The sequence below is a fragment of the Ammospiza nelsoni genome, chromosome 22, assembly GCF_027579445.1.
Source record: "Ammospiza nelsoni isolate bAmmNel1 chromosome 22, bAmmNel1.pri, whole genome shotgun sequence".
Classification (NCBI taxonomy): domain Eukaryota; kingdom Metazoa; phylum Chordata; class Aves; order Passeriformes; family Passerellidae; genus Ammospiza; species Ammospiza nelsoni.
This window is the reverse complement of record NC_080654.1, coordinates 8,704,406-8,775,049: the sequence shown is the minus strand read 5'-3', so window position 1 is coordinate 8,775,049 and position 70,644 is coordinate 8,704,406. Positions and strand designations below refer to the sequence as shown.

The 70,644-nt window shown below is 48.2% G+C and overlaps 2 protein-coding genes and 1 long non-coding RNA gene across 3 annotated transcripts in view; 2 read left to right on the top strand and 1 right to left on the bottom strand.

Annotated features, from left to right (window-relative positions):
* The window catches only part of LOC132082862 (low affinity immunoglobulin gamma Fc region receptor II-like), a 3,908-nt gene extending 3,469 nt beyond the window's left edge, over nucleotides 1-439 (top strand). Inside the window, exons 6-8 of the mRNA XM_059487275.1 lie at nucleotides 1-75; nucleotides 165-244; nucleotides 330-439. The exon at nucleotides 1-75 is cut by the window's left edge and continues 10 nt beyond it. Coding sequence (XP_059343258.1) covers nucleotides 1-75; nucleotides 165-244; nucleotides 330-439 — 265 coding nt within the window. The remainder of the gene's footprint in view (nucleotides 76-164; nucleotides 245-329) is intronic.
* Nucleotides 440-11,115: 10,676 nt separating this feature from the next.
* LOC132082880 (uncharacterized) lies at nucleotides 11,116-11,921 on the bottom strand. Its single transcript, XR_009419888.1, has 3 exons — nucleotides 11,835-11,921; nucleotides 11,501-11,557; nucleotides 11,116-11,226 (listed from the first exon to the last, which is right to left on the bottom strand). It is a non-coding gene; the product is annotated as an uncharacterized LOC132082880 (long non-coding RNA).
* A 7,452-nt stretch (nucleotides 11,922-19,373) lies between these two features.
* Nucleotides 19,374-47,810, top strand: LOC132082860 (uncharacterized). The gene is made up of 6 exons (XM_059487274.1): nucleotides 19,374-20,531; nucleotides 23,757-25,628; nucleotides 26,292-26,483; nucleotides 43,597-43,607; nucleotides 43,724-43,765; nucleotides 47,640-47,810. Exons 2-6 carry the CDS (start codon nucleotides 24,146-24,148, stop codon nucleotides 47,808-47,810), a joined length of 1,899 nt encoding a protein of 632 aa, XP_059343257.1. The 5' UTR covers nucleotides 19,374-20,531; nucleotides 23,757-24,145.
* The last annotated feature ends 22,834 nt before the right edge of the window (nucleotides 47,811-70,644 follow it).

The window sequence follows — 70,644 nt, the reverse complement described above, 5'->3', positions numbered from 1 at the left end:
AGGGGTCATAGCCCTCGGATCCCACAGTCACCCCTCCCCTCTTTCCTCTGCAACTGCAAGAAAGCAGCAGGAAAGGTGAGTGGGGGCTCAAACCACACTCTCTCCTTTTACCCCGACCACCACGACCTCCCATTTCTTCCCCCACATCCCCTTTGCTCCTTCAGGGTCCCCCCGGATCCCCCGGCCCCCCCAGAGGAGGGGGAGGTGCTGTACACCCACGCCATGGTCACCAAGAGGGCAGGGGGTGAGTACGGTGGGGACACACACAGAGGGACACCTCACCCACGAGTGTCACCCCACCCAGATCCCACAGCCCGTGTGTCTCGCAGCGTCCCCCCGTGCCACCACACTCCAGGATCCCCAGGTGACCTACGCGGAGCTGCGGGGACCCCAGGGGCGACCACGGGAACCCAGTGACATCTACGGGAATGTGCTGTGACACTGGGGGGCACTGGGGGTACCCACCCATGGGCACCCACTCTTGTGTGTGCTGCCACTAAAAAATTGCTCCTCAACCTCCTTGTGAAGGGAGAAAGATCCCAAAGGACTGAGAGAAGAACAATTTCCTGAAACAGCAACAAGAGAGAATGAAACCACCAGCAACAGCAACAAGTTTCAGAGTCCAAAGAGTCACAAAAAGAACAATTTCCTAGGAGAGACCCCAACAAGTAACAAACCCTGAACACTCCTCCCAGCATGTTTCCCACGCCAGAGTAACCTGGCATGGCCTTGGATCTTCCTCGCTCTGATGGCCAAAGCGGCCTTCAGAAGGCTCGGGATTCTCTTCTCCCCTCCTCTTCTCCCCTCCCAAACCCCTCCTCTCCCGTGATCATCCCACAACAATGCCACGAAGGCCCTGTGAGGGTTCTGGAGCCTGCCCCTTTGCCAGAGCAGTTGGGATCAGACCATGGCACATGGTGGGGCTTCAGAGACAGGAAAAGTGTGATGTCTGGAGATATTTTGGAACAGCTATGTGTGGCAGGGGTGGGTCAGGCCTTGCTTTTGGTGAGACAGGGCCCCATCTGTCCATCAGTCTGTCAGCCATGGAACACTGGGGACAGTGTGACACTCTGCCAAAGCCAGCTCCTGAGTGGTCGGGGGACCAGAAGTGCCATCTGGGGAGAGGGCCCTTGGTGGCCCAACTGGCTTAAAGGGCAGAGCATGAGGTGGCCAAGTCCCTGATCCTGTCTTCCCTTTAGGTGTCTGTCCCATCCACACTGCAGCTCAGGAGCTGAAATCTCGTTTATGAGCAATATGTGCCAAGAAAGTGGGAATGTTCCTGGAATAGAATGAAGACCCATGTCAAAAATGTTTTCTAATTTCAGAAATGGTGGGGCTTCCAGGCCAAAGTGTAGGAAAAGGAATAACAGGTCTTTACTGGGAAATTTATAAACCAGAACAGAACAAACAAGAGAAACCCAGAACTTTCCCTCCCGCTCAGCACAGTTGGTTTTTGCGGCAGTTCTAACTGCGGCCAGCAGGGGGCGCTGCAGAGAGCACTCCCGGCCAGCAGGGGGCGCCCCGGTCCAGCTCCATCCCCTCAGGGGCCATGGCAGCCTCGGACGGGAGGGAGGAGGGGAAATCGCTCCTTTTGCAAACTCACGGGCACCAATCGCTCCCGGCACCACCACCGGCAGCGGGCAGAAGCCGCCAAGGCAGCAGGTTGGATCCCAGTGCCCACCGGCAGCGTAGCAGTGTCCTGGACTCAGGCACACGCCCTTTGCAACACCTGCGACTGCTGTCCCTGATCCTGAATGGAAGGAAGGCAGCACCTGACCCCAGGCAGGTCTTGGGTCCACAGCAGCCCGTCTAGTGGCTTTACACCGCAATTCCTGCAAACCCTCAGCCTTTCACTCCGTTTTCTTCCTTCAGCCCTGGCACAGCCACTCTGGAAATGTTGAATTGCCCTGGCATGTTGAGGAAAGCTGGTACTCGGTGCTGACTCTGCCAGGGCTCCTCAGGGGGCTCCAGAGCACTTTTGGAGTTCCTGCTCTTCTTGGGCCACTGCTGGTCCCTACACAGAAGCCACAGGGGGAGGAGGAGAAGGAGAGCAGAGCCGCAGCTCTGAGGGCTCTACAGCTGCAGCTGGAGCACAGGGACAGCCCAGGCTGGAAGCAGTGCCTTGGGAGGGCAAAATGGGGCAAAATTGGAGCTGATTGGGCCAATGCCCCAGTTCTGCTCTGGGTGCTGCAGACCGTTAAGGAGGCATTGTAATTAGGGCCGGGGTTCCTAAATTTCAGCCATAGTCCTAAAGCATCCCGGTGCACAAACATCCAGTGCCTCTACTGGCGATTTTGGGCTACACAAGGCAGCACTGGACACAATTTGGGGGTCCGATGCTGCCAGCTCTGCCCACAAGGAGCTTTTTTGGCTGTCTGTGTTATGTTTGCCCAATATTCCCATCATAAAAAAAAACCCAAACAATATTTGAGATAGCAGCAATTTTATTTGAATAGTTGAGAAAATACATAAATAAGGGATAATTTGGTTCAAATAATAGCGCATAAGCAAAAAAAAATGTGGGGTACAGAGTGAAGGGCTCTTGGACCCGTGCCACCTCACATATGAGCTTGCCAAGTGAAAATTACCCCTTTACATGCCATGTGTTAATATCATCTCCTCCCATTTTCAGTTTGTCATATTTCTATCTCCACCCTCATTACCACCTTTACCGCCACTGAGTTTGGTGGTCGCACAAGTCTTTTGGAGGTCGTCTGATGAAGATTTCGTAGTCTTCCTGTGTGTCTTTTAATTCACCTTTGGGTTACACATGCACCACCAAGCCAGTACAATGTAAGCCAAGACTAACATATCACTACATCTACATATCAAGGCAATAAATCCCTTATAATTAACATTTTTCTGGGACCCAACCAGTGTTTCCCTTCTGTGTTAATTTTTAGCAACTGTTATCTCTTGCTTTCCTCCTGTTCCTGAACATCTGCAGGGAGGGGGGTGGAGCCCCTCTTCTCCCTTTCTTCTTTGGCATTACAATTTTTAACTGTTTTATTATCCACAAATATTAATTATTGTATTAATATTGATTCCTGTTTCAATTTTTATCAGCATGAATCATACCTATTTACCACAAATCCCCCATTTCTCTTCTTGATCATTATGTTCCGTGCTTTATTAAAAATCTATGCCCTGATATCCTTTATATTCTTCAGAATTTTGATTTTCTTGTTGTCTCTTCAGCTTCAAATTTCTCCAGCATTTCTGTTGCTGCCTCTAATTTTCCAGACTTTTTTCAAATTTGGTTAGCATTTCCTGGGCTATTTCAATCTGTTTAGGTCCTTATTATTTAACACCGGTTGATTCAGCTGTTAGTACCATCACAGATTTTGGTTTTCCTCTTTCTACTGATTCTGAATCTAGAGATATTATTGTAATCTGCATCTCCTGAATCACTGAGCAAATTAGCCTAATAAAACATGGAATCATACAAGGCAGAAACAAAGGTCTCAAAATTGAACAAAACAACATGAACTCTAACTTTTTCTACCAAACACCTCCAAAGAGGTTATCTCACCAATCTGCTTTCTAGATTGAATTCCACTTTTGTACTGGCTCATGAGCCACCCTTTAAATTTCCTCGACAGGTTCAGTGATAGCTTCTCCATTTTCTTCAATTTCTATGCAGCAGTAAAATTTGTTAAATCTCCCATAAACTCTTCCTTCTTCTGCTAACAGATAGTCTAGGGCAATCCTGTTTTGGTACACAAATGCCCGCATTTGTGTATATTGCCTGGCCAACATTTTTAAGGCACCAGTGGTGTGATTTGACACCACTTCCACTACTACTTGGGGCCCTATCACTCGATTCAACAGGCAAATTAGGGTCCTATATCCCCATGACCAATCCTGAGCCATTGATAGATTGGTAGGGGTTAGCTCCAGGACTTCTGTACCAGCATAAATCAATCTGTTCATCCCATTCACAGTTTTTTTTTATTGGTCTCTAATAACCAACAGGGGTTTCAGGTCACCAAACTTTTGAACGATTATCCATATTGACCACCAATGTGGATTTACAAGGAGTATGCCCCACTACTTTATTAAATTTTCTTCCTTCTTGAGTTATACAAATGATTTCAATTACTTGATAGCTTAGAATCTATCTTTCAAGTCTCTTCAATGTTCTAGAAATTTGGGTATGGTTCCATTTTAAAAATTGTTCTGGAGCTAAGCTCTCACTTTTCCACGTCCATCTTTTCAGCTATTTTTAGACCTCCACAAATCCAACATTTGGATAATCCCAATTCTGTAGCAATATCTTGCATCAACCTCACAAACAGATTCTTATTCGAGGCTGGCAGGTTCCAATCTTTGTAGTGCTGTTTAAGCTATTTATACAATTCAGCCAATTCTTTTGACTCTTTTCTCTTGTTCTTTCCTCTATTCTCCTTTGTTTCTTTCTCTTCTTTTATTTTCTCTTTCAATTTTTCTCTTAGTGCCTGGTTTCCCATGCTTATACTTGGATCATTTCAATTATCGTCTCTTTCAAAACAAAAGAACTTTTCATACTGGGGGCAAACCTGATTACCATAGGGATGAGGAGCTCGTCCATTATAGTTTAAATTTTTCCCTACCCAATGCATCTTTCTTTCTTTAACACAAACATCTATAAAGTGGTTGCGATTGTAGCAGGCAGAACTAACATATGGGTGTGTCACAAACACAGATCCCATCTTGTCCTTAATCTTCATAGGGTGATTGCAATAGTCACAAATATTGAAATTGCTGGGACTTTGTTTTTGCCCTGTTTGCTTTTTTATTGATGAAACTCTGTCCAGTGTGGCTCTCTGGCTTTGGCCAACCATCCAGGGTACCAGAATGATCACAGTGAAAATAATATTATAGATTTCTTTAGGAAATCTACCTTTCTACCTTTCTCAAGGCCCCTTGGGTTGCAACCAAGGGCCGAGATGCTAGTCTTCTCAGTAGCAAAGGTAATATCTAGGGATCTAGTCACTGGTGTTTTTAGTTTATTTGGTACCCATAGCCCCACAGAGTTTGCTTGTCCCCTCTTAAATACCATTTCTCAGTTCTGGCTGGTTAAGAAGAAATAATTAAAACGACAAGAACAGGGGAAAGGTTAGGCTGGAATACCATAAATCTGTATTTTCCAAAATTTCAGGGATGTGTCAACCACAATAAGATTTCACTAAATATTTTCTACTTCAAGTGCAAGAAGTGCATTAAATCACAGCCTCCAATAGGCACACTCGCCAGGCCAATATGCCCCTGGAATGCGCTTACGATGTGATATATAGACTTCTTCTCCACAACAACTATTGATTATGAGACACTGGTCTATAATATTATAAATTGCTTGTTCTCTTATTTGTGCTATAGCCAATATGGCAAGAACCAATTGATTTAAGTTCTCTATTAATCCAATTGCTTCTGGAAGGGTCCCGTCTCCCAGTCTCATTGGTATCTAAAAAAAATCACTAGCAATGCGTTCTATAGTTAGCTGTCTAAATACATAACTATAGCAAAGCAAGCAAATCAATTGTTTCTCCTTCTCTTCCCTCTTAGGTACTCTCCACCATGAGTTAAAGCAAAGTGTGCAAACAATACATATCCAGGGATGACACCCTAAACCATGTTTACTGCACTGCCAATGTTTTAGTTGTCTCTGGACTCTTTCAACACCAGGTGTTATCAATCTCAGTTTCTGGAATTGCAGTTTTGTAATAAATTCTAATAATGTTGCTGGTGGGTAATTTTGGAGGAGATCTTTGATCCTTTTAGGCTGTTCCCACTGATTCAGAAAGTCTTTTATTCTTTTCCACCAGCGTTCTTCTGCCTCTGAGCTCAAGGGAATTGCGGTCGGCAGCCACTCCAGGATGCTTAGTTCATTCTTACTAAATCAGGGTTAATATAAATCCACTTAAATCCCACCACATTATCACATTCTTGGAATTACATATTCCAACAATATTTTGGCCTCTGTTTGAACTGTAGCCCGAGCTGCTGGAAATGCTTCAACTCACTGAGTTAATTGATCTATTATAACTAAGAAATATTTCCACCGACTCACTTTAGGCAATTCTGTAAAATCAACCTGGATCGTTTCAAATAGCCTGTAGGCTGTTTTGCATCCTCCAGAGGGAGGGCTTCTTAATGCCTTCTTAGTTACTTTTTGACAGGTGAGACACCCCTGGGTGATTTGCTTTCCAATTTCAAATATCCTTATACACCCATAAAATTTTAAAAAGTGATCACAAAGGGCTCTTATTCCCCAGTGTGTCCATCTATGCAAGTTATCTAAGACCTAATGTGCCACTGGTTTTGGCATCATAATCTTGCTATAAAGAAAAACCCACTTTCCCTCCTTAAATGTTTTTCCTAATTTCCTTATAGCTGCCAGTTCTGCTAGCGAAAGAGAAAGTGTCCCCTGCTGAATTCTGTTTCTTGTAAGGTAATGATTTCAGTATTTTTGCTTTGGGTTTTTTTTTCCTTAAGGTCGCTCTTTTTGCTTCTTCGTCGGCCAAATTATTCTCTCTGACTCTAATATCCCTCTCTCTCTGGTGTCCCTTTGCATGAACTACTGCTATTTTCTTTGAGCTTTTTAAAGCTTCAAGTATCTGAATTATCAATTCCCCGTGTACTAACCCTTTCCCTTGAGTGTTTATAAGTCCCCTTTCCTTCCAAATTTTTCTAAAAGTATGTACTACACTAAAAGCATATTTGGAGTCTTTATAAATAGTCCCTTCTTGCTCTTTTAGTATGAATAATGCACGGAGTAATGCATAAAGTTCACAGGCTTGTGCTGACCAGGAGGGACTAAGGGGACCAGATTCCTTTACCCCAAGCTCTTCCCCACTTCACTCAAATGACAACCCATATCATTAATTTCCAGATTATCTTCTTCAGTTAAAGAATAATTTTTTAGTTTTCCTTCCCAGGGTTTTATCTGTAAATTTAAGGCTAATATTAGATCTCTGCTTAATAAATTATTCTCCGCTTCTGGTATCAACAATAAATCATTGACTCCAAATTTGTCGCCTGTTTAAATTTGCACCCCTTTAATTACAGGAACTGGAAAAGCCTCTCTTGTAATTCTAACTACTGGAACTCGCTCACAACTTATCTCACATCCCTGGGGTAATTTTGTCATTGTCGACTGAGAAACTCCTGTATTGACTAAGAATATAACTTATCAACACACTTCTGGTGGTGTTTTTCAGTCCCCTTCATTAAACAGAGCCCCTGACCTCCATAAAAGTTTCCTCATCTTGCTCTTTCTTCCTGCAACTTTTTTTGTCTGTGCCCCTTTTTATGATAGTAAAAACAGGTAGGACCTGCACCCTTTAAGGTAGGGCAAGAATTTTTTTAGGTGCTCTTTCTTGTGGTCGGAAAAACACACAGGTCTTGTGTTCCTAAAGATAGATCTTGACATCTGCTCTTTGTTTTTCTCTGTGGATTTTTCTGTATTCAAAGCTGCCTGCATTTCTTTAACTGCTGCTACCAAAATTCAGGCATCTGCTTTCTGCTTTTTCTTATCTCTGTTCACATACACCCTTTGTGCTCCTCTCAATAACTCCTGAAGTGCCCTGTCCTGCCTCTGAACAACAGACCTACTTCTCCCCTCAGGACTCCAAAAGGCAGCATTTTCACTCTCCTCCTGATTAACAGGGTCTTTTGAATTCACATATATATTTAGAGCCTGGCAAATATAATCCTCAAATGATCCGAACTTAGACCAATAAAAATTATCTTTCCGGATCATTTCCTTTTTCCATTTAAACATGTAATACTTAATTATTTTCCATTTACTTTTTCTCCTTTGGGATTCCCATTCATCCCCAAACCGTATTATCATCCCCAGTGGGCTGTCCTGAGGAATGCTCTCCCCCTGAGAACCCACCTCACAGTTCCTAGATACCTCAAACTGCTGTGAATTACTCACACAATCCGCAGCCCCTGGGTCAAGGAACTTACTTTTTCCCTGACCCATTTCTGGTGACAACGAACTAAGAAATCCCTGGTGTCACAGACATCTTTTGTGAAAAATCCTTTCTTTGGGATTTTTTCCCTTTCTCAGAAGCTGTGGCCTCAGTAACAAAATGTAAACAATGGTTATCTGCTGCTGTGAAATGCAACAGGTGCACCTGTGATTGGCCCATGTTGGATGTTTACAATTAATGGCCACTCAAGGACCGAGCTCGCTGTTGGGACCAGTGACAGGACTCGAGGAAAGGGCAGGGAGCTGGGATGGGGCAGGTTTCATTTCCGTATTAGGAAAACGATTTTCACCCAGAGCAGAGTCAGCAACTGGGACGGGTTCCCCATGGACGCAGCCCAGCGGAGCCTGGGATGCTCGTGGGAAAAAGTTAAAATGGAAAGAGAAAACCCTAGCAAAGTAGCAAAAAGATTGGAGTTCGTAGTCACGAGTCAAGAGCCAGGCTGAGGTGATCCTGATTTCATGTCGACAGAGCTAACCAAAGCAGCAAAAGAGTTGGCGATCAAGGCAGCCAGAGCACGTGTGCAGGGACAAATTGCTAGTGGAGCCTTACAAGGCACAGTAGACAAGCTGTGTCCTATCGTAAGCCCTTTGTGGGACGCGAACGATGCCGGCTGCTGTGCAATGTTCACCAGATACCAGGAATGACCGAGACTGGCAGTTCTTGCCCTAGCAGGTTACCGGTTAAAATACAGCTAAAGAATAATAAAGAAGTTGAATTTTTAACTAAATGTGGAGACACATTTTCACACGTGAATCAAGCACTGATACCCAAAAGTGAAAACTATCTGCCAGCAATAGGAGCCAGAAAAGGCATTCTTCCTGCAACCACTTCAATGTAAAATCAAGAAGAAAATGGGAATACATCAGTTTCTTTATTTACCAAACTCACTCAAATCTGTCCTAGGCATGGATTTTTTGCTTGAAAATTTAGAAGCAAGAGTTCCGTTTAGAGAAAGAAAACTAACATGGAAGGTACCTGAAAACAAATGAGAAGTTTTAGCAGTAGGACTGACAATTGACACAAGACCAACAAACAAGAAGAACTATTTAGAGCAAGTATTGAATCAGGTATACCCCAGAGTATGGGATACTGATAGCCCAGGAAAATCAAAACGAGCAGACCCTGTGAAAATTGAGCTACACACAAGAGTTGAGCCAGTAGTCAGAAAGCAATACCCTTGAAGATTAGAAGCTAGGAAAGAAATAGAACCAACAATCAATAAATTCCTGACATCAGGATTATTAAAAGAATAAAAGTCAGAATTGAATACTGCTAGATTAGCAATAAAGAAACCTAATGGCACTTAGAGACTAGTGCCAGATTTCCAGGCAATTAATGGTTTATACCTTACTAGCTTACTAGCTAAGCTTGGAGATGATTTTATTTGGTGCGGGGAAGGTCCATGGGCAGGTGCTGTGGAGAGCCGCTCCCTCTTGGTCTGAGAGACCAGCTCTCCCAGCCCACCTTGCTCCCAGGCCCGGAGGGTGTAATGTGCGCTCGACCGGCAGCAGAAGGAGGGCTCTTGACACCGTGTCTGATGCAACAGGGTTTACTGAAGGTAGGTCAGAGGGTGCAGGTTGGCTGAGGGTGAGAAGAGGGACAGGAAGAGGCAGGAGCACAAGCACTGTAACATGACACATAAGGCACCTGCAAGCTGCTGGGGAAGCCTCAAGTCTGCTCAGTGAGCCACGTGTGCCCTCAGCATTGGGACAGCCACCTTTCCCTCAGTGAGCCTCACATGCCAGGGTCAGCAAATCAAGAGGCACCAGGCATGCTGTAGGTGACTCAGAGCGAGTGCAGTGGGTCATGGTGGCCAGGGGCCAGAAGCCGGCAGAAAGCCACCGGGGCTTGGAAAAGGCTCCGCTCTGCTTACAGCGTGGGCTGAGAGCTGGGAGAGCTCCGTTTCCCCCTTGACATGTTGGAGACGGGGCCTTTCACCCTCCTGATAGGGCTGCCCCTGGCTGCAGGCAGCCAGAGAAGTACGACGACACAAGGCCGAGAGCAGCAAAGCAAAGAGCCAGCCGAGCACAGCACAGGGAGGTGGCCCAGTGCAAAGCCAGCGTGGCACCCTGAAGGTGCCCGCTGCACTCTCATGTGTCCCTGCCTTGGGAAGGACAGGAATGCCCGTGGTCCAAGAGGGCCTTTCTGTGGCCCCTGTGGGCTCAAAGCTGCTGCTCTTCTGGCTCAATGGGGCCTAAAGCCACAGAGCTCGGCCTCCCCCACAGCAATAGGAACAAGACTTGGATATCAGACAGTGGAGCTCAATGCCTAAGGCTGAGGGGCACGGGGCCTCCAGTCTGGAGCCCAGGGAGGGCACATGCCCAGCCCCACAACAGCTGGCCTCACAGCCCTGAAAGGCCAGGACCAGGGTTCCACGCCTGATCCCAGTGCGTCCCTCCAACCGGCCACAAACCTGGGAGCGCCAGAGCAGCCGGCTGTCAGGATCGAGGCGGCTGCCAGGGGGCTGCCTATGGCCTCTGCCAGCCAATTGTTCAGGGCTTAGCAGCGCCCCAGCCCCTCAGGGTCTCCCCCAGCCTGGCCAAGCTTGCCGGCAACAGCGCCGCAGCCCCACAGCAGCTCCAGAGGAGCCCCATCCAGAGGCACCTGAGAGCCCTCAGCAAGGCAGCCAGCAGCGCATGGGCAGGAGGACACGGATGGCCCTTCCTCCCCGGCACAGGGCTTGTGGCCATTGCCAGGCACCGCTCTGGCAGGGATCCCCGCAGCTCCGGCCCCTGCCCAGCCGCTCTGTCGGCAGCACAAAGGCTTCAGCAGAACCACCAAAGGCCAAGGGGCTTCTGGCCATTTTCCCTGCCACACTGCACGCCCGGACAGCTGGCTGAGCACAAGCACCTATTTCCCCCTCTCCCCATATGCCCTACAGACCCTGTGCAGGAAAAGAAAGATCCTGGCACTCTGTGTATTGGAAGATATTCTATTCTATGATATTCTATACTCAACAAAAAACGAAAATACAAACAGAAAAATCTTGAAGAAAAAACACAAATCCCTGCTGGCTTAAATGGCCCCAGCAGACAGAGTCTTTCAGATCATCTCTCTGCGGAGCTCCAGCAGAACAGCACGGCAGTGCTGCACAGACGAGGCCGTTTCCTCCATGCACTGCGGAATCGATCTCGCAGCTTATGCCATGGGGAGTAGGGAGCTCTCTGTAGGGCCCGGAGAACTAAAGAAAATTCAACTGCAGCATCTCTGATTGCAGGACTGCTGTCACATGCCATTTCTTCAAGGGCTGCAAGAGAGCGGAAAAGAGGCAAGGTCGGATCCCGCATGTGCAGGGAGCCGAGGAGAGCCCCTGCCGGCGCTATCCCGGCCGGCTCTTGCCAAGGCCCGCAGGGAGAAGGGAGCAAGGGGATCAGCCCGAAGGTGCTGGCCACGAATGCCACACGTAGCCCTGAAATCTCTGTGTGCTCTGTCCACGGGAGCAGAGCCCTCCGCAGCCGGGGCAGGGCTTGCAGCTGCCCCCTCCAGCCCCCGCGGTCAGCCGGCTGCCCTCACACACTCACCAGTGCAGATCAGCTGCAGCTCTTGCTGCTGCCCCCTCAGGTGCCGCCCGGCCATGCCTGTGAACACAGAGCCTGTCACGGCCCCAGCGGCACAGCTCCCTGCCAGCGGCGCTGCCGGCGCTGTGGCCACACGGGCTGCTGGCCCGGCAGGGCTCAGCCCGGGCCCTTGCCGCACGCTGCCGCCCCAGGGCACGGCTGCCAGAGGGCGGCAGCAGCAATGCCCAGGCCAGGCAGGGCTCCACGGCGCCGGGCCCGGCTGGAGCTGCCGGGGGCAGCAGGCGGGGCCGGGGCCGAGCTGCGGCGGGCCGGGGAGGGAGCCCGGCACGGGACTCACCCATGAACCTGACGGCCGCCTCTCGCAGGGGCTCCTGTGGGCTCTGCAGGTAGCGCAGGGCCTGGCGCAGCTGCTCGGCCGCTCGCCTCCTGTCCTCTGCCAGCTGCAGAGAGCAGCAGGAGGGAAGGGTTGGCGCGGGCTCAGCCCCTGGGCGGGGCGCTGTCTGCGCCCAGCGCCGGCTCCCCTGCCCGCACAGCCCTGAGGCGCGGCCAGCAGCCGCCGGCCAAGGGCTCCCGAGGGCAGGGGGCAGAGGGCCGGCTGCTGCCCGGGGAGCCGCAGTGCCGCCCCGCAGCCCCGCCGGGCCCGGACTCCCAGGGCACCCGACTCGGGCCTGCGGGAGCCTGGAGAAGAGCCCGCGCGACCTCTGGGTGCAGCAGCGGGCACAGCTGCCCGTCCCCCACGCTGAGCACCGCCCTCAGCGTCCTTCGCCATGCTGAGGCTGGGGCTTCTCGGCTGCTCTTACCAGGCACTCGCCAAAGCTCTGATCCACGTGTAGCATTTGTTCAATATCCCTCCTCTTCAGGAATCTGGCTGAGGAATGCAGCGTTTCCCGGGAGGCCTGGAGAGCAACAGAGAGGCACAGATGGCCCCACAGTCCAGGGCACAGGACCATCCCAGTAGCACAGGCTGGAGGAGGCTGCAGCCTGCAAGGTGCCAGGGCAGGAGGCAGCCCAAGCCCCTGCCAGGGGGACGGCAGCTGGCCACAAGTGCTCACCTCAGCAACAATCTGATTCTCATCATGGCAGTGGAAGTAGAGAGGGAGCAGGCTCTGGCACACGTGGGACTTGAGGGCCTTTCTTCCCTCTTCTGTTAATAAGTCCAGCATCTCTTGAAAGACAGCCATGGAGCTCAGCTGCACCTGGATATCATCCTGGATGAAAGGAAAGGGCAAAAGACCTGAGCATCAGCTGCTTCAGGCCCTCCAGGGCACAGGCGTGCATCTGCACAGGGCACCAAGTGTCCGGGCAGCAGCCAGTGGCCGTGGCTGTGGGCACAGGGCCTTACGCTGTCAAAGAGTGGCAGGAGCGCCTCAGCCAGCTGCAGGGCAATGGGGGTGGCTATTGGGGCACCATTATCCAGGAGCAAATATCTCAGGAGAAGAATGCTCATCCTGATCATGTCGCTGTCATTTTCCTCCAGGAGCTCCACAAGACTTTCAGTCAGGCTCTGCATTTTTTCGGCCTGTGTGGAACACCACTTTGTGAAAGGCCGCCCTGTGAAAGGCCGCAGGGCCCAGAGGCCAAAGGCCTGTCCCGAAGCTCTGGGGCAGCTGGAGCGGGAGGCAGGAGAGCTGGGAGCAGCTGCCCTAGTGGCCGAAGCCCATGCAAGGCCAAGCGACAGTGTTGCCCAGCCCCACGCTGCCTGCACGGCTTCAGCCACTGTCCCTTCTCACCATCAAGGGATTCTTGCCCAGCACTACGAGGCCTCGGAGTGCCAAGTAACGCCTAGCCATGTGCTCGCTCTGCAGGTTCTGTGCCAGGATCTCCAGAACGCTGTCACTGCATTCGCTCAAGTCCAGGCACTCGAGGACCTGAAAGGCACAGGGCAGTGACAGGGGAGCCGGCCGGCAGGAGCCCAGAAGCGCACAGGGCCGGGCCCAGGCAGCAGCACAGGGCACGGGCACTGTCCTGGCAGCTGTGGCTGCGAGAGGCCAGAGGGCTGGGAGGCGGCTCAGCCGGGCAGCGCTGGCCTTGAGGCTCACCTCCACAAGGAATGCCAGGGCAGGGAAATCCCAGTATGGCATCTCTTTGCCGAGCAGGGCGAGCAGGTAGAATGCAATCGCAGAACAAAAGTGGATGGCTAAGCGGCGAATTTCTCTGAAGAGGGGAAAAAGGAAACAAGACCCCGAGCCAGTGAGGCAAACCTCTCCCAGGCGTGACTCATCCAGTTCTCATCTTTCCCCAGCACCCTTCCAGCAAGGGGACGTGGGCCATTTGGCAGTTGGTTGCTCATGGGCACCGTCCTCTGCCAGCCTTTTCCAGTCTGCTTGGCCGTTCCTTTAGTGACAAGGCCCTCTGGCCCATGGCCACCACGGACACTTTGTGAGGCACCTGGGCACAGAGCAGCAATGTCAGAGGCAGTGGGGAGAAGGGGGTCTCACCTGGCAAGCAGAGCCACGGCAAAGTGGTGAGTGTCAAGAGAGAGCAGCGTGTCCCAGGCACACCTGCGCTCCATTGCCACCACCACATCCTCGCGGCGGAGAAGGCAGAGCAGGGACTTGAGGGTGCGCACTGCAAACCTGTGTGCAGAGCAAAGCCCAGGTCACAGCGGCAGCACTGGCTCCTTGGCAGGCCACGTGGCAGGGACTGGAGGAGTGGCATGGGGCACCTGTTGGGGCTGGTGGCAAGGCCGTGCTCTTCCTGGCATCCCTTCCAGAAGGTGTCCACCGCCTCTGGCATATCCAGAGTGCTGAAGAACACTTGGAATAGCAGATGCACAAATAGGCGGGGGAAATACACCTTCAAGATCCGTGGGAGACAGGGCACCTGGAGGATCTTCCACATCACCACAGTTGCCTGCAAAGGACAAAGCCCCCCGAGACAGCGCTCAGTGCCGAGGTGTGCGTGTGGCTGGGCCCGAGCGTGGCAGGGAGAGGCCAGGAGAGACCTTGGCAGGGGGAGCACGGGGCCTGGTGGGCCTGAAGCTGCCCCTGGGCCAGGTTTCAGGCCAGTGCCTGAGGCAGGGAGATGCAGCGAGGGAAGGAGGATGGAGAGCTGCTGGAGAGGCAGCCTTGGGGCCTGCAAAGGCCAGTTGCAGGAACTCACAGCCAGGGCAAAGACACCCGTTTCATCCCCATCGGAGGTGCAGGTGCTGTACTCTGGCCAGCTCCCCAGCACATCCAGGAGGATCAGCTGCGCCAGCTCCACAGTCCTGGCTGAGCCCATGATGGTCTTCCACATGGCCATGGCAGCTCTGCGGGGTTAGAGCTGTGTCTCAGGGGGGGTCTCAGACACAGCAGCGGGGGCAGCTGACCTGGCTGCCATTTCTGCCTGTGCCCACTGCCCCCCTGGCAGCAGCAGCCAGACAGCCCAGCCCTGTGGGGACAGAGCCCTGAGAGGCGGCAAGGGAGCATGGCAGCTGGCTGAGGGGCTGACATGGCAGGGCTGGGAAAGGGAGCAGCCAGAGGGCTCTGGAATTCTCTGTTGCTCAGACACCTGGGGCAGGCCGTACAGGGTGATGGGCTGGGGAGGCCTGAGCCCTGTGGGCAGGTGGGCCCCATACCTGTCACAGGACGGGGCCACACGCAGGAGCGTGATGACTGCGTCATTTGGCTGTGCTTCGGTGAGATCCAGCAGGGTCTTGTCCAGCCTGTGCTCAGCAGAATCATTGGCCATGAGCCACTGGTGGATGTAGCTCACCATGGCAGGCACCTGGAGAAGGCACGGGGAGACTTGGAAAGCTGCCAGAGGGAGCAATGTTCCCAGCTTCCCCAGAGGAGTGCTTCCCTTCCCAGCCCACTGCCATGTGGCCTGAAAGGCTCACAGCAAGCAGCATGCATGGCTGGGGAGGCCAAGCAATTGCTGGGAGGACCAAAGCCTGGCCACAGGCTACTTACTTGCTTTGGAGTGTAAAAGTCTTCCTCGACAAGCAGAGACAGCAGGGCAGCACTGGTCTTGCTTAGGAAGATGGGCGAGTATGGTCTGAGGCCTACGCCCGTGGCGATGGTCTCTTCCTCCTCTTTAACTCTCTTGAGGAAGTTGCAAACGAACTGTAGGAGAAGGGCAAGAAGCCGGGGATGTTGCATGGAGCGCTGCACACACGGTGCTGGGCTGAGCAGGGACAGCAGGCCCAGCCCAGGTGGGGGTGGCTGCAGGTACCTGCGCTGTTCTGCGGAAGCGGCCACGGCTGGACTCCTGCTCTTGTTTGCGCTCCAGGGCTGCATCTGGCAAAGAGCGAGCGCAGCCAGAGATGAGGGGCTGCGGGAGAGGCCGGAGAACACGGGCCAGCCCTGCGCTCCCCAGGCAGGGAGAGGCCCGGGATGCCCCAGGGGATGGAGCACGGCCACTGCGGGGTGTCTGCCCGGCCCCTCTTCCGTCCTGTCCATAGGCATGTCCCCAGGGCATAGCATGGCACAGCACAGCATGGCACGGTGTGGGGCCAAGCTGGCAGCAGGCACCAGTCCTGTGGCCCAGCTCCGCCACTCACCCTCCTGCGGTGGCTGGAAGGGCACCACCTCTTCAGTCTGCTGTGCCGGGGCAGCTCCAGGGCCTTCTTCCTCCTCCTCGACCCAGGCCAGCTCGGGCACTCTCGGGGGTCTCTGCTCCATGTCTCTGACTGGATTGGTGGCTATTTGCAGGAGAGATGCCCTGCAAAAGCTCCAAGTCACCAAGTCGTGCAATGGTGCCTGGAAGGCACCTTCAAGTAAGAAGCCTCAGGAAGCCTACAGGACAGCAAGTCCTGCACTCGGTCTCAAGGGCTCCTGCCACAAAGACAGGAGACTCCTGCCAAGGACTTGTGGTCTGACCTCAAGGGCACTTGCAGAAGAGAAGCCTCAGGGAGACCACGGGTCAGCAAGGCCTTGTGGTCTGGCCTCGAGCTCAGCTGCAGACACAAGGCTTCAGAAAAGCTCCAGGTGGGACGCGAACGAGCGTGCTGTGCGGGGGCTCCTCACGGCACCGCTCTGTCCCGTCCTGTCGCGTCGCGTGCTCTGAGCACTGTGGCGTGCTCTTGTCAGCGCCAGCTCCTATGTCACCAGGTGTCACAGAGGGCCCTTGGACACCCAGTTCCATGTCACAATGACTGTGCGGCGCCGTGTCACCAAGGGCCCTTGCACACACTGCCGCCTGCCATGGGGCCAGGCCCAGCCCACCCAAAGTGGCCCAGGTTGGAAGGAATGGCTGGCCCCAGGAGTCTAAGGCAGGCCGACCGGATCTTTAGGAAGGGCTCAGAGCATCAGCGAACGATGCCCTGCTCTGTGGGCTCAGGGCAGCAGAAGGAGCCCCCAGGGCTGCCGTCGCAGCCGTTCTGGGAAGGGCATGGGGCCTTACAGGGAAGCTGGCACGGCCTCCTCGGGACACGTCCCGGCTGGTGGCCGTCCTAAACCCGCTGGTGTGACACGCACAAGGAACGTGTGGGCCCGGGCACCATCGCTGCTCTCAGGCCTGGGGCCCGGGGAGCGCTGACATCAGCAGGTGTGGCAGAGTCCCCAGCCAAGCAGACCTGCCACTCCCCGAGCCCTGGCAGCGCTGGTGCCTGTCTCCTGCCCCAGAGACCTGTGCCCCTGAGGGGCTTCTGTGCCAGAAGGAGCCAAAGGCCTCGTGCATGGGGGGCTGTGCTCCTACCTGCAGGGGCTGATGGCAGGAGCACCTGGAGCAACTGCTGGCACACTTGGTCTCTGTCAGATGATGTTGCTCCATCCTGAAATGAATTTTTCTCATGGAAGGCATTGGCAGTAGCACCAGAGCACCATCCATTGCTGAGTTTCCCAGGACAATTAGATTGCAAAGTTAACACTCGTAAATTTCCTTGTGCTTTTCTCACTCTCTTTCCCACATTCTGGAAAAAACCAGAATCTGCCCAGTCTCTGCTATTCTCAGCTTCCGTTGCTGCATGTCTTGCTCTGGCAGCTCACGTCCCAACCAAACTGTGTCCTTGCTGAGCACAGCATTGAGCGGCCACAAAGTGGGAAATTCCCCAGTGAACATCAAGGCAGACACGTGGAAGTGCAGAGGATAAGGATAACTCTGGGAGGAGAAGCTCTTCTGTGTCTCTGATGATGGTGCCCACACCCTGTAGCAGCAGCCAAGAGACGTGCTGAAAGCCGACGGGCGCAGTTTTGGGCAGCACAGTATCAAAAGTTATGAAACCATTAGCCAGAATGCAAAAGAAGACTGCAAGGATGGACTGTGGCCTGGAGGGGAAGCCCAAGATGCAGCTGAGGCCACTTTGTTCAGCCTGGAGGAGAGTAAAGGGCGTCGTTGTGGTCTTCAACATCCTCCTGAGGGGAATCAGAGGGGCTGCTGCAGCTCTCGTCACTGTTGGGACCAGTGACAGGACTGGAGGAAAGGGCAGGGAGCTGGGACGGGGCAGGTTTCATTTCCGTATCAGGAAAAGGTTTTTCACCCAGAGCGCGGTCAGGCACTGGGACGGGTTCCCCATGGACGCAGCCCAGCGGAGCCCGGGCTGGCTCTTGGGAAAACTGCGGCGCTGTGGCGGGAGTGGGGAATGGCCAAGGCGTGGGTTCTGCCCGCGGCTAACCCTGGTGAGCCACTGCTCAGTGGTTCAGGATCTACTCACTGCAGCACGGAGCAGGCCAAAGAGAAGGAGGAGGCTCCTCTGTTGTTAGGTTCCAAAGGCAAAGGTTTATCCCAAGGGATGGATTCAGCCTGAAAGAGTCGCCAGCACTTCTGTGCAGGGGATTTTATCGGGGTACATACAACTCAGGGGGTGGATACAAACGACTGAGCAATAAGGAATCTGCAGGGGAGGAGCGAGGGCATTCCATCAGTTGCTGGGGACTAATTAGGACAGATGAGAGGAGAGGGTAGGTCACATGAGCCAGTGGGGCTTCCAGCAATAGGGGAGTTCCAAAGGGGTGGTGCAGTCAGGGGTTGGTGCAAGGCAAAAGTGACAGGGAAGGTTCAGGAATAAAGAGCTGGATTATCTTGAGAGGCAGGGAAGGAGCTGGAACAAAGGGAAATGGCATGAGGGACAGCTTTGAGGGAAGGCAAAACCTACGGGTAAACCAACTTGGGGAAAAGACGGGGTACATGTAAACAAACCATTCTACGATAACTGATAAATAAACACAAACCGGAACACCCCAGGGAAATGGGCACAGCCCCAAGCCCGTCTGAGTTTGAGAAGTGATCGAAGAACATTGAGCAGTCACCCAAGCTTTTAGACACTACATCAAAAGTCAAGGGTTTTGACCTCTAGGTTTACATGAGTATATACTCCTGAGTAGGACTTTAGGCAGTGTTTTCAGAAACTCGTTGTATGTCCGATCGTACCCCAATTCCTTGTAGATTGTGTGGAACGGGGAATCCTTTTGTTTTCACTGCTTGTTAGGACTATAAAAAAGAATATTGGTGCTGGGTGACTCAGAGACAGCCCGTGCATGTTAAGTGTAGTATACAGAGGATAAAGAGAAGGAAACGAGAAGTACTAATACATCCTGCTAAGACTGGAAATTTAGATAGCATGAAGAATGAATAACACAAGAAGTAATGATGGTATTAAAAAGAGTCCACTAGAATGTAATTTAGCAGATGAGAAAGCTTTGGGGGGAATCCCAGAGGGTAATTTTTCGTGTAAGGTCACCTGATGAAATACTCTTACCCAATGGTAGGCTGAGTATCAATTAGAAAGTGGTGAAATGTGACTCCCTTGAAGCCCCAAAGCAGATAGCCTCCAAGAAATAATGAGTTAAAACATAGAATGTGAGGCATTTGAAGAAGACATAATATTAGGAAACACATAGAGCAATTAATCAGCTAAAGCATGAAACACAAGGACAGGAAGGAGATAGGGATAGGGGGAACTGATGGGCTAAGCATGTTCAGAGCCAACAATGTCAAACTGACCTTAAGAACTCTGCCAAGCTATAGAGACCAAGCCAAGTACACCGGGAATTAACCAAATTAGGGAAGAGGTTCAAAAGTTTAAAGAGGAAGACTCATCGGAAAGACCCCATCTATGATGAAGGCAACAGGAACGACCACCTGAAAATTCCCCAAAAGAGATGTCTCCACCTACGCTCCGCCCACGCTCCGCCTACACCACGCCCCATATGAATATGCATGATTATGTATCTGATCTGATGTAATCTTATACCCAAAATTGTATATAAGGCTTGCTTTTGCTATGTGAACTCAGAAATCCATTTCGTGATTTCTCCGACGCGTCGTAATAAAATACCTCCTGCTTATCTGACTTAGGCTGAGTCTCTTAAGCAGTTATTCTCGCCTTTTGGGGCAAAATTCGGCATCATTTTCTGGCGACCCAGGTGGGACCAGACAGGAGATCCGGGCCCTGAGGTCCTCCCGGGCCGGGTCCGGGGTCGGGATTCTCTGGGCGCCCCTGATGAATTTTTTTGTCAGAAGAGACCCCCCCTGGACTGGCGCCTTGGTGGACGGAGGGTTCCCTGCATCTCCTGCTTCAATTAAGAGGTATTTTAATTGTTTATTGGTTTTATTGGTAGGGAAACGGGGGTCAGACGTGACCGCCCGAAGGGAAAGCTGGGGGACGCCCCGGTAACGAATCCCATTGGGTTGCTAGCGTTGGGTTGCTAGCATTGGTTTGCCAGGGTTGTTGCTAGCATTGGTTTGCCAGGAGATTCCCGGCATTGTTTTTGTAAAGAAAAGGACAAAAGTCCTGCTGAAAGAAGTGTTTGTTTATCTTGGTATTTTTTGGTCTGTATGGGAAACTGTTTTAACATTGTGTTTGATGTTGTAATACTGTGAATTAAGGGTTAAGAACTGAAACTGCTATCTGAAGAGGTCTGTCAGCCGGTGATCTTTTGTGTCTGTTTTATGTGTTTGTTGCAAAATCTTACAGAAAATATCTTGCTGCTCTCTCTATAATTTTTAGAAGAGAATAAGTTGATAGATATCCGGAAGAAAATTGTGACCTCCTGCAATTGTTACACTGTCTACGGTTGCGATTGCACGAATCTGGCAAACTGGTGTCTCACGGTCTGTAGGTGACCTCGCGTGACCAAACCCGGTAACAGTCTGTTCTGATATAGACCATAAGGTAGGAATTCCTTTATAAAGGTGTGAGTGTATGGTTGAGAGTGAATGAGACGCAGCATCGCTGCGACGCGAGAAGCCAGGACAAAAGCGACTGAAAATTGTGTGTGAAGTGTTAAACCAACACAGGGAATAACTATGGGAAGTCAACAGAGTAAGGACGTAAATATGAAAACCCCCTTAGGATGTATCCTAAGACACTGGAAGGACTTGGGAGGGATCCCGGGGGGAAACATAAGTAAAAAGACACTCCTTAAATATTGTACGCAGTGGTGGCCGTTGTACAAGTTAGATGACAATGAGAAATGGCCGCCGGAGGGAACAACTAATTATAATACTATTTTGCAATTGATGCTTTTCCTTCGCCGACTTAACAAATGGGACGAAGTGATGTATGCTGACATGTTCTTTACCCTAAGAAATAAACCGGAGTGGCAGAAAGAGTGCGGGGTAAATGTAGCACCTCAGGACCCCCTAGTGCTAGCCCTGGAAAAAGATAAGAAAGGTTCAAAGCCTAAAGAACGGTGCTGTGATGCATGTAGCATTGGGCAGCAATGTCTTAAATTGACAAGAAGGGATAGTGGAAAGGAGAGCGAAATAAGCCTGTGGGAATACCATCCATTCGCCCCAGGACGGGAAGGGCCTCTTCCCAGGCCAAGGGAGGAACAAGGGGATCCTAGCCCCTTAAAGGAGCTGGAACGATGGTGGAAATCTAAGTTTGGGCACAGTCCTCAGAAACTAGATAACACTTGGGAGGAGGATAGTCCATTAAAATCGGGGATGGACAAGAAGGAAAGCAGCCCGCAGGGACCAGATAGTCCACAGGGGTCGGGAAGCTACAAGGATGTTGACAGCCCACCCAGATTAGAAGTTGAGAGGGAAGAAGGCAGCCCACATGGAACAGAGAGTCGAGGGGAGACACGCAGACTCCCCGAACTAAGTCCATATGGGGATGGTAGTACACCCAAAAGTGGAGGTTTTGGGAAATCAGGTACCTGTAGAATAGAAACTAGCACACCGAGGACTGGGGATAACTCACTGGGAGGCAACGTCTCTAAGCTAAGGTATAGTGAGAAGAATGACACTGAGACATGCGAAAGGGAGGTAGAGAACAACTCACAGAAGCTGAATATAATAATTCAGATAGAGGATAAGAGAGATGGAAGGGGAACAGAAGATGAGGACAGTAGCCCGGAACAGGATAGGCGCCGGCAGATGCGGGAAGAAAGGCGACAGATGCAGAGCGAGGCGCGGCTGGACTGTGTAAACCATGCCAGGGGGGTAGTAGGAAAAGAGTTAACAGAAATAGAAGGTGAAGATGAAGAACAGGGAAAGGGAAAGAGAAAAGAGAAAAGAAAGAATAGGGAAGACATTGAGGCACAGGGAGATCCTGGGGAAGGGACTAGTCATTCGTATTATACCAGATCTGTGGCACGGAGGGAAGCAAAGCAAGAAGAGGAACGGAACCATACAATAGCTCCTCTCCGACAACTTATGCCAATGGTAGGAGAAAGGACCAGGGTAAAGGTACCGTTCTCCACAAGTGATCTGAACAATTGGAGGGATGAGGCAAGGAACTTCAGGAGGAATCCAGAGGGAGTAGCGAAGAGGTTTGAATTAATGGCAAGGAATTTAGATATTGATTGGGAAGATATAGAGGTGATGTTGTCAGAATTGACAGATACAGAAAGGGAACTCGTATTGGAAACAGGAAAACGACATGCTCAAGTATTATCAGGGAGACTAGAAGATAATTTCCCCAGTAGTAAACCAGAATGGGATCCGGGCAACGAAGAGCACTATCGACGATTGGTGCAGTACAGAAAGCTGATAGCGATGGGCTTGCGTAATGCGATCCCTAAGGCTATCAATTGGTCGATGTTATATGACATTAGGCAGGGAAAGGATGAGACCCCGTCAGAGTTTTTGGATAGACTTAGGGCAGCCATGAGACAATACACACCCCTGGACCCGGCAACGGAAGAAGGAAAACAACACCTGTTAGGGTTAATGATGGGACAGAGTAACCCAGACATCAGAAAGAAATTGCAAAAGCTTGAACATCCAGAAAATAAAAACCTGGAGGCCTTGCTGAATGAGGCATGGAAGGTATATAATAATAGAGAAGTTGAGGAGAAGAAAAGGGAGGACAGGAGGATAGCTCGAGTAGTGGCTGTGGCAGTGGCAGCTCAGAAGACAGGTTGCTCGGAACCTGGAACCAGGGGTAGGGGTAGAGGCTACCCGGTGAGAGGGGGAGGAAGGTTCCAACCCCACCCAGCTAGAGTAGGACCAGATCAATGTGCATACTGCCTACAGACGGGACACTGGAAACAGGAATGCCCCCAGTTAAAGAGAAGGTTAATGGTCACCACTACCACCACACAGCAAGAAAGTGAATGAGGGGGACCGGTGGGCCATACCCTAGCAGACCCACTGGTTAAAATGGAGCTAGGGGAAGGTAAAAAGGAATTGGACTTTTTGATTGATACGGGAGCAACCTTTTCGGTTTTAAATCAAGAATTGGTACCTAAAAGTGATGAATTTGTACAAGTTGTGGGAGCAACAGGCCAACCAGAAAAGGCTTACTTTTTGAAACCTATCAAATACAAAATTGGGAAGCAAATGGGAATACACCAGTTTCTGTATTTGCCAAATTCGCCAAAACCTCTACTAGGGAGAGACTTGCTAGAAAACTTGGGAGCCATAATAAAGTTCAAAAAGGACAGATTTGAATTTCAAGTAAAAGAAGAACAACTGATTACAGCCCTAAGCCTAACAATCAGTTGTGTGAAACCTAAACCTGAGAATCACAATTTTGAGCGAATCCTGAGCGAGGCATACCCATTAGTATGGGCTACTGATATACCTGGAAAATCAAAACAAGCAGCACCGATTGTTGTTGAACTTAAAGATGGGGCAAGACTGGTGGTAAGAAAACAATACCCTTTGAGAATAGAAGACAGGAAGGGGATTGAGCCCATAATCAAAAGGTTTTTGGAACTGGGGTTATTGGTAGAATGTGAATCGGATTTTAATACACCAATCTTGCCAGTAAAGAAACCTAATGGAGCTTACAGACTAGTTCAGGACTTGAGAGCAGTAAACGAAATAACCAAGATATTACATCCTTTAGTTGCTAATCCATACACGCTTTTAACTAGACTCAAGGATAATTTGGCCTGGTTCACTGTATTAGACTTGAAAGATGCATTCTTCTGCCTTCCCTTAGCTCCCGAGAGTCAAAAGATTTTTGCCTTTGAATGGGAATCTGTAGATAAAGGAAGAAAGACCCAACTTACCTGGACGGTATTGCCCCAAGGATGGGCGAACTCCCCTACGATTTTTGGGAATCAGTTAGCCAAAGAATTAGAACAGTGGGAAAGGCCGCTAGGAGATGGCACCCTTCTGCAATACGTAGATGACCTCTTAATAGCAACAGTGACAGAGGAAGAATGCATTGAATGGACTATTTCCTTGTTAAATTTCCTGGGTTTAAGTGGATGCCGAGTCTCTCAACAGAAAGCACAGCTGGTGCAAAAAGAAGTAGTGTACCTGGGATACGAAGTCTCCAGAGGACAGCGATCCCTGGGAGCAGCTAGGAAAGAGGCCATCTGTCAAATGCCCAAACCAGAGACGGTGAGAGACCTGCGCGCCTTTCTGGGGATGACAGGTTGGTGTCGGCTGTGGATCTACCAGTACGGGATACTTGCTAAACCACTGTACGATTTGTTGAAAGAAACCAAGGATGTTCTAGTTTGGACTCCCGAGGCAGAAGGGGCCTTCAAGAAGTTGAAGCTGGAGCTAATGAGAGCACCGGCTTTAGGTCTCCCAGATGTATCGAAACCATTCTGGCTGTTCTCCCATGAACGACAAGGGATGGCCCTAGGAGTCCTGGCACAGCAGTTGGGAACACACAAGAGAGCTGTGGCCTACTTCTCCAAGCGATTGGATGAAGTAAGTAAAGGATGGCCAGGCTGTCTGAGGGCAGTGGCTGCAGTGATAATTAACATAGAAGAGGCCAGAAAGCTCACACTGGGCCAAAAGATGACTGTGTTAGTATCTCACACTGTGTCGGCTGTGCTGGAACAGAAAGGCAACCATTGGTTGTCCCCATCCAGATTCCTAAAATACCAGGCCATCTTGGCTGAATCAGATGACGTAACCATTCAGGTAACTAACATTGTGAACCCAGCTTCATTTCTAGAAGGGAGAGCCCCAGCAGAACCCATCGAACACGACTGCCTGGAAACAATTGAAGCCGTCTATTCCAGTCGCCCAGATCTCAAAGAAGAGCCGCTCGAAGGTGCGGACAACTGGTTCTCAGATGGCAGCAGCTTCGTGAAGCAAGGAGTAAGAATGGCTGGCTATGCAGTCACCACTACAGAAAGGGTAATTGAGTCAAACCCCTTGCCTGCAGGGACTTCAGCTCAAAAGGCAGAGCTGATAGCTCTGACCCGAGCCCTGGAATTGGCAGAAAACATGCAAATTAATATATGGACAGACTCTAAATATGCCTTCTCTGTTGTACATGCTCATGGGGCCATCTGGAAAGCAAGAGGACTATTGACTACACAAGGAAAAACAGTCAAACATGCAGAAGAGATTCTGCGATTGCTAGAGGCGGTCCAACTCCCAGCACAAGTGGCCATAATGCATTGTAAAGGACATCTGAAGGGTAACACTATACCAGAGATAGGGAACAGGAAGGCAGATACAGAAGCTAAATTGGCGGCCACAAGAAATAGGGAAGCAGAAATAGCGGCCCTAATACCAGGGGAGCTGGATATTAATATCCAGCCAGATTACCAAGAATCAGATCATAGATGGATTCAAAGGAATAAGGGCAAAATACTAGAAAATGGTTGGGGTCGATTAGAAACAGGACAGTTAGTGATACCAGGAAACGTGATGTGGCAGTTTGTGAAGACAGAACATGAGAAGGCCCATTGGGGCCTAGATTCGCTTTACCAATATTTGCAGACCAGAATAGCAGGACCAAAATTATTTACTACTATAAAACACGTTACGTCCCAGTGCGAGCGGTGTCTGAAAAATAACCCGAACACAGGAACCAAAGTACATCAAGGAGCCATAAATCGAGGTAAATTCCCAGGTGAAGTATGGCAAATTGATTTTTCTGAACTCCCAAGAAAAGGGGGGTTTCGGTATTTGTTGGTACTAACTGATACGTTTTCTGGGTGGCCTGAAGCATTCCCTTGTAGGACAAATAAGGAAAGAGAAGTGACCAAAGCACTGTTTAATGAAATTATTCCACGGTTTGGGGTACCAAAGAGCATTTCTTCGGATAGAGGTACACACTTCTGTGCAAAAGTGGTGAGAGCAATAAGCAAAGCATTACAAATCAAATGGCAACTACACACACCTTATCGCCCACAGGCCAGTGGGCAAGTGGAAAAGATGAATCATCTCATCAAACAGCAAATTGCCAAAATATGCCAGGAGACTAATTTGCAGTGGTATCAGGCTTTGCCTATTGCTTTGCTTAGGCTGAGAGTCAAACCAAGATCAAAAGAAAAGTTAAGCCCATTTGAAATTTTGTATGGTAGACCTTATGCTATGCAAGTTGTAAATGGGGACGTTATAGACCAAATCGGTAATCAGTATATTTATGATTATGTAATTACGGTGGGGAAACAGTTTGATAAGAATGCTACTGTGGTGATAGAGCACCAACCTAAGCAACCTGATTGCAAATTGCATCCGTTTAACCCCGGTGATTGGGTATATGTTAAGAATCTTTTAGGAAAACCCCTACAAGAAAAGTGGGAGGGACCTTTCCAAGTGCTGCTGACTACCTTCACCGCGGTTCGGATCAAGGAGCGACCTACGTGGATCCACTATTCACGGGTCAAGAGAGCTCCGGAAAACAAACAAGAGGAGATCAAACCTGCCCTAGATGTACAGACTTCTGAGTCAACTGTCTCCGCAGGACCACGTGAGAATTCAACATAAACTAACATTGACTTTGCCAAAACCTTTATCCCTCATAGCAGAGTTTAATGCCGAAGCTAGAGCTGCATTGCGTAGCACGCCAATACAGTGGACAGGGTGGGTTGAAACATACAGTCAACAAGGACCTGACCCACAGGACCCTATTCACGATCAGCCGTGTTTTGGGTGTGGGGAAAGAAATTGTGTGGGACTAATTGGATTTCTTTGTGGAGGTTGTGATAGAAAATTTTGGAACGTACAAAGTTGTTTACTGGACCTCCAATGTTATGAGTGTAGCTGCAAAGAAGCAAGGGAAAATGACGACTATTTGGCCTTAGAGAAATTCGCCAATAGACCCATTTTAGAGGCTAGGGAATTGTTTGAAGCTCCCGAACAAATTGTATTAGGGTGGTGCCATTGGAAAGTGCACCGCTGGTTACAATATTGTTTGAAACTTAGTCGTTCTAAGGTATTATCGACCCGTTGCTATTCTTCTGTCCCACGACATCCACTAATAAGTGACCAAATTGGACCTTTTAAAAAACAAAGAGATCTAGACACTGAACTAGAAAAGATTATTTTACGAGTAAAGCAAATTCACACCAAGCAACAAGAACGCCAAGAGAAACAAAATTAACAGCCAGACATTATGACCCCGACTCCACCCCAAACCTTTACAACTCTGATCATTGGACTAATGATAGTGCTTCCCCAAGGCTCTGCCTCAATAGACCCATGGTCTCATGCGCACCAGTGTATCCACCCAGAGTTGGGAACGAGAGGGCCCTATTTCGAGGTTTATGCCTTACGAAACAATCAGCCATATGCAAGTGAAGTGTGGGATCAGCCCTCCATGGTAGCATACAAGGGAGACCAAGTCCAAATTGGGTGTCGAGAACTTGACCCAGAGGAAGGGAAAACAAGGCGGCTAGTATTAACAATTAAACCCTTGATGCCAGCCTTTAAACATAACCTAATTACCTTTAGTCCAGTGAAAATGGGCAGGCCCACAGTTTGGATCCAGCAAAAGGGCCCAATTTCATGTCAGTGGAGCGACTTCAGGGAGGATCCACCTGGATCACAACAACCGATAAAGGGGGTGATTTATAGAGAAGATTCACTTGGGGAGCTACGCCCTCAAAACATAACCTATGACCCTCACCCCCTTCTCCATTCTCCGGGAGAAATTGTAATATCTAGTGGTCCTGAGGGAGGAAAAGCACTGTGTGAGATGGCATTTAGATTGGATCAGTCAATGACGTTCACATGTGAAAGGGAGTTGAAAACACTGGGACAGGATATTAGCTCCCTTGGGCGTGCTCTCGGGCGTGCTGTCGATTATAGGATACAATTACCAGAAGACGTGATCCCATTGTATCCAGATCTAGACTTGCCTCAAGAAACCACCCTACCAGTGGAGTGTAAAGCAGTGCACAACCTAACCTTTATAGGGCCTCAGGTGATAAGAAAATCTAATGAACTAAAATTATTGTTAGACCCCACTTATTCCCTGAAAAAGGTGCAAATGAACATTCACACCGATATTACTTATTTGCAAAAGGATTGCCGACCATTTATACAGCAAAGCCTTAAGGGATGGAATGCATGGCTAGCGACAAGGTCTCATCACAGAAAAACAAAAAGAGATCTAAGTGGGTGGATTGGCACCGGATTTGGCATAGTAAACACAATAGATCAAGAGGTATTAGTAAACAAATTAAGTACCGTCACATCGAGCTTAGGAAAGCTTAAGGTGCCTCTCAGTACATCCATGCTTACATTAGCTGAAACACAATCGCTAGTGGTGAAATTACTAACCATGGTAGCGAACCACACTGCAGAGGATTTTGTGAAGCTCGCTAACTACACAGGGGAGCTTGGCAAAGACATTGCACTCGCTATCCAATGCTCTCAGACGCAACAATGGGTACAGTCGGTAGCGGCAGGAATAATAAGAGAAGGAACGGCAGGTATATTACCTCAAGAAATAAGGGAAACAATACTAAAGGACAATCATACTACACGATTTGAAAGAGACCATCAAGCTTGGTGGCAGTTAGTAAACTTCACTTACGAACCTCAACGAGAACACGTTGAAGCTTATGTCCTCACCATTAGTGCGGCAGAGGAAAGAGGTATCTTTCCCATCCTCACTTTAGGGGCAATGCATCAAGATGTCATTGTCAGGCCAATAAACCATAACGTTTGGGCCAGTTATGATTACACTAAAAACAAGTGGCAATCGGTTAGCACAGAAGCATGCATCCCTAGAGGACAATTAGGCTATGTTTGCGAAAATGCTGTGGTAGAAGCCGAAGATTTATGCTTAGATGCTGAAAATAGTGTATGTACCTTAGAAATGCTTCCGCATGATAAAACACAATCACAAGTTTACTATATAGGAAATGGATGTGCTTGCGTAAGGACAGCTTGTGACAACGTCACTATAGATAATTGCCTAGCAGAAACTAACAATACTAACTTTTGTGCATGCAACTTTACCAAGATCATAGGTTGTGATTTTCATTACACTGTCCCAATAACTACCCAACAGCTAATTAACGCAGATTTCAACCTATATCAAGAGATACCAAAATTACAAATAGGGATGGACGTCAAAATTCTCAAAGCAATGCTTGCACACCCTGAAGTAAAGAAATTGGTGCAAAGGGTGAATCAAACAACTAAACGAATGGTATGGCAGATAGAACACAATTCAGAAAAGATAAAGAATGTCCTGACCGAAGTAGAACAAGTAGGCCAGCATCACTGGTGGGACATCTTTACAGGATACTCCCCAACAGCTACACAGGTCTTCCATTACCTGGTGCACCCAATGCTAGTAGTAATTATAGCTTTGTTATTACTAACTCTTACAAACATTTGTTTGTGGTGGAGACTAAGAGGCATAATGAAGAGGACCCAAATGATTTGGGCAATGGCACGAGCCTATCAGTGTCCTGTGAGACCAGAACTAGACGAAAGAATTCGTAAGCTATAAGAAAAGGGGGGAATGAAGCCCCAAAGCAGATAGCCTCCAAGAAATAATGAGTTAAAACATAGAATGTGAGGCATTTGAAGAAGACATAATATTAGGAAACACATAGAGCAATTAATCAGCTAAAGCATGAAACACAAGGACAGGAAGGAGATAGGGATAGGGGGAACTGATGGGCTAAGCATGTTCAGAGCCAACAATGTCAAACTGACCTTAAGAACTCTGCCAAGCTATAGAGACCAAGCCAAGTACACCGGGAATTAACCAAATTAGGGAAGAGGTTCAAAAGTTTAAAGAGGAAGACTCATCGGAAAGACCCCATCTATGATGAAGGCAACAGGAACGACCACCTGAAAATTCCCCAAAAGAGATGTCTCCACCTACGCTCCGCCCACGCTCCGCCTACACCACGCCCCATATGAATATGCATGATTATGTATCTGATCTGATGTAATCTTATACCCAAAATTGTATATAAGGCTTGCTTTTGCTATGTGAACTCAGAAATCCATTTCGTGATTTCTCCGACGCGTCGTAATAAAATACCTCCTGCTTATCTGACTTAGGCTGAGTCTCTTAAGCAGTTATTCTCGCCTTTTGGGGCAAAATTCAGCATCACCCTAATGGAACATTATGATCCATTGTTACAGTTGATGTTATTTTTAAGACAAGAAGAAAAATGAGATCCGGTGATATATATGCAGACATGGCTTTTACCCTGAAGAATAAATCTGAGTGCCACAAAAAATTGTGGCGTTGATTTGGCCCCACAGGACTTTTAGTCCTAACTTTGGAAAGAGATAAGAGGCAGAAAAGAAAGAGATGTCATTCAGCATTCAGCATAGGGCAGAGATGTTTGAACATGGCTGAAATGCCCCAGGAAGAAGATTGTGTTCTAGGTGTCCAAGATTTACAGCCGAGTTAGCCCAGGCCAGCTCGGGTACACTCCCCCTCAGGCAACCACTCTGCCCCCTGAATGAAAGCCAAATGGCAGTGAGGATGAGATGAATAATCCAGGTGAGGGGACGATTTCAGAGAGCCTCAGTGACAAGCAACACACGGAATAAAACCAAGAAAGCTTTGCCTTTAGTCACCCCCTTAAGGCAAGACTTGAGTCCCCCAGGAGAAGCCATGTGGGTGAACATCTGCTTTTCTACTAGTGCCCTGAACAATTGGTGGGAAAACGTTAAAATGGATAGAGAAAACCCTAGCAAAGTAGCAAAAAGATTGGAGTTCGTAGTCACGAGTCAAGAGCCAGGCTGAGGTGATCCTGATTTCATGTCGACAGAGCTAACCAAAGCAGCAAAAGAGTTGGCGATCAAGGCAGCCAGAGCACGTGTGCAGGGACAAATTGCTAGTGGAGCCTTACAAGGCACAGTAGACAAGCCGTGTCCTATCGTAAGCCCTTTGTGGGACGCGAACGATGCCGGCTGCTGTGCAATGTTCACCAGATACCAGGAATGACCGAGACTGGCAGTTCTTGCCCTAGCAGGTTACCGGTTAAAATACAGCTAAAGAATAATAAAGAAGTTGAATTTTTAACTAAATGTGGAGACACATTTTCACACGTGAATCAAGCACTGATACCCAAAAGTGAAAACTATCTGCCAGCAATAGGAGCCAGAAAAGGCATTCTTCCTGCAACCACTTCAATGTAAAATCAAGAAGAAAATGGGAATACATCAGTTTCTTTATTTACCAAACTCACTCAAATCTGTCCTAGGCATGGATTTTTTGCTTGAAAATTTAGAAACAAGAGTTCCGTTTAGAGAAAGAAAACTAACATGGAAGGTACCTGAAAACAAATGAGAAGTTTTAGCAGTAGGACTGACAATTGACACAAGACCAACAAACAAGAAGAACTATTTAGAGCAAGTATTGAATCAGGTATACCCCAGAGTATGGGATACTGATAGCCCAGGAAAATCAAAACGAGCAGACCCTGTGAAAATTGAGCTACACACAAGAGTTGAGCCAGTAGTCAGAAAGCAATACCCTTGAAGATTAGAAGCTAGGAAAGAAATAGAACCAACAATCAATAAATTCCTGACATCAGGATTATTAAAAGAATAAAAGTCAGAATTGAATACTGCTAGATTAGCAATAAAGAAACCTAATGGCACTTAGAGACTAGTGCCAGATTTCCAGGCAATTAATGGTTTATACCTTACTAGCTTACTAGCTAAGCTTGGAGATGATTTTATTTGGTGCGGGGAAGGTCCATGGGCAGGTGCTGTGGAGAGCCGCTCCCTCTTGGTCTGAGAGAACAGCTCTCCCAGCCCACCTTGCTCCCAGGCCCGGAGGGTGTAATGTGCGCTCGACCGGCAGCCGAAGGAGGGCTCTTGACACCGTGTCTGATGCAACAGGGTTTACTGAAGGTAGGTCAGAGGGTGCAGGTTGGGTGAGGGTGAGAAGAGGGACAGGAAGAGGCAGGAGCACAAGCACTGTAACATGACACATAAGGCACCTGCAAGCTGCTGGGGAAGCCTCAAGTCTGCTCAGTGAGCCACGTGTGCCCTCAGCATTGGGACAGCCACCTTTCCCTCAGTGAGCCTCACATCCCAGGGTCAGCAAATCAAGAGGCACCAGGCATGCTGTAGGTGACTCAGAGCGAGTGCAGTGGGCCATGGTGGCCAGGGGCCAGAAGCAGGCAGAAAGCCACCAGGGCTTAGGAGCCCCTGGGGTGGCAGTGAGCAAAATCGGGCTCTGCTCACTGCTGCTGGCATTTTCTATTGACCCATCTCCAAGGACTTCTGTTGTGCTCTGTGTTCCTAAGGGTTTCCCCCCTTGGTTTTTTTTGGTGGTCTCCTGCACCTTTTTTTCTCCAAATTTTCCTACCCTGGCAGCAGCAGGTCTTGTCCAGAACTGGCTCTTAAATATCAGCAAAGTAGCTAGGAACAACAATGGGTGGAATCCTGCGGCTCAGGAATTCGTATCCCAGAGCCCTGCCTGTGCCTGTGCCTTATGTCAGGACCTCCTTCTCTGTGCAAAAACTAGGGATTAGTGGAGTTTTTTTGCCACAGAGCTCCTGAGAGGCAAATGTTGTGCTAGGTTTCTCAGGAGTATATCCATTAAGTTCATGGCTGGCACACAGAAAGTAAGGCCAGGGTAGCAGAGCAGCTGGGAGCTGGTCACTCCCTGCATCCTCACATCTCACATGATGTGAGAACACCACGTTCCAGGAGGGGCGAGCAGGGTAAATGTGCTCAAGGTGCTGCCAATGAGGTTTGGGTCACTTAGAGAGTAGTCAGGAGCGGTGAGCACTGGAAGATCCAGCTGCCGTCCCCATCCATGTCCCTTTCAGTGCTGGCTTTAGTGTGTCTGCAGCCTGGATCCAGAGCGCCCTGGGGGGCTCCTGAGGCTGCCTTTGCACTCAGGGTGAGGATGCCCAGGAGCCCCTGAGGCCGCAGTGGGGACCAGGGCTGGGGCTTGTGGCCTGGCAGGCGTGGCTCTGGGGGCTGTGACATGCCAGGGCATGGGTCACTGTCAGTGCCCTCTGCAGCCCTGGATAGCTCTGTGATGCTCCAGGGACAATGGCAAGAGTGGGGAACTGGCTAGGTTAGGGTCTTGCCTGAGCCATAACCTCTCGGCCAAATGCCCAGCAGTAGAGACCCCTGGAGGGCCGAGTGAAGGAAGCAGAGGAGGCTCTTCTGTGGTGTAAAGTGCAGCAAATTCATCAGGAGAGGCGGGGCAAAGGTTCACAGGTGAGAATGCCCAATGGGAACAGATGTTGAAAGAACCCCCAGCACTCCTCTGCATGGGTTTTTAAAATCTTTCAAAACACGGGGTGGACACCATATAGTAACCAATAAGCGACTCTTGGGGTCGGTTTTGAGGGCTACAACAAATCAGAACAAGGGGAAGAGAGAGCTTTGGGATAGGGATTGGATCTTAGGGTGAGGGACAGGGAACTTTCTGGAACAAAGGGTAGGGTTTGGGCTGATGGATGGGGCAAAGGGGCCGGGTTGTCTTGACAGACAGGGAAAATCTGGTGAGGTGGGAGTGGATTCCTTGAGGGACACTTGGGTAGGAGGGCATAACATAGGGGAGAAACTAACTGTAGTAACTCGGGGAACACTTGAACATACCACTATATAACAGAACATTTGACTCAATAAACTAACGCACTGCAACACAGAAATTCAGGCTTTCGGCAGCTGAGAGGTGGCAGTGTTAGAACCCGCAGCAGCTGGTGAAAGCCATCTCTGTCCTTCAGGTTCTTGCTGTGTGGAAGGAGCTGCGAGTTGTGGTGGCTGCACTCCCCCTTTGCTGGGAGGATGATCTGTACCAGGGGAGAGCAGAAAGCTGCCATGGTGAGCAGAACATGCTCAGAGCATTACAGTTCAGAGAATGGCACTGCCATTTCCCACTGAAGGGAAAAAAGCTTGAAAGCATAGAATTCTGTGCAGAACCATTGCACAGATTTTCTCTTCTAGAACATGCCCATTTTTGTCTACTGTAGATGAATACTCTGGGCTTTATAGAATAAATGGGGTTTTTTCCTTAAGGTTTTTGGGAGAACTCTCAAGTTAATTTCTGTTTGTATTTTACATCCAGATTTACATGCATACAGGTTTTATTTAATTATTATTTTTCTTTAGTAAATACTAAGGGAAAAATACCTAAGCATTTTTTAATCCTTTGGGATGTTGTGATTAATATTCTAAGAAAGAAAACCTTGTTGAACAAGTGTGAAAACACAGAGAGAGGGAAAATAGCATAGACATCTTTTAGAACAGGGCATGTAATAAGGACTGCAGAACTGAGTAATTCCTCCAAGGGCAGAATTAGCAAGATATACCACCAAGAGTAACTGCCAAGATACTTCCTTAAATCAAGGGAAATGTGACCTGCAGCCATACGAAGCACAGCCAAAGCAAACGAAAACCTTTGGAAAAGAGGGAATTTTGCCAGTGACATCAGTCTGTCTGGATAACTGAGGGATGCCCATCAATATTGCACTACATTCCTCAATATTTGCAATGTCTTTTCTCCCAATTTCTGTGAAATTAATAAGCTGCAGTTGTTTACCATTAACTTAAGCTCTTAGGGGAATTACCAAGCACCATGTATGTTTTTCTGTAGCTGAGCAGGACTTGAGTTTCCCAAATCTTCTACAAAGCAGAAGGGAATCACACAGTTACTTGTGCTAATGTTAATGAAGGGTTTCATGAAAGCAGGTGAATGAGAGCATTGCATTGTAAAACTTCCACATGCAAGAAAACAGGAGTCCACTTAGAATAAAACATACAAGGCTAGCATAACATCAGAACAGGATAAAATGAAATTGCTAGACAGGAACTGATGCATCAGAAATTAGATGTGTCCTTTCTGATACATCTGCATGCATTTGCAAGCTAAAACAGAAAAGGAAGGGCAGAGATTATAAGGAACGAAGATTTTAAAATTGCGCTGTGCAGAAGAGACACACGAACCACCAATGTGAACACAGCTGGGAGATTCAGCTTGGAGATGGATTAGAGTGGAATCCATTCACTGAGGGTTTCTGGTGGACATGAGTGCAAAGACTGAGGAAAAAAGGAAAAAAGTTTAATTTCTGAAAGCTATTTAGATTCCTGGAAGCATTGTCTAGAGATCTAAAAATCTGAAGCCTCAGAGAATCTGAACCTAAAACATCCCCAAATGGATTGATAAGGTATGATGTGCACATCTCTGCTGCTTTCAGAGTCAATGAAATTGACAATGAGTGTCTGGAAATTAGGAATGCCCACCCAGATTTTATCTCCATTACTTTCAGAACACCTTAATAAGGCACTTCCAGAGCTGAACACTGACATTCTCACCCTGCTCTATTTACTTTACATTTGAATACAGGCTGGTAGAAGGAGAAATTGGTCTGTAATTTCTCCCCAAATGACCTGTTGCACTTTCAGGTCAGGGGTAGATGTAGATTCAGCTAATCACTCTCTCTGTCCATGAATATTCCACTAGTGAACTGACATAAAGAACATCCTTGTTCTCTTTTGTACCTTCCTAAATGGTGCCCAATGAACAGGACACTTGCATAAATCTCACAGAAAATCACCAAAATTGCTGAAATTGACACTGAATTCCATGATAAAAGCTTCTGAGGAAAGGCTTGACAGAATCACTGAAGAAACTGAATCTTGGAAGAGAAACACATTTCAGCACAGATTAAGGGGAAAGAAAAAGAAATGCTGTAAAAATTCCAAGTGGAAGGTAAGGAGAAACACAGGAAGCACAGAAAGAACAAGGCCCTGTCAGATGACCTGTGCAAGGTAACTTTGTGCCCCAGCACTGTTAGAGGACATTCCCTGTCATTGGTGCAAGCAGCTGGAGCCATAAATGCTGATTGATTTGGGGGCCACAGTCTTGGTAAGTGCAGAGGTGGTTCAATAACCTGACATGAGGGAGTTCCCTGAGAGCAACTGGGATGCCAGAAAGAAGCGAACAGCTCACCACAGCCTGGCCCGCTCGGCTGCTTTTCCTTCTGACCCTCCTGGGGAGGCTCTGACATTTCCTCTTCCCTGATGGAAGCGCAGCTGCTGCCAAGGGAAACGTCCCCACACTCACTCACTGTTCCCTGTGCTTGCCAGATGTCCCATCTGCTGTCCCTGCCCAGGAGAGCTGCTCTGCTCGGGAAGAGGAGCCGAGGGAGAGCCTGGGAACATCGGCGGCTGCAACCCCTCCTGATCTGGTGCTGTTTATGGATGTGTAGCTAGATTTGGATAGGTACAAGTATAGGGATATTTACATACACTGACTGATATTTGTATAGGGATATTATGTGTGTATATTGTTATATTGATGCGTGTATATTCTCTGTTTACACAGTTGTACAGCTCTGTAGCTGTGCATTTCTATTGCTGGAGTTGTATGGATTTTTTTATTGGTCCATTGATATTTGTGTATTTATAGACAGGTTTGTTATATTTGTATTATATTGTCATGTTATATGTCATGAAATATGTAATGCATGTTTACATCTCTATATTGTTATGCCCATATATGTATTTACTTCTATTTATTATATATGGAGTTGTATAGTTCTAAAATTCTATTTATTTAGTTCTGGATCTGAGATTCTTTAGAGAGGGATATTGATGTTTCTGTATTTGTATATGGGCTGTACAGTTGTAGTAATATGTAATAAATTTGATTGTTAAACTTCAGTTCAGTAACTTCAACATTTGTGTACAGTGAGTTGTTGCAGACGGTTGCAATAAAGTAACTTTTTTTCACTCAAGTTGATATCTGTATATATTTACATAGCACAATTCTCAGAATAAATTAGATTTTATTCATAAATTGATATTTCTATGTTTCCATATTGGTAGCTAGCACAGATGTTGTAATTTAAAATAAATTTCATTTTTAAACATAAGTTAATGTTTGTGTATTTGTACATTAGTAGTGCGGGTGTAGCTATCTGCAATAAATGCAATGTTTCAACTGAAGTAAGTGTAGATTTGTGCTGCCTAAAGCCATGAGCAGATGTAAATGCTGGAGGATTTTGGCCGTGCCAATCTCCGGCCATGCCCGGCACATGCCCCACCTGCACTCGGGCTGGGCAGGGGAAGCGCAGATTTGGGCTGGCAGCAGAGCCCCACGTTGGCTCAGAACTCGCTGCAGAGGCTGCTGAGAAAACTCCGGGGCTCCATGGGCACAGAATCCAAGCAGGAGCCACCCGGGGAGGACAAATCCCTCATCCCACGGGCAGCTCTTTAGGAAAGGGCTCCAAGTGTCCCCCTGAAGCTCATCCCAGAGAGCAGAAGCCAGCAGGGATCCTGAGCCAGCTCTGCTGCCTTTGGCAGCACTTTGGCAAAAGAGCTGCAGCAAGGGGGAGGCAGCAGCGACTGTGACTGCTGCAGGCTGGGGATGAAGGGAGGGCCATGGACACAAGTGCTGAGATGCCCCAAAATCCAGAGGGAGGCTGGAGAGCTGGGAATCAACTTGGCATTTCAGTGCCAAGCTCTCACAGGCACTGAAATGATGGAATCCCTTTGTGTGAAGTGACCTGGAAGAACTGACAGGGAGTTGCTGCTAGGATCAGCAGTAGCAGAAAGCAAAAATGTACAAACACTAGGAGATCATCTAATATCCCCCACAAGCAAAGGCTTCAAAAATGATCTCATATATTTAGAATAGAATAGAATAGAATAGAATAGAAATCAAAATATATAATATATAATATATAATATGCATGAAATTTAATGTACATGTATTTTTGGACAATTTTATTTTTTGATATATATTTTCATTTAAGATATATATTTGAAATAGTCTTTCAGCTTGGGAGAGTGAAGATTTACAACAGTGCAAAACCATCTGCCCACAGAGCAGTCAGCCCCCGGGTGTGTGCATGCACACCCACCCACTGTGCCTGCTCTTCTCAGCATCTCGGGGCTGCTGTTTGCACACAATTGGGATGAATTTAACTCGACCGAGCCACGAGTGGGGTGTCCAGCTTGTCATGAACACTCATGTAGCAACGAACAACACAGAGCTCTCAAATCACATTATCACAGGTCATTTCATTCCTGCTGGGCACTGCGGAACTCTTAAAAGACACAGAAAAGGGGTGGAAAACATTGGCATCATGCTACTGCTGGTGTCCTCCTGGAGAAAAATCTCTTGGGTTTCTTCAGGTGGTAGCTTTCCAAAAACTAGGAAAACTGCTGAGCACTGGTAGCCCAATTGTGAATGGTTTTCTTGACTTGGCAAAGCTGGGGTGTTAACAATGGACTCCATCCTTGGTCCAAATCACCTGCCCTCACCTGCAGACAAAAGCACCACCACCACCAACAGCAGCTACATCAGTCAGTTTTCTCAGAAAGCTGTGTTAAATTTGGGAGAGGAAAGGAAAACACATCAGACACTGTGGATTAATGACAAGACTCCGAGGAACAGTTCCAAAGCAAAGGGCAGCAGCTTCTCTCTGGGCCACTCCTTGTGCCCCAAGGCAGCCGGGCTGCCCTGGCTGCCCAGGACCCTGCGCTCCGCGGGCTCTGCAGAGCTGCACAGCGGGGAGGCAGCTTCGGGCACCTCAGCCCCTGGGCAGGAGGGGCTGCTTGCTCTGCAGGGCTGCCTGTGGGCAAAAGCAGGGTGCTGGCCTTGTGCTCTTGGCCCCAGCCTGGCCTTGCAGGGCTAATCCTGTTCCCTGTCTCAAATGTGCTAAGGACAGACTTGTTTGTTTCCAGCTCTGCACAGGTGTGATTTGCACCACAAAATACTGAAGGACTAAGGCCTGAACAACAGACCCTGACTGAAGCCTCAACAACAGGGCCTGAGCCAAAGCTGCCCTCTAGATGACCTTCCCAACCCAATCTTCTATGTACCTGCTCCTTAACCAAGTGTTACTATCAAAAGGATTGTTACATGCATTCACTGGTGAAACACCTCTTCACCTTTCTGCATGAGGAAAATGGACAAGGTCACACCTGGCCTTGGTTCCTCCTTGAGCCCTGGGCAGGCTCGGGGAGAAAACCAAGAGGAGAATGACACCAGCTGTGCCCCAGCAGAAGCTCTGGCACATTGCTCGTCCAGCACGTTCAGAGCCGGTCTGCTCTCACAGAGCACTCGGGAGCCTCGTGGCCACCAAAGGTGGAGGCACCGCAGGATTTCCCGGTTCCCGGCCGTGGCTCTGCAGGGCTGGGCTGGGACAGCTTCCCCCAGCTGATGTGCACCTCTGCATGAAGGGGAAACCATTGGGGTACCTGCTGATGGATCTTCCTTAATCACCAGAGGCACCCATTTGTAATAATGCTGAGGTGCATTGCTTAGCTTATCCTTTCCTGACTCTTTTTTGCACTTTTGCATTACAGTAAATTACACTGTTCCCTCAGCTGGTGTCGGTGTCTGCATCTCTGACCCTCTCCACCATTAAAACAAACACACAGCCAGTTTAGCATGAGATCTGCCTCTCTGCCAGCCCATCTCTTGGCAAACACCGCTGGTGGCCATCTCCACAAATGAAATTCCCACTTTGCAATTTCCTTTGCTGCAGGCAGGTGAGAAAAGGAGCCACTCCCAGCTCTGGACACCTCCAGAAACCAGCTGCTTTCAGCAGTCAATACCCTGAAATATCAACCTCCTTCCTTAACCTGCCACAGGGAGCTCCGACCAAGAGGCCTTTTGTCCGAGGATACCCACAGAAGAGCTGGAGAAGGGAGCAGTTTGAAACACAGCTGCTTCAGAGTTTAAATCTGTCTTTATCAAATGAGCACACACCAACCTGTCCCAAAGGAAAAGCAGGCAGGAAAGAGAAGCTCCTCTCCCACATCAGCAAACTCTGTGCTTCCTTCTGTTCCAGCTGGAGAGTGGAGGCCATGGGCTGCCCCTCACTTTGGGAAGGCGCCCTGGGAATTGGCCTGATCTGGGAGGGGAGCAAAGGAATTCCCCAAAAAGTAGGAAAAGATTCTTTGGAAGCATTAGATTATGACAATATTTCTGGAGGAAAGCAAAAAAAAAAAAAAAAAAAAGGTAATTGCAGTAATTCAAGAAGTTCGCAGAATGAAATTTGTTCGCCAATGCACCAACCCCAAAGTCTCTGTGGTGTGTCAGGAAGATCAGGAATGTAGAGAGCATTTTGAGCAGATACTGGATAGAAGCAAGCTGCACAACCTTGCATACGTGCCTTAGAGCAGAAACATGCTGTCCTTGGGCAAATAATATAAAGAAGTTTGCCAAGATGTACCCTGGGAAAAGAGATGTGAAGCAAGATGTTCTAAGGATGTGAAGAGAGGATATGGGGCAGAATGTTCTGCTGACACTTTTGCCAATCTATGTACCTGACCAAAGATATGTTAGCTCTTTGTCCTACACATAACACTTTGTAACCAGTTATATGTATTCACCCGGTGCTGAACCCTGCATTACCATATAAATGTACCCTGAGATTTGCAATGAACTAAGCACTGATCATTACCTCCATGAAGATTGATCTCTGCCTGCGGAGGGCTCCTTTCTCTATTACCCCTCTCCTTTTCCACGTCTCTCTCCCGTATACCTTATTTCTCTATCTGGCATCCATATACTTTCTTTCTTTACAGGAATGAACCTTCAAGACTTGGATAAACACCACTGGTGTCCGTCCCCCAGAGCATGAGCAGCTCCCCAGCAAGACTTCAAGACTAAGGGACAAAGCTTCCCCCCTCAGCTCTCCACAGCAGCTCTAGGGAGTCTCTCTCCATTGCAAGATCTCCTTTGTCAGTCTACAGTGACAAGAGTTGGCTGCAGGAGGCATTTGCATTGGAGCTGTCCCCAGATGGGAGGAAGAAAAAGAAGAGGTGATTCCTGAGGAAAGAAAAAGGCAACACCATTTGGGAAGACACCAGTGTGAGTTTGCTACAACTCTAAGCCAAAAATCCCATGAAGAAAGCAACATCCATCCATGGGGCAGTGCTTTGGCTTTGATATCAATGCTGACAAAATTGCTTCCCATTCCTGCTGCCGTAGCTCCAGTTCAGTAGAAATGTGCCACCTCTGCCAAAGACAGGCAGACATGGTGAGATAAAACCAGCTAGTCTGCTGAAAAGGAGTCCAAATGAATGTTTTCTAACTCCCCCTTTGCCTCCTCTCTGCAGCCAAGACAGAGCAATGTCCTTCCTCTCTGTCCCCGATGGTGACCCAGGCATGGGATGCAGTGTGGGGACAGAGCCTGTCACTGCTCCCAGTGCCCTGCCCTGCCCTTCCCTGCCTGCCTTGCCCTTCCCTGTCCTGCGGGATCCTGCTGTGCTGTGCCAAGCCGAGCCGAGCCCGGCCAGCGGTCATGCATTTTGGGAATGACCCTCCCCTGTGCCGCACGTAATGAACATAACACCTTCTAACTTTGACAAGTTAGAGAGTCTTTGTCCCCGATTTTCAGTTTGAACAATTCAGGGAGCTTTTGTTTTCCCTGACAGTACAGTTGCTGCCAAGGGAAACACACCCAAAGACCAAAAGTGATCCAGCCTTCCCTTTGCTTCCCTTTTCCTTCCCTCACTGCTACACAGCGCTCTCATACCAGGACCTCAGTGCTGCCTCACCTGAGGATTTAGAGCTGCCTCCAGGCCCTTCCAGGCTAAGTGCAGGTGCTCAGGACTCTGAGGTTTCCTAGCTTCTTGGGAGAAGGTGTTTGCTTCATCTGGACTTCTTGGGGTTTCACTGGAGGAGCCAGGCACAGGCAAATTTCATCTCCACTGTGAGCTCTTCATTCTGCTTGTTCCCATGAAGCTCAAATGCCAACCTGAGCTCATCATTCCTCTGGTTCCCATAGACCATCACAGCCCTTCCATGGCCTCTCCAGACAGGAGCAGCTGCACATCTTCAGAGCAGCAGTTGCCAGCCCGCATCCCATCAGGGAGGGAAAGAGTTTCTACCCTTGCTTTCCAAGCAGGTCCTGGTTAATGATCTTCAAAATGTTTTCCTGCAGTGCTGTATCATGGGTAGATCTCAAGTGAGAATCAGGTAGAAAGGGTCAAGTCGCCTAGGAAGGGGGACCTTGAAAACAGAAAGATTCTCTGCCTGATTTTCGTGTCCTTACTGCAGATTTGGAGGGTGTTCTGGGCATTTTGCAGACAGCCTCTCTGTAGGGGTACAAGGGCAAGGTGGAAGATATTGCCTAACAAGTGGTCAGTGTTAGGTGCACTCTCCCCTTTCTTTGAATGAAGCCAAACTAGGACTCTGATAGGATATTGCAGATGTTTAAGACTGTCTGCCCTGCAAATCAAGCTGTGCCATTTGACGCTGGCAGGGGCTATGTAGAAATCCCGAGCGGGCCGGGGCTGCTGAGGAACGCGCCTCGAGCTGTTTGTTTTCCAGCATCACTCTCATTACGTGGTTATGACAATGGGAAGATGCCAGCAGCTCACATCCCAGGCAGCAGACCAAGAACTTAATGTTAAAACTTACTTTAAAAGTTTCTTGACCAATCACACAACGCAAAAGCATATTGACAGTAGTTCTATCCAATCACTATAAGCACAGGTACCTTTGGTTAAAACAGTGCTTGTTTATTTTGAAGACAATACCTACCAGTAAGCCTTAAAACACAACGCAGTGAGCTCCATTATTAAGCTTCAACCTTCCCAATATCTCGCTAGATAAACTTTTCTGTAGCTTGGAGATTTATTCTAGACCAGAGTTAATACACAGACCATTGTTCTATTTGTCCTTGCTTTTCTGCAGTTTAAATAATTTTTCTGCTGAGCTATCTCACGGCTGCTGCTTGGCTCTAATCACAGTTCTGCTGTATCTGAGACCTGCCTTTTGCAGCTTTCCCAAAACTCTCTAATTTTGTGGATTCCCTCAGAGGACTCAGTGTCAGAGCCTCTGGAGAAGCGTGGAGGGCAGGGCTCAGGCAGGCTGTGCCAGTGCAGGATTTGAACTCAAGGCACCAGGAAGCACCAAGGCTGCAGACAGGAACTCAAGCCTTCTCATCTCCCTCCCTGCCAGAGGCAGGCTCAGAGCAGCCATCTCACCCCTCTCTAAACCAGTGGGGGCTCTGTCCTTACCAGGCTCCTCGGGCTCCTGGGGATTGTTCCCACAGCTCTCGGTGCCAGGCAAAGCTCCCTCTGCTGCAGCTCTGTCCACAGGCTCCCCTCCTGAGGACTCAGGGGCAACATTAATATTCCCCTTGAAAGAGAAACAGAAAGGAAGAAACCCTTCTCACCACTTAGACAAAACACCTGGTCCAACAACTCCATGGCTCACACGCTTAATCCCTTGTTCCTAACAAGAACTCTGGGCCCCAAAGCCCTTCAACAGTCAGAAAAAATTGACTTCTCAAACACAGTCCAAAAGCTGTCAAAGCTGACAGTGACAGTGTTGAACATGGGGGTGACACTGAACACATGGAATGGCTGCTAAGGAAATCAATTGCTGCTCTGTTCTGTAAGGTTGCGTGTCTGACAGCACTAACATCAGTCCTCATGTCACTAATTGCAATGGAAGTAGCACTGTATTCTTTCTTCAGCCAACACTCCAATCGGTGTCATGGTTTCAATGCCTCACCCAAGGCAAGTTGATGTAGAAATAAATTCAATGTACCTCATTTTGCAGGGCCTCAGGGTCTGAAATTGCTATTACAGTTTTCTTTATAATGATGGGCAAATCTTTTTTTCTCTGTGTTTTCTCCTGATGGCTTTTTTAACGTTAGGTGCTATCACAGTGAGTTGTCTGATGCTACATGGGCCACCTTTAATTTTTGAGGGAATGTCCTGCCAGGCTCTATCTCCACAAATGAGCCAATATTCTGTTGCTAATTGATGTGGGGACTCATCTAGGTCATCTACTCGTCAGCAGTTTCACCCTTAGGGGGCACTGGGGTACTGCAATTGCACCACAAACTGGAGTATCTGTCCTCAGGATGATGGGGAGTAACATTCAACTGTGGATCTCCCTGGTACTGAAACTCAGCACAAAATTCCTTCACCAATGAACCAAGAATTCCAATTCTTGAGGTTCAGAAGGTGCTTTAAGAAGATCAGGGGCCCAGTGATGTCAGCTGGTTATGGGATTGGTCTCGTTGGCAGCCTCACACCAATATTTGTCATGATTGGGTATTGGCTGCTCCTTGGCTGGCACAGGCACACCGACCAGATGTGTTGCAAAGGATTTGTGTGGGCTGAAATGGGTCAAACACACGGTGTCTGAGCCTGCTGACTTGGCTAAAGCAAGGCAAACCTTCATTTTTGGTTGATCTACAGGCACGTATGTGTTGAAGTGAGGGGGAGAACGACCATTGTGCATCGAACTCCCAATTTATTGATCGATCAGTCACTTTAAATAACAGTGTTAATTAACTTCATGCATATTCCAAAATCCAGGTTTACAATAGGCTAACAGAGAAAACTCTAACCACTCCTTTTGTTTTACAATACCGTTGATTGTTTATATCAAACAAAACCAGTGTTCCCACTGTGATATGAACGGTTCCCAAAACTTCCACATCTGTTCCCAGGGTGCCATCTTTTCCCAGAGAGGATGTTACATTTGTTATGGGAAGACTGCCTAAGAACCTTATTGTTTATACAATGATGCCTGAGAGAGACTAATTGTTTATAGAAGTCAGGCTGGAAACTGCTTTGAAACTGCTTCACAGCTACCTGTTACTTTTTCTCTCAGTTGCATGGCTTCGTGGCCTTTTTCTTTAAGCCATGCTTGAACTAAACTCCTGACATTTCCCCCGTCTTTTTCTTTAAAAGAAAGGAGGTTAGTTTGCCACATTTTCTCTATCATCCTACTAACCATCTTTTGGATACAGCTACAGAAACACGGTAAGATAAGTAAAAGCAATAAGAGTACACCTAATATCCCTATAGCATATTTTACAAGGTTTCTTAGCCATGGTCCCAATCCTAAACTTTTAAGCCACTCATCAATACCCAATCCTTCTTCTTCCTTAAGGCTGTTAAGCCCTAGCTGTAGCTCTTTCAACTTAGCATGAATAGATACAGAATGATCAGACAGGTTCATGCAACACATCCCTTTAAACTCCTCACATCCATGGCCTTGAGCCAATAACAAGAAATCTATAGCAGCTCTATTTTGTAAAACAGTGTGGTTAACACTTTGTACATCTGAAGATAACATATCTAATATCTGTGAAGTTCTATTTAGTTCACCCTTAGCCCAACACCCTATTTGTTTTGCTAGAGTCATTGCTTTGCTTGCAGCACCCCATGGTAGGAGAGCTGGAACAATCACTTGTTTAAATCTACTCCAGAACCATGGATCCCCCACTGGACTATAGTCCAAGTCATGTAAGCTGCGCCCTTGCCTGCTTGTCTTATGACTTAATTGCATTAACACAAATATATTAGGGTGGAATAGTGATAACTTGCCTAAATAACAAGGTCCACCCTGAGGTTGGGCTGGTATTCCATTCCAGGCTCTATCTCCACAAACCAGAAATATTCCTGTAGGTAATTTCTTAGGTGTCATGATGCTAGAGCCTTTACAATGGCTGTAGAGTTGTTTAGACACTATGTTTGGCTTTAGAGCTGAATCCAGAGTAGCCCATGTTTGTTTATATGGATTCATCTTTTGAGGATTAGAATAGTCAAAGCTAAACCATCCACTGTTGGAAGTGCTGGTCATGCTAGCATTTGCAGTTCCAAAAAGCTCCAACTCCTCAGGTGGAGAATGCAAAGGAGTATTAAGTGATTGAATTAACAGACATTGTTGGTAGCCATCACTCTGACTGGCAGTATACCCTTTCTGTGCAGGCAATTTAATATTTACCATATTGTGCATACATAAAGCACGATTATTAATAAGACTGCAGAATTCTTGAGGAGACGATACTGGCAATGCTGAGACAAAGCGACGACTGATTAATCTGTCTAGCAAGTGTTATTCATACATTATCTCTAGGTTGACTAAAATGTGTTAACTTAAATTCTTCAGCTACCACTACACTAAGTAATATAATAAAAGTAAACCTCATTTTTCTGTTTTTACTTTGACCTTTTTTTTTTCTTATCAGTTTTTAACCTTTAACCCTTTTCAAAATACACTGTACCTCCCACCGATAATAAGCCAAGATTTTCTGCTCATGTGATTCATAAAGATCTAAAGCTGAGGCAGTGTTTAGTCCTGTTTCGTTCCGTAGAGCCCACTCCCAATTATGTTCCCAGTTATGTCAATGATTACAGGTGTTACACCATAAACGAAAAAGTGACAACTGATCCACCCAAAAGGTCTCATCACAACCTCCACAACACAGTGCAACCCAAGCAGCACAATGTGGGCTGTGACATTCAAGGCAGTTCTCTTTTGCCGGTCCTTTTATATGGAAAGATGATAATGATTCAATAATGTCAATCAGTTCCCTGGTCGTCCGGCAACAGCGTTTTATCCCAAAGGGTTAAAACCACCCTCAGCTGAGCCACAATGTCCGGCCTTATCAGGCATTGCACGGTAGGTGGTAATTGGACTAAGAAAAGAAAGCTGTTAGCTGTTTTCATTTATGTGAACCTGGAGAGGAGGTGAATGGCAAGTCTGAAAACGATCCTTTCTGTCCTTGAGATTTTCACATCCACCTCTTCCCTGGCTTTCTCAAAAATGTTCAAAATCAGTTTTATAGTCTGTAATCCTTTAGTCATTTGGCTGAAATGGCATCAGCTGGGCGATTCTCAGTCCTTTGTTGATTTGGAGTGGTGAGAAAGTAGTATGCACTTGAAGCACTTAAAATACTTAACTTAGCAGATAAAACAAACACCTATCATAAAAGCATAAATCTATCTAACATCACTTAAACTTAATAGCACTTATACTTAAAATACTTAAACTTAAAATATTTAAACTTAATAGAACTTAACATTACTTAAACTTATCTTTACTTAAACTTAATAGAATTTTAAATCAACAGAACTTACATGTAAAATCTCTTAATTCTAACAAAACTATAACAAAATCTAACTGATTTTAGACTTATTTGTAAATAATGTAAGATCAAACTTAACAGAATCTAACTTATCTTAAACCTAATATGATTTAACCTTAACAGACCTCGAACTTAACAGAAAATAAACTTAACAAACTTAACCTTAATAGTATTTAGCATTTAATTTAACTTAAACTACTTAATAACAGATAAAACTTACTATAGACATAAAATATAGCATTTACTATAACTTACTTACAGGCCTGATTCTAAAATATTAAGCTAAAATAACTTTGTTCACGTGTTTGCTATAGCATTTCTATATCAAAAAGCACACTCACAACATCTCACTCATACAATCAGTCTAACATATCTTAACATTTTTAAACTTTTCAAAATATAATTCTAGAGTCTGATGTTCCACTGACTGAGCCATCTGGGCTTCTGATGTTAAAGTCTCTGCCAATACAGGTGATTTCAAGACAGCATGACCAATGCCGAGCCAAACCGGCCGAAATTTGACCCATGCATACAGTACGCTGATTCCTGTTTCAGTCTCTGCCAGGAAGAACTAAAGTGCCTTTAACTTTCCTTGTTTACCATCACTTGTTTCTTAATTTCAACAGGGATCTTTTCCTTTTGTTGACAAAAGTTACATCCATTAGGCTGTTAGGTCTTAAACTGAAGCTTTTGCCGGCTGTGGGGGGAGGGAGAAATGCTCCTGCTGCAAAAAGCGCTCCAGTCCCGCGGTGCGTGTGTCGGAGCGGGCGAAAACCCCCCCTGCGCTGGGCTCTTTGTTTACTCGCCGGCAGGCTGACTCCGCTGCAGGCACCGCTGAACCCGTGGCTCCCCCCGCGGCGGCTTCGCTCTCCCCCCGCAGTGGCTTCGCTCTGTCCCGGGGCGGCACGCCTCGGCTCCCGCGGTGGCGGCTCCGCTCTCCCCGCCGCTGCCTCCGCTCCCGCCGCTATAGCACAGCATTTTAGGCGGTCGCTCGCCGCGGCTGCTCCCCATGGCAGAGCGCCCGTGCCGAGTTCGGAGTAGCACAGACTCGGAAGCGCCACGAGCTGCGGCCGCTGTCTTGCACTCAGAGAGATAGTAAAACAGTGCACAATATATCACTCGCCATGGCCTGCTTAGCTTCTTGGCAGTTTTACCACTCTCTAAAGCAGCCTCTGACAATAAATCACCGAATTCACGCAATTCCGTTAACTCGTAAACTGTGTGGGGATTCACAAAGATTCCCCGTTCCAGACCATAAGCCAAAAGACCTTGCAATTCCTTCCGTAAGTCTATTCCCTTAATTTGCCTTTTTTGCAAAAACATAATAAAAAGTTCATATGCGGCTTGTCTTTCCATACCTCTTTTTAAGTGCGCAATTTCACCTAGCAGCGTTTTCCCAGACTTATGCCGCACGTATCAGCTGGTCCCATCTAATATGGTCGCCAGGGCACGGCGCGTATCGGCGGTTTTCTTTTTTCCTCCGCTTTAATTTCGCGCTTATTGCCGCTCCCGCTGCTTCGGAGCCTGAACCAGTCCTCACTTATCCTTTGGTGTTCGCAATCCCCGTGATGGCCGCGATCGTCGTGGTGTCCGCTATCACGTCCGGGTGTCACCAATTTGTTGAAGTGAGGGGGAGAACGACCATTGTGCATCGAACTCCCAATTTATTGATCGATCAGTCACTTTAAATAACAGTGTTAATTAACTTCATGCATATTCCAAAATCCAGGTTTACAATAGGCTAACAGAGAAAACTCTAACCACTCCTTTTGTTTTACAATACTGTTGATTGTTTATATCAAACAAAACCAGTGTTCCCACTGTGATATGAACGGTTCCCAAAACTTCCACATCTGTTCCCAGGGTGCCATCTTTTCCCAGAGAGGATGTTACATTTGTTATGGGAAGACTGCCTAAGAACCTTATTGTTTATACAATGATGCCTGAGAGAGACTAATTGTTTATAGAAGTCAGGCTGGAAACTGCTTTGAAACTGCTTCACAGCTACCTGTTACTTTTTCTCTCAGTTGCATGGCTTCGTGGCCTTTTTCTTTAAGCCATGCTTGAACTAAACTCCCGACACGTATGCATGCAAAAGCAAGCAAGCAAAACCAACCAGTGCCAGTATATCATTTGATCAAGCTCCATGTTCCTGTTCAGCTGTTTTTTGGCAAAAGCTTCCCCATCTATTTCAGTTCTCAAGCAAATCTTTTAGCGCTTGTTCAGGGACTGGCCAACTATAGGGCACTAAACTGTCCCTCTAACCTTCAATTTTTACAAATTTGGATATCTTAGAATTCTTTGGAACACAATGGACACCACGCATTTGCTGAAAGAGCTCCATGATACAAACCATTTTGCCAGTCCAAAAATCAACATCAAACTCCAGAATTGTAGCTTTCACAGGTTGAACGGGGAATGTCTGGCATGCACCGTAGCTTCTCCGTGCGGCTCACATCTGCGTGCTCATTTCCCTGCTGGTGGAATTGTCGGTGTGCTCTTGTGTATGAGACGGTTTCACATCCTTCACCAGGACCCACTTAGGTCCGGCACCTGTGCAAATACAAGCATACCCTTTGCCCCAAGTGATTAGTGGAAATGGTCCTTCAGTTTGTCCTAACTCAAGGTTTCTGATCAAAACTGAAGGATTTTCTTTCAATTTTTCCTGTGTGCTGTTTGAAAAGTGCCTAAAAATTTGAAGGATTAGTTCCTGCAAATGAGCTATTAAAAACATAAAGACATATAAAGCTTTGCTCAACCTCATCTGGGGTGTTGCTTGGGCAACTCCCCGTTTCCTTGTTGCAGAATGGTTTTAGAGTGTGGTGTGTCCTTTCAACAATTGCCTGACCTGTGTAGGAATAGGGAATTCCAAAATGTGGCGAACACCCCAGTCCATCAAAAATGTGGCCAATTTTTGAGCTGTGTATATGGGACCATTTGTCAGTTTTCATCTCGTGGGGGATCAGTTTGGCGAGCTCTGGGCCCAGTGACACTGACAAGGACAAAAGCAAAAGACGAGAGGCGCTCTCTCTTCCCGGGACCAAAGTCCCACAGCTTTAATGGAGAACAGCTCCAGGAGAGAAAGGGAGTGTCCAGGAAAGGAAAGAGGATGTCCAGGGGAGGCAAGAGAGTGTCCTCCTCGTGGCAGGAGACTGTAAATGCTCGGAGAGGGGGGCAGTAGAAAGGAACTGCCATAGTTCAGCATAATAAATCACCACACTGTAGTTTTCTGCATAAATTGCTGCACTTGTTGAAAACAAAATCCTGAAATCTCCCCATACACAACCGTGCAGTCCCAAATGACCACAGTGTGGGAGAAAAAACACTCAACTCCCCTGTATACCCAAGCACCAGGTGTCACAGGGAGTACCAATCCCTGCAACTAGAAAGTCCACACACACAGGCTCACCGGGAAGGGAATATCTCTTTATGAGGGGACAGAGAGCTCACTCTTCTCAACACAACACACACCATACACCACATCGGCATCCACCCACATCATCTTCCTCAAACATTCACACACTGAAAATACAACCACAATTACAACACAAAGGAAAAACAGCAGCAATAAAACAGGATTTGCTCAATTCACCCCCAGAATTCCTAGCAGGTCCTTATTGACACAGCAAATCCTTTCTGCCATCAGCCAGACCCAAGCCCAAACTGCACAGGCGTACGTCGTGCACAGGACATCTCTGTGTGACTTGTGAACAGCCCTTCCCCTGCATACGCCTTACGGGTTACTTTATACAGAGTTAAAGGTTCCTTTCTCCACAGTGCCAGCAGTCTTGTCTGTCCCCCACGAGGAGCAGCCGAGAGCGGAGGTGCCTCCAGGAAAGGAATGTCCTGGCAGCGCCCAGAGACGTCCAGAGCCCGGATGTTCTTGCTGGAGCAGAGAAGCGTTCCTGCCGCGGTCAGCAAATGAGGTGTGGAATAGAATTCCCACAGTTAAAGGTAGGAGGTGGTGTGTTTATTACAGCCAGGCACACGAGGAGTTGTCTCCTAAAGACGTGTGAGGAATCACTGCCGCTCTACTTATCTAAAACAGTCTTACATATTGATATAATTCCCAAAATGACTAATACATATTCATTAGGTAACCCAAAAACCCCCTTTGTATTAAAATGTGTTATACCTGAATCCAAAGTTCCTTTACATTTGTGGATTCTTTCACATCACATGGGTTGGTGGGTTTTAAAGTGGGGAATGGTCTCCTTCTGATGAAGGCCAAGACGTCTTCCTCAATTTGACCTCTTTCCTTATGATGTGTTGGCAGGCTTTCACACCACTTGGCTACAGTTGTAGTTTCAGGGCCCAGGTGCAGGCTACGCTCCTCTTCTTTGTCACAAAGAAATCCGCATCCCATCCCGCTTCTTTAAACATAGTAAAGACAGGCAAGTGATATATTACCCTAGCCTTAACTACCTTATCTGATAAAAATTAATTATCCCTTCTTATTTCTACTCTTCTTGCTATACTCTTTCCCCCTAACTAAATCTTGCTAAAATTTTAACTCTTCCAGTTCTTTTAAATCCTGGATTCATGGCCTCATCTCACACACCAGCCATGGGTGAGCCGATGATGTAACTGGGAAATTCCACTCCTGAGCATGGGATCCCAGGCCTGGTTCTGAGCTGGAAGGGTGAGAAGGATGAGATGCACGTGGTTTTGCTCCAGGGGATGTCCTGAAAGTGCACTGCCCACCTGCCCCTGCTGCCGAGCACCACGCTCCACCTCCTTCTCCTGCTCAGCAGATTTTTAGGAATCCAGGGCTTGGTATGTATTATTTGCTACTGCAACAAATAGAAAGAATTTGCTTTGCAAGCCCAGTTTTGTCCTGGCTTATTTTCTGCATGGGTCTCCTCCTGAACCTGGGGCAATGATCAGTAGGGACCTACAGGACACTCCTGTTCTCTTGTCAGTAAATTCGGAGAAGTGATTTAAGTATCAAGAAGTCAATAAGTATCAATCAATAAATGAAATCATTTGGGGGAATATTTAGCCTGTGAGTTTCAGCAAAGTATTGAATATGTCTTAGATCCATGGATACAAACTAGTAAGTGAGATTGCTGGGTGTGCACGTGTTAGGGAAGTGATTCCCCACACACCCAGTGCTGAGATCAAGGATTGCCTCTCTTCTAACCCTGAGCTGGCAGCAGGAATTGGGCCCTGCTTGGTAACGTTCATTTTGAAGACTTCTGTTGAGCAGGTAAGAATGGTGAAAATGTAATCTTTTCCAGCTGTTTTCCTTTGGTTTACCTGTTTGAGGGTTAAAATTGTGTGCTGCAGGTGTGCTGGGTGTGTGCAGAGCAGTGCAGCCCCAGAAACCCCTTGGCTTGCCCACAGGTTGTCATGCCTTGTTGCCAGGTGTGCCCAGCTGTGGCAGGAGAAGGAGCCCGCAGCGCAGTGGGCACCGTGCCCTGCCCAGCCGGGGCTCTCTGGCACAGAGCAGCAGCAGCGCCAGCACCGTTCAGCCCGCTCCTGCCTTGGCTTCCCCTGGCACACAGAAGCCTCTGGAAATCAGCGCCGCCAGTGGCGTTCCCAGCTGGGAGCAGCTGCTGCTGGCGGGCAGATGCTGCCAGTTCCACTGCTGCCAAAGGGGAAGAGAGGCAGAGATGTACACGCACCGGAGCCCTGGGCATGTCCAATAAAGGTGCAAATATGTGGGGAGATTTGTTAGGAAGCATTTCAGCTGTGATGCCAACAGTGGCTCCTCTCCTGGTTCTGTGTGTTCTGGACAAGTAATGCAATGGTTGGCTCTGACAATTAAGAAGCAGATGTTATGTGGATGTTCACATGAGTAGTGATTATATTGTAATATATCCTCCCATAGTCCTCTTTCCCGTCCCCCTTGTAACAGCCTGGGCAGTCAGGGCATTTGGGGAGGGCTGGCTTGTGACCAGCAGGCAGGGTGTAACAACACCTGACCTCCAGTCGGGATGCAGGAAAGTAATCTCCACCCATGGGCAGCAGAGAAAGAGTTGACTGGCAAAACTTTTGGAGGGGCTGAGGGTATAAAAGGCAGAGCATCCTTTTTGCAGATGAGCACATGGCTGCTAGTCACAGAGACTCCCAATGATGCGACTTTTCCTTATTCAGTCCTTTGTTAAGGTTTACTAAACCTTTAAAATTTTAAAAGTGAGAGTCATTTCTCACACGTGCAAAGCTGTGGGCCATTATCTTGGTCTGGTTTCCTTTGCTTGTGTCCCATCTGAGTGCTCAGTTGGGGTACAGGCTGTAGGTGCTTGGGGCACTCCTGGAGTTCCTCTTGGATCCCCTGAACAACAGGGTTTGGCCCATGAGGGGAATTTTCGGTGCTTTGTGACAGATGAGAATTTCCCAGGCTCTTTTGTGTTTTCTGTAGGGAAGGTTGGTTATTGCTTTGCATAAAGACCAACACAGAGCTGTCCCTTTGTGATGTCAGGCATGGTTGCCCCGTCGTCATAGTGGCATCAGAAGGTTGCCTTGGTGCACGGAAGGCCTGAGTGTCAGAGCAGCCCTAGGCCTTGCTCAGATCAGGAGAACCTTCCTGGTCAAAGCATCTGTCAGTAGGCAGCTGCCCACTGACACGAGGCTTGTTTTTTAGCGTTTAGAAAAATTGCAGATATGCCAATAATTAACCATCTGGCCACTGCAGCTTTTGCTGCATATGGGATTACTTATTCCATTTATTATTTCACAAATTTTGCACGTAAGTAGAGGTTTCCCTTCTGCTTAGCTTAGGGTGTATCCTAACCTGGCTTTTGTATGTCTTCCTGCTCTTTCTTGGGGGCTGAGTTTCTGATTTTGAAACAGAAAGAGCATTAGGATGCCTCTGCTTTGGTAAAGCTCCTGTCAAGAGGTTCAGCTAAAAGGGGGTGTCTGTAGCCACAGGGGCAGCATTTGCAGGGGAACCTGCAGGGCTTGCGTTCCCTGCACGGGAGAGTCTGTGGCAGCAGAGTCTGTCATTTCCTCAGGTTGCTGGGAGAAGCAAGACACCTTTGAAAATGTAGACTGGCAGACCTTCTTTAAGGCTTTCCAAAAACTCTGCAGTTGTTCCCAGAATTCCGAGAAAGCTTCTTTCTTTTTAAATTTTGTCATGAAAGGATTTGACTAACTTGACCTTTTACTAAATGCTAAAATAGTTGTTCCCTTTGAAAGGAAGTGCTGCTGTGCTTTTCCACAATAGAACTGCGCCACCTCTGGGGGATTTTGGGGAAGCTTTTCTGGGCAACGGTTTCCTGCAAGTTAATCAGAATCAGTGCATGACACTGAGTGAAAAAAAAAGAGTACCTGAAGGAGAAGATTTCAGAAGCTGTCTTATGTGTTTGGTAGAACAGGAGCATTGAGTGCTAAAAACACTTTGCATTTGCTGGATCATATTTGTATTCATTTCCTGGCTAAACTGGCTGCAGTGTAGGCACAACCAAGAATATTGTCCTGGTCTCTTGCTGGCTGTGTGAAAGAGATGTGTCTCCTGGAGGGATGTTGTGAAATGGGAAATCATCTCTGTTTGGGGTGACTTGTTCTGTGGGATTCAGCAGCCCAGGCAGTTTTCTGACAGCATCTGGTTCATTTTCCCTTCCCACTACAGGACACCTGAAGCGTGTATTCAGCAGCGCTGAAGATCCCGAGGTGAGTGAGAAAGGAACATTTCATGTTCCTGGTGTTTAAGACTTGTAGAGCAAGCTCAGAGCTTGGCCAGTAGCAGTAGACTGTAGAGGGCCAGCTAGGAAGGCCGAAAGAAAAACCATATTCATGCCTGTAACAAAAATAATAAAGGCAGAGATAGATATTTTTAAATTTCCTTCTCAGAGTTTGAAGAACTAAAAACCTAGTTTTGAAAAGAGAACGATGCTTGCCGACAGCAGATAGGGAAAATTTAATGAAGAACAATTTCCTGTACAGTCTAATTTGATCATTTTAATTTAAAGAGAGGGACTTAGAATGCTATTCCTATCAAACTTGATGATATCTACTTGGAACATGAGGTGGTAGAACAGGAAGGCCATCTTGCAACGGTGCCTGCTGTATCTGAAGTGCAATGGGCACCTTTGTGGCTGGGGAGCTGCGTGGCCCAAAGGACGCAGGGCTGGCGGCCGTGAGCAGCTGGAGATGAGGCAGCGTGGGGCCAGGGGGCCCAGAAGGCCAAGGGCACGGTGGCTGTGCCAGCAGCAGTGGGGCAGCAGGAGCAGGGCAGGGAGCGTGGCCCTGTGCTGGGCAGCGCTGCGGCCACAGCTGGAGTGCTGTGTGCAGCTGTGGGCCCTGGGAAGCAGAAAGTCATGGAGGGGCTGCAGCGTGGACACAGAGGGACAGGGGAGCTGGGCAAGGGGTGCAGCACAAGGCCAGGGAGGAGGTGCTGAGGGAGCTTTAGCCTGGACAATGGGGGCTCATGAGGGACCTTCAGGCAGACTGCCATAGATCCCTGCCTTGGATCCATAGAGCCAATGCTCAGCACGAGGGCTGTTTGCCTGCCAAACATCCCTTCACTGCATCCAAGTGCTTTAGACACTGGTGTGGGTAACGCTTTCATATTTTGTTGATTTGTTTGTTTGCTAGAAGGAGAAGCCTTGTGCAATTTCTCCTTCTCCAGGGAGCAAGGGAGCTTTTTCCTCAGTCTTTCCTACCCTTTTACAGCACTGGCAGAAATTCTGCTAGAATTTCAGTTTTCAAGGGGGCAGTTCTGGACAATGCAGTATTTTTGCACAAGAACACATCGTTTGGGGCAGGGATGTTGGTGCAGAACGAGCTGTTCTGGTGCCAGACCAGCCAGTAGGGCTTGCCCATCCTTTTCAAGTAAACGGCTCCCATGTCTTTTGGCTGCCCAGGGAATCAGTGTGTGTTGTGTTTGGGAACTGAGTAGGAAATCAATGCCCTTGCATTCCAGCTGGTGCTCAGAGATTAGAGGAGCTGGGAGGGGCTGGGCTGCATTTCTGATTCCAGCCACTTCAGCACCATCAGTGTGGGTGAGTCCAAGCGAAGAACTTGCCCGAGCACAGATGCACAAAGAGAGCCGTTCCCAGTGCAATGCTCTGGGTCTGATTGCATTCCATAAGGACCGACATGCTCCAGATTCCCCAAGAGTGTGGGTTACTGAAGCAACAGGAGAGCAAGTTCAGGATGGCTGCTGGTTGGGGCACTGCTGCCGAGTGCTGATGTGTGTAGCGACAGAAAGGACAGGATTGATTCAGGGTGACCCCCACGTGGCGAAAAATGTGCTTTCACTCTATGATTTAGAAGTTTAAACAAATGCTTTATTAAGCAATGTTATATTACACTAGTACTATATTAAAACTATAAGTAAGAGATATTATACTAAAAGCATACAAAAGAAAAACTCGTGACTGTCTCCACACAGCCTTTTATCTAATTATCTAATCAGTCTAAACAACTATCTCTAAAATCCAATTAACAAATCACTTTCAGTAAACAATCACTATAACACATTCTTCATGTACTCAAAAACAAGAACAGCAAGTAGGGATAATAATTGTTTTCTCTCCTATGAGTTTCTCACTCTCTTCCCTTAAAAAAAACCTAGGAGAGAGAATTATATCTCTCTCCATTCAAAGAATGTAAATACTACAGCACAGTAAAGAGAGATGATAAAAGTGAGATCTGTCTATCTATCTATTTTAATCTTCCTGGCTCTGCTCCAAAGCAGTGGAAGATGCAAAGGCATCCCTTCAGGAGAGAATTAGAGACAAGTTCCATTGACTGATCCTGAGCAGGCAGAGATGTTTCCCCCTCCAGAGATGGTTGTTTTTTCCCCTCATGTTTTCCTACTCCAGCCTTTTCTGACCTGAAGCCTTCATTTGTCCTTTAAATTTTTGCATGTCTTAAGGGAATGGAACTATCCCATGCTGTAGCTGGGGTCTGGTGACTCTGGTCATACATGCCATGCCATACATGGCACATGGTTTCCTTCACTGGCATCCCCAGGGCTGTGTAAGTGCATTCGTTAATGGGGCCTTATGAGAAACTCTGTTACTGCTGGTCAGAATTCTCCGTTGACAAAAGAGGGAGAAGAAACACCTTGGTCCTCCTCCATATACTGAGGTGGCCATAGAGGTTCTCTGACTTCCATCAGAGACCTTTGCATGCATCCTTATCTCCTGAATGACCCGGTTTTCTAACAAGAGTGTGGATGTCAGGAAGGAGGAATGCTGGTGCAGGCCTGAAGAGAAGGTGAACTCCAGAAGTGTCTCTCACAAGGAGTGAGCTCACCCAGGAAGCCCCTGCAGAGCCAGGATGGAGCTGTGGGACAGGGCGGGGAGTCAGTCACTACTGAAAGACAAACAGGACACGGCGGAAGCAGAGGGAGGCCCTCACCAGACCCTTGAGAAATGCCACCCCTTCCCTGTCAGCTGCCTGAGAGGCTGCTGGAGCTTCAGTCCCAGATGGCCCCTGATTGTAGGGCCAGGGTCACTTTGGAATCTGTGCCTCCCCTCGGGCAGAGAACGACCCAGGAGAGCAGCAGCACAGTGCTTTGGGAACGTGTGAGCCCAGCAGTCTGTGAGTCTTGGCCCACAAAGGGCGTATGGGAAGTTGAAACCCATCTTCTCTTGCTTTCCGTGCAGGTGCTTCTAGAGAAAGAACAGGAGCACACTGCCTCATCTGAGCTGCCATGCCAGACTCAGGGAGAGCTGTTCCCAGCCCGAGGGCAGGAAGAGCAGCTTAGGCAGCAGGTGGAAGAGCCACAGGAGAATGGCCAGGTAAGCCTGACTGGCCAGGCCACAGAGGGAAGGGCAGGGAGAGGGGCATAAACCAGAGCTCTTGGGACTGAGGAGGCCAGGAGTCCCACAGGCAATGGAGGCACAGAGCCTTGCAATCTGTAGAGATCAGCCCTGGGACAGGAGGTTTGTAATGGAGGCAGATGTGGAGAGGGAAGCAGAAAGAAGGGGCTGAATAAATGTGATTTTGAGGCTGCAAGAGGAAAAAAGCTGAGCCTGATGGCAGCTCTCAGTCCCTTGCTCTGCTTTTGTGTGTACAGAACATCAAGGCAGAGCCACAAGCAGAGCTGCCCGAAGCTCAGAGTGACATCATGGCAGTGAAGAGAAAGAACAAGGAAGACATGGGAAGAATTCAAGAGGAGAATCTCCATCAGCAGAGGGGCGATCATCAAAACCAGGTGAATGAAAGAGTGGCAGCCACTCCACTCATGAAATGTCCTCTCTTTTGTTTATTAGAGAACATGAAGGAACAGCTGGATGCAGAGCTTCAGACAGCTCACAGTATGATCAAGGCAAGGCATAGGCAGCTGGAGGAAGAAATGAAAATCATCAGAGAGAAACTTAATCACTTCCGTCAGTCTCTGCAAAACCAAGTGAGTGAAAGAGGGATGCAGCCACTGCAGTCACCAGTCTGGTGGTTTCTGCCCTTCTTGCCTTTCCAGTGCAGAGCAGCAGGGAGTGGGGCCATGCCTCTGAGTGCCATGCTGCTGTAGTGTGTGTATCACAGTCACTCTGAAGGACATTTCCCGTTGTGCTGAATCTCAACATTAGCCCTGGACAGTGAAACTTGTCCTTTGGCCTTTTGGCCAGCAGTCATCCAAATTGATTCCTGCTGGCCTGTTCCTGCTCTCCTTTTTTCTTGAGGTGTTTTTACAGTGGAACTTGGTGACCCAGATGGAGGATTGAAACAAGCTGTTGTATCCCCTGTCAGTCTGTTCTTTGCCTTTCCTCACAGTCGATGACTCCTGGCTGACAGGGACAAGCTGTAGCGTCTGACTGCTTTGTTCTGTTTGACTTGAGGTGCAAGTGTTGACATCTCACCGGGCAGCCTGCGAAGACTTGCAGGGAATGTGTGGCAATGAAGAACCCCAAGTTAGGAGTGAGGCACAGGAACAGTGCCCACCAGAAATGCTCCAGGTCCAGCACATCATGGGCTCTGAACCTGCTGCTGCAGCAGCATCACCTCGAGGAAGCCCTTCTGTGAAACCTGGGAACTCAGGCTGGGGCACATCCTGGGAACAGGAGATTGAGGAGGAGTACCTGGAGCTGCTGGGTACGTCTGGGGTGTTTCTTATCTGAGGGACAGTGTGTTGTGTGCAGGTGTCAGCAGGGCTGTACCAAATGCTCCTCCTGTGCTCGGTGTCACAGGGCCATTTAGGACTCCCCAGAGGCAGTGCTGTGCTCCGAGGCAGCGAGAGAGCTCTGGGTGTTCCTGCTGCCTCTGAGGGCACCTGGGACTGGCTTGGGTTTGCCTGAGCTTCCCTCTCTGCTAAAGGCTGAAGCAGGGATTGTTCTTGGATCAGCAGAAGGCTGTGACCTAGCAAATGATCTAGGCAAGTCCTGTGTGCTAGTGGCCAAACTGAACAGAATTTTTAGCTTCCTAAATTCTCCTTAGACTCCTGACTTGCAACCAGTCATCAAAGCAAAAAAACTTCACAGAAATGGACTGACTTTGGAGTTTTGTCTTTTTGGTTGGGCATTTTTTTGGGGGGTGGGGGGGTGGGGTGGGATTGCTTTTCTGTTGTTCATTTTTTGGTGGGGGTTTTTTGTTGTGTTTTTCTCCATCCCGAAGGAGGCCTTCTACCCCAGGTTTTACTGATGTCATTTTATGACTGTTACTGTTACCACTACTACACCTGCAGTTTATTTTCATGAGAATGCTATCTTTTTGTCAATAAGAACTACTTTGAAAGAACATCAGGTTACAGGACAAATAGAGAGCACAAGGTATTTTCCATGTGCCGCCATAGAAAAAACAGAGACTTTGATAACAAACTTTATTCAGTCTTCTAGTTTTATGCTTATCAAGATGTGTCCAGGAGACACATCCAAGTGGCGTGATCAGATAAAACTGTACTGCAGGCATTTCTCAGGAGAGAGCCTCCAGCCCAGCCATGGTATATCCCTCAGATCCATGGCACTTTTCCATACCTGATTCCCACTCTTTCCCATGACTGTTAGAATCCTACCCATTGGCCCAGGCCCTGCTCAGATCAGTCTCTAGGAAAACACATCAAGGCCTTTGTGATTCTGCAGCACAACCCAATGAATCTGCTTCTTGCCCGTAACAGCTGCCAGTGCTGTGCTCTCAGATAAGAGACCTGGTGGGGCTGAGACCAGAGCCCAGTGGATTCTGTGTCTGCCATCACCTGTTGGGACAAAAAGGGCACTGATGTGTGCCTCGGTGTGGCTGATCTCAAAGCCCATCCTGTTGTGTCCTGAATGGGGGCAACAGCTTGTCTGGGGCTCAGGCTCACTCTGGCTTCTTCCCATCAGTGCCTGTCAGTGCTCATGCTGGGGCTTTGCCAGCCTTGTTGTGGTCGCTGCCCTGTCCCTGAGGGCTGGAGGGACTGCAGAGGCTGGAGCCTTCCTTAGCTGGGAGAGGGGCATCTTTGAGCTCAGCCTGCTCACAAACAGGTCAGGGTCCTGATGCTGAAAGCCCCGTCAGGATCGGTTACAGCTGGAGCTGCTCTGGTTTACAAATGGGAAGGCATTCCTTTGGCAAACTGCTGAAAGGTGGGGAAGATGTCCTCCTCTCCTGGGATTGTATGTCCCTGTGCTTTGTTTCCTGTCAAGAGAACTCTTCAAAAGACTGTACAAATCAGTCTCTGTGCTGGCCACCTGTGCTGCAGGGCTGTCTGCCTGGTTGTGGTTGTTGTTACCCAGCCGACCACAAAGGGCTCAGAGCTCCAGGCGCTGGGGCTGCCTTTTGTATCTCCTGGAAGCTGGGATCTCTGCTTTAAAGTCAGCATCTTGCATTTTGTTTCCCTCAGGGAGAATGGTGAACACCACTGAAAATCCCCTGATGAAATACACACATCTGAATTATATTGGCAGCGGGTGAGTCCAACAGCAGTTACTCCTGCACAACCGTGGGCCAGGTGTGTTTGGGGTGGAATGTCTATCCAGCGCGAAGTCAGGACAGCTGCAAAGATGATCACACACTGGGGATAGGTTGTCCCATCTCTCAATGCTGCTTAGAATTTGTGAGTGGGCTCAGAAGGCATTGTCAGAGATGCCTTGCTACCGAGGTCTTGCCTGCATCAAGCAACAGGACCTGGAAGGTCTCCTTGTCTCTCAAGTGTGGGACAGCTCTGTGTTAATTTCTTTAGCATTTTTTGTGTGTCTCAAAATCATACTGGCACACTAATGAAAAGAGAAGTAACTTGCTTGCCTGAAAAAGCAACTTATGCCCTATCAAAGCTGTGAGATAACAGTTCCCACAGTTCCCAGGAACAATTCTTTCCCCTGGTTTGAAGAGGGAAACACTCTGTGGTCAGGATAGGAACCACACTTTTCAGACAGTGAAACCCAAGAGGAAAGACTAAACTCCCTTTAGAAATTGGACCCCAGTGCTTCAGGAACAGGCCCAGTGCCCATGCACTTGAGAGGAAAATGCATCATCTCCCTTCTGGCAGAGTCCTCCTGCATCCTGCAGGTTTTGACACTTGCAGCAGAGATCTCCTGTGTGGGCTGGCTTTCACTGCAAGATCTAAACAGCTTCTCCTTTCTCTGCTTCTGTTTTTTTTCTAGGACTTTTGGGCATGTTTACAGAGCACTCGACAGTGCCACAGGAGGAGAGGTAAATGTCAACAACCCCTGCAGGCTCTGCTGCACTCGAGGGCTTTCCTCTCTGGTGTGAGCTGTGGCTGGAGCTTTGGGCAGAGCTGTGCTGAAAAGGCACAAGAAGCACAGACTGGTGCCAGCCCACAGAACACATTTGGGACTCTGTCCTCCTCAGCTGCTGGAAGGAAGGCACGGAGGGCAGCGGTTCCTTTCAGAGAAGGACGCGCTCACTCGCTCTCCATTGCTAAAACAAAGGTGGTGCCTGCGAGCACCTCACTGCTCTTTGGGGCTACAGCTTCAGAGTCCTGAATTCTCATTTCTGGCTGCCAGCAAATCCATCTGAAAGTTCCTGGCAGTTCCTTAGCCACCTGCAGTGCTGCACTAGGGAACTGCACGTAGGGAGAGATCTGCAAGGCGTCCTTGAAAGCCCTAAGCCCTGCCCATATCACAAGATGTATCCACAGAGTATTAAGGCATGGATTCCTTCTTCTGAGTCCCAAACAAAGCAGCAGAGAGCGCGGTCAGAGGTTTGTGGGTGATAACTGAGACACCGTTGTTACCAAGTGGTCAAGGCAAAATGTCAGTGGCCCCACGTGTCCTGTAACTGGCTCCCAAGGGAGCAGAGAAATGGGCTGTTGGAATGTCAGTTCCTGATTACTGCAGTGCCTAATCACAAGGCAGTTTGGCACAGCTCAGCTGTGTCATTGCAAAATCACTCGCTCCACGTGCCTTGTGGTCTCGTGCCACCAACCCCTCAAGTTCCTGATTTTCAATGTCATTTTAGGTGGCAATAAAAAAAATAAATCTTCAAGGAGTGAGGAGGAAGGAGCTAACCTTTAATGAAATAACGATCATGAAGACGTATAGGAGTCCCAATGTTGTGAATTATTTAGACAGGTGAGAGGTCATGGTCTTATCCCATGGATGTGTGTTTACATAAAGCAAACATGAGAGGTTAAAAACCCACTTTGGTCAGTGGCAGCAAGTAAAGCTGTTAATTTTTATTTATTCATATTTCTCTACTCATCTCCAATGGATGAGAAGAGAGTGCATCTTGTCTGCATGAGTCTTCCCTGGCACACCTAGTTTGATAATTACTCCAAAATTATTCAAAACCTGGATCAGCTGTATCTTCCTAACTCAATAGCCTCAAAGTTCACTGCCTCCACATTTATTTGGGATTGATTTTTTAAAGTTTCTTAAGTGCAGATGAACCATCCTAAAGTGGATTTCCCTTGGATTGTTGCCCCTCTTTGCCATTGCTATGCATGCCAGGAAGGCTAGGTGCTTATTTCCAGAAACACCATGCCTGGCATGTTTTTTATCTGGGCTGTTTCTAAACTGCACTTTTCATTTGCTGCCCATCTAAGACATCTCCTTTTTCACAGATGTGTCTTTCTCTATGAGACTGCACAGATTGCAAATAATGCACAGCCAAGAGGGAATGTCTATTCCTTTGATTCTGTCCTTGTCACAAAGGCATCTGGAAATAAGAAACCTGGAAGCAAAAAATCAACGTAGCCATGCATGTTCATCTCTACCCCCTTGTTTCCTTCTTTCAGCTACCTTCTGGGCGAGGAACTCTTGCTGGTTTTAGAGTACATGGATGGAGGTGTCCTGAGCGACATCGTCAGCCAGACCTGCCTGTCTGAAGATGAGATGGCAGCCATCAGTCGGGAGGTCAGCAATGCCATCTGTGTTTCCAAGGGCTTGGGCAGGATTGTCTGGGAAACAGGGGCTCAGAACAGGAGAGGTTTCCTGTGCCGAGCTTTGTTTCTGTGTTGCTGCTATGCTATGGGCAAGTAAAAGCATCTCAAGTGAAAGGCCTGCCAGTGCCCCTGCACTCCCTGTACTCAGTGCCAGTACTCTTATCTCCTGCTGTTGTATTCTCGCTCTGTCTCTTGTATTTGTAGTTGCTGTTCTCCTCCTTGCCTCTCTAAATGTTTGCCTGGAGTCTGTCTTCACTGCATTCCTTGCCTGTAAAAGCAAAGGTGCTGGTGGCAGGATTTGAAACAAAGAGCAAAGAAAGAAGAGAGAGACTCGTTTCTCTCAGTGCTCAGCTAAAAAGGATAGGAGTGCAGCCAGAATGCTCTTTGCTTCTGAGCACATGCGCTGCAGCAGGAGTCATCCTGGCTGGTTGGCAGGGGACAGCCTACAACAGCAGGTGCTGTTGCTCTTTCAAAAGCTGACGTGCCTTTCCTCAGAAAGGTCCTGCTCTGCAAGTGTTGGAGCAGCAAGCTCTTCCTCTCAGTGGCCATGACTGTTGTGCCATTACTCCCCATTCCCCTGGAGAGGGAATCTTTTAGATTCTTTGTTTCCTTTCTTGTGTGATGAAATCACACCACTCATTTTTGCCCTTCTGATTCTGTTTTCTCGCTCAGTGCCTGCAAGGACTGGATTTTCTTCATGCAAACGATGTGATCCATCGAGACGTGAAGAGTGACAACATCCTTCTCAGAACGGACGGTTCTGTCAAACTGGGTCAGTATATTCTTGGTCAGGTGCAGCGTTCCAGGGATGTGGGTGTGGGGCTGCTTGGCGTGACTGCCAGCTCCCCAAAAATGGTGCTGGTGGCAGTGCAGGGACCCCTGCTGCGAGCTGAGGGCACAGTTGCAACGTGCACAGAGGTAGAAGGAGCCACAAGCAGTCAAGAGTGGCCTTGCTCTGTGTGGGTCCCTTCCAGAGGGAGGGAGTTACAAGTCTAAAGTTTCCAAAGAACAAAAGCCACTGCTAGAGATAGTGTAAAACATGGGGGGATTTTTAAAGTCGCCAATGCCAGGAGATTCAACAGAGCAATTTCAAACTTCTACTGGGGAATTCTTTTGCTTGCTTTCCTAATTGCACAGAATTCAGATAAAACCAGTATTTTGTTTTCTCCTCAGCTGATTTTGGCCTCGCTACTCAGCTCAGCCCTGAGCAGAGCAGACGGTGCTCGGTAACCGGGACTCCTTGGTGGATGGCGCCTGAAGTGGTGACAGGTCAACCATATGGCCCCAAAGTGGACATATGGTCTTTTGGAATTGTGGGAATTGAAATGATAGAACAAGAACCTCCTTACTTGGGCGAAAGTTCTGGCACGGTAAGGAGCAAATACTGATCTCACTGTCTTTCTCACCTGTCCCATGTCCTGTGTGCCACTGGACAAAATCCCATTGCCATCTGCTGCAACTACTTCCACCAAGGTCCCCTCCTACAAATGTCCCTGCAACACATCAGCATCTGCTGTACTTTTGCTTGCATCAGTGGGGGAACTCAAGCCTTACCACCTGCAAACAAACTCCATTCTCACTCAACACTTTCCTTTGGGTTAGTGGTTCCAGTTCTTTTGTCTGTGTAGATGGCCTTAATAACAGGGGAAAAGCATCTTAAAAGTGTTGTTATCTTTCCAGAAATGAAGGAAGGAAACACAAACCCAACAAAGTTTCTAAAACCGTGGTCTTTAGAGAGGAACCTAACCCTGTGTGCAGTTTCTTCTTACTGGAAAACATGGGCATGAGGGTGTAATGCACAGAGTCTCTTTTGCTTCTTGTGCAATGCTGCTGAAACACTCAGTGACCGTGTTTCTCTCCTAGCCCAAGCAACATTCTGCACGTCACCAAGCCAGAGCCTGGTGATGTGGAGAGCCTGCCAAAACCTCCTGTTTGTTTCCTGGCACTTTCTGGCATGGGCCTACCATTAATGCATTGACTTGAGCAGCCAAATGACTAGAGGGTGTCCATAGGGATGGAACCTCTCCTTCTTCTGACCTAGACAATTTTTCTTTGGCTGCAAAAATGGGAAGCTGAAATTTTCAGACTGCTGAGAGACAGAGCTGCAAGTGGCTCCTGTGTGCCCAAGCAGGCATTTTCATCCCAATACGTTTGTGCAGGCATCTTAATGTGTCTGTGTTGAAGAGGAGATTGTAAATGTTTGTTTCCCTACCTGGGTATTAACTGATGGATTTCCTTTCTTTTCTTCCAATTCCCATTGTTTTCAAGAACAGCACAAAAAGCTTGATGAGTTTTGTTCTAGGGCACGAGCGCTTAAAAGACCAACAAGCACTGCAGAGATGCCTTTCATGTACTAACCCTTGAAATCAGTTAGTGTAGCAAAGTCCCTCTTCCAAAAACCATCTCAAGCTGGCATGAATCCTCAGAGAAGCAAATGTCCTTTTGCTGATGTAGTTCCCACTAACTAGGTCAGGCAATGAAATCAGCTGCCAAGGCAAGATCTGCAGGATGGTGGAAAAGCTGTGGCTGCATCGGGGTTTGGGTTTTTGGTTGGTAAAGGAAAGTCATCTCTGGGTCTGTGCCAGGGCAGAAACTGCCACTGAAGAACAGAGGTTAAACAAAGGGATCTGGGAGAGCCTTAGAGATGTGAAAGCGGGAGGTGGAGCCTGGTGTCTCCTTTCTCTCCAGGCTACATACCTGATAGCCACAGTAGGGACTCCACAGCTGCGGCAGCCCGAGCTCCTCTCGGCTTTGCTGCGTGACTTCCTGAGCTGCTGCCTGCAGACAGACGAGGAGCAGCGCTGGTCTGCCAAGGAGCTCCTGCAGGTAAAATGTGAAGGGGCTGCAGGTGAAACAGGCTCTGAGGGATGGGCTCCTCCTCCACTCAAGCCCAAGGCAGCAGATGAGCCCCCTTCCTCCTCACCTCCACTCTTGCTGCTCTTCAAATGAAAATGGTGAGGAATCCTAGACTGGGCTGGGCTGGCAGGGCCCTGTAAATGTCCTCTGGTGCAAGTGTCCTGCAATGAGCAGGGACATCTTTAAAGAGATCAGGTTGCTCAGAGCCCGTTGCCACCGGAGCCGGAATGGTTGCAGGGATGGGGCACCTACAAGCTCTTGGGGCAAGCTGTGCCAGTGTGGCACCATGCTCCGAGTACACAAGTTCTTCCTTAGACCTACTCTGATTAGATGCCCTTAGTGTTTAAAAATATTTGTCCATATCCTATTGTAACTGGCCCTGTTAAAAAAGATGTCCCCCACTTTCTTCAAAGCCACTCTGAAGTCTTGGAAAGTGGCAATAAAGTCTCCCCGGGGCCTGTCCTTCACAAAACTGAATAACTCCAGCTCCCTCTGCATTTCCTGTGAGGAGAGGTGCTCTGTCCTCTGACTGTGTCTGTTGCCCTCTTTTGTGATTTTGTGGAGTGTTCAGCTTTATCTAATGGCAAAAGAATTGAAGTAGAGCAATGCAGCGTACAGAGACATGAAATGGTGGTGGAGGAACCCAAGGAAGCCAGTCCCAGCCTAGGGGTCAGAGATTTGGCTGTGGGCAGGAGGGGCTGTGGGGGGCTCCCTGTGAGCCTCTGAGGGGCCCTGGTTGGTGCCCCCCAGCCCACCCTCAGAGGTTTCTGCCATGCAAACAGGGACAGCTGGGAGGGTCTTGTCCCAGCCCCATCTGCTGCCTGGCGCGCTCAAGCAGACGGGAACTGTGCCAGGGTTACTGGCAGGTTGTGTGGCAGAGAGGGAACTGCAGGGCCCAGTGCCACTGGGCTGGCCCTGCTGGGAAGGAAGGTGCCATCCAGCACACGAGGGGCAGGGCATGGAAAGGCAGACACTGCTTTCTGTCCCTGTGGGAATCAGCACAGTGCCTGTCTTTCAAAGGCACGGACCTATGTGAGTCATTGGAGTTTCCTGAAAGGAAGAAAACCCAGGGACAGAAAGTGCCATTTCTAGAGCGCTGGCAGGGCAAAAATCCCAGCATGATGAAGACATCACAATAAACAGATGAGTGGGATTCTGGGCCAGGTTTGCCTGTGATGGCAAGGTCTTGCACATTGGGGATGACTGGGGAGCAGATGGTCCCATTGCTCCTCTTTCTGGGTCTTTCCAGGAACTTGATGTATCCTGATTGAGTCCCTGAAGCAATGAGCTTGGAAAGTAATGGTTCACTGTTCTTTGTTTTGTTTTTTTTTTTTTTTTTTTTCCGGTGGACAGCATCCATTTGTAACTTCAGCCAAGCCACCATTCATCCTGGCACAAGTCATCAACTCAGTGAAGAAGACGAATAACCCTAACCCTAAACTCTAAACCTAAAACCTAACCCTAACCTTAAATGCTAACCCAAACCCTAACCCTATCCCTATCTCTATCCCTTACCCTTTCCCTTACCCTTTCCCTATCCCCAAACCTAAGCCTAAGCCAAAGCCTAAACCTAAACCCAAACCTTAACCTAAGTCTAAGCCTAAGCCTAAGACTAAGACTAAGCCTAAGCCTAAACCTAACCCTAACCCTAGGAGACGAGAACATAGCAATTATGTCAAGATGTTATCTCTGTTACCAATTTAGAGTAGGATTGTAGAGTAGGGTTGCTAAAGAGATTTGTAGCATAGAATTATAGATTAGAGTTGTAATTAATAAAGTTTCTGAAACATCAACTCACTTGGAAGATTCTCCTCCTTCTGACCGCTACAGAAAATTCAACATTTCCTTCTGAATTACCAATTGTTTTTTATTGGTACTAAGTCACACATATGGCTTTTTTTGTATGGTTTCATAAGTGAGGAGGGCTCTTCTTCATTCATCCTCTCCAGACCGCACTGCCTTTGGAATATGACCCACTGGCTGGTTATGGCACAGCTGTGGTATTTCTAGTTGAGGCAGAAAGGGCAATGGCATTTGAAGGCAAAACCAAAGGAAGAATGAGGCAGCCCAAACATCTTGTGCAGATGCAGGCCTTCAGCTGTGACTGGAGAGCAATGGGGTTCCTGCCAATTGGATTTGTATCCCTAAATGCAATAATCTCTTTGGATGGAGGAGAGCCTTGCTCAAGTGAGAAAGCAGAAAGATCAGAGAGGGTGCTCGGGAAGGTCTCCTGTGGCACAGAGCTGTCAGCGCCTGTGAGGTGAGAGCGGGCCCGGCCTTGGCCGGGCTGGAGCCCCAGCAGAGCCCCGGCAGAGGCCGGAGCAGCCTGAGCCCCGGCAGAGGCAGGCTGGAAGGAGGCCCTTGGAGCTGCAAGAGGCAGCAGCCGGGCCCTGGGGGCCTCTTGCTGGGAGCGGGCGAATCCTCCGCTCTCAGAGCCCAGGTGGCAGCTGGCTGCTGCCGAGGGGAAGCGCAGCCGTGCTGGGCACAGCCCGGCCTGGGGGCCATGGCCGTCTGGAGTGTGCCCAGGAGCAGAGAAAGGCCAAGGGCAGCCGCGGGCCGCTGGGCTGCCTGAGGATTCCTCCTCTTCTGCCGGCTGCCCTGCAACTCCTGGCAAAGGCCAGCAGTGTGTGCAGCACTCTGGGCACCGGGGCAGGGAGCCGGGCTGCTCGGCAGGCTGGAGCACAGGGCAGCTCCTTCAGGCCCGGCACTTGTGCCAGGCAAGCGAGGCCAGCGTGAGGCAGGGACAGCTTGGCAGGGCCCATCTGCAGGAGCCAGCGCCTCACGCAGCTCTGGGAGGAAGCGCCTGCAACCCTGCAGTTCTGCACTGAGCCAGAGCAAAGGTGTGAGATGCAGAGTGTTTGGCAGAAATATTCAGGCCCAGCAGGCCAGCCTGCTTTGTGCTCTGTGGTGCACAGCAAGCGCTGTGCAATGCAGCTCTGAGCTGCTGGGAGAGAGGCAGTTGGGGATGTGCCTGAGGTGAGTCAAGGGCTTAGCTGAAAATGTAATGAGGATAATTGAAAAGTGCAGATGGGTCAAGGGCCCAGCTGGGAAGAGAATTGGGATAGTAGAAGATTGCATATTTTAGTTAAGATTTTAAAATGAGGTAAGAAGCTAAGTTGTCGGGTTTTCAGGCTGTTGCTGTTTAGGTGGCCTGGAAAGGCCCAGGGATGGCCTTGGAGAGCCGACGCTTCAAAGAACGAGGAGAGACTTCTGATCTTGTCTCGGTCTCGGTGTTTATTAATTGTTTATCTAAAAGATTTTCTTTCAGCCCGACAGAGGTCTGCACAGCAAGTCAGCCATGGGCACACTGCGAGCCCCCTGGGCGGTCACTTATCTTTATACTCAAAGTTGCGTATACAATATTTACTATTTCTCCCCAATACCTTCTACTCTTATTAACCGGTGCACTTTTAATAATGACCAATCCCAAAGTGCCACCACCACCACAGAAGATGGAGGCCAAGAAGAAGAAGAAGAAGGACAGGACACGCCCCAATTCCTCCATCTTACTTCTTTAGACCCCCCTGTACCAAAATCCTAAACCCTGTGTTCTACACTTTAACTAACTTATCCCTTCACCATTCACCCAGTGAATTCCTCCCAGCCCTCATACAGGTCTCATCTCCTGTGTAGGATCAAAATCCTGCCACCAGACACTTCTGGCAACATTCCAGGATTCCCGAGCCCCCCAAGGGTGGTCTCGGCCTCTCTGCACCTCCATCCTGAGGTGCTGAGATCCCACATCTCCCCCTTCTGTTTGCACCAGGAAGATCTCTTTTACTATCCGATTCATAGCGTGTTTTAAACATGCAAATATGCATGGGATGACAAGTATGAGGACTAGGAGGACTATTAAAACATAGAATCCTACTCTTAAAATTCCTCTCCAAATGGGAGAGATGTCAAAGAAGTCTACCAGCTGATCGATCCATGATCCTGTGATCTCGCCAAGTTTATTTATGCTGTCCTTTATATTTTTGATACTTTCATGAATTGACCTTGAATGATCTGAGAGATTCATGCAGCACATCCCTTCAAACTCTTCACACCCATGTCCATGAGCGAGCAATAGATAATCGATCGCCGCTCTGTTTTGAAGAGTCGCCTGCCTTGTACCACTGATGTCTTTTAACATGTCATCCAATGCGACAGACACAGACCGTGCATGTTTGCTCAGCCAACAACCCATGCGGTCGATTTGAGTCAAGGCCACCCCTGATGCTGTTTGCGGTGAGAAAATTGCGGTAGCAATACTCGCTTTCTTGTCCCAAGAAAACATTTTATCATTGCAATCTGTCGCATATTGTTCTATTGATCTTTTTTCTCTGCGTTTTTTCTCTCTTAACATGTTCAAATCAGGCGATAGTATTGAAATTTCCCCAATGCTGCATGGACCTCCCGTGGCATTAGCAGGAATGCCGTGCCAAATTCTGTCTCCGCAAATTAAAAACAAACCCCGTGGCAATTGCACTGGGACTTGGACCGATCCTTTGGTAGTTTTCCCTATATATTTACACCATGCTGACGCATTCTTATAGAATTCATGAATGGGAGTCAAATCGACAGTTTTCGCCTTTGTGACATTCGGAGTCTCAAACTGCATGCAGAGTTCCATTGTCATGGACCCAAAAATCTCCAATTCCTGAGGTTCTGTAGAAGCCACAGGAAGTAGATGTGTCCAAGCACACCACTCTTTCACAGGATCTTTAATGATCTGCGAAATGTTAACTGCGGAGTGCCCTGGAACTGGCCAT

What these genes read in the sequence shown, in the direction of transcription:
- LOC132082860 (XM_059487274.1), top strand. Translation starts at nt 24,146, where the DNA reads ATGCCCAAACCAGAGACGGTGAGAGACCTGCGCGCCTTTCTGGGGATG. An exon ending in TCAAGGAGCCATAAATCGAG is followed by an intron (nt 25,629 to 26,291) that starts GTAAATTCCCAG and finishes AGAATCTTTTAG; the next exon opens with GAAAACCCCTACAAGAAAAG. An exon ending in CACCCTTAGGGGGCACTGGG is followed by an intron (nt 43,766 to 47,639) that starts GTACTGCAATTG and finishes ACTCGCCGGCAG; the next exon opens with GCTGACTCCGCTGCAGGCAC.